At 55.1% G+C, this 66,603-nt stretch overlaps 2 protein-coding genes across 2 annotated transcripts; both read left to right on the forward strand.

Moving 5' to 3' along the window:
- Positions 1-14,242: 14,242 nt before the first annotated feature.
- Positions 14,243-39,363, forward strand: THOP1 (thimet oligopeptidase 1). Its single transcript, XM_025368341.1, has 13 exons — positions 14,243-14,449; positions 19,294-19,506; positions 23,668-23,816; positions 25,339-25,446; positions 25,947-26,049; positions 30,773-30,933; positions 32,535-32,670; positions 33,051-33,417; positions 33,849-34,050; positions 35,882-36,068; positions 36,219-36,347; positions 37,173-37,309; positions 38,886-39,363. Exons 1-13 carry the CDS (start codon positions 14,434-14,436, stop codon positions 39,039-39,041), a joined length of 2,064 nt encoding a protein of 687 aa, XP_025224126.1. The 5' UTR covers positions 14,243-14,433; the 3' UTR covers positions 39,042-39,363.
- A 4,946-nt stretch (positions 39,364-44,309) lies between these two features.
- On the forward strand, positions 44,310-60,704 carry ZNF554 (zinc finger protein 554). The gene is made up of 5 exons (XM_025367987.1): positions 44,310-44,560; positions 48,840-48,912; positions 53,382-53,508; positions 58,088-58,279; positions 59,470-60,704. The coding sequence occupies exons 1-5, from the start codon at positions 44,508-44,510 to the stop codon at positions 60,639-60,641; spliced, it is 1,617 nt and encodes a 538-aa protein (XP_025223772.1). The 5' UTR covers positions 44,310-44,507; the 3' UTR covers positions 60,642-60,704.
- The last annotated feature ends 5,899 nt before the right edge of the window (positions 60,705-66,603 follow it).

The following is a 66,603-nucleotide window of genomic DNA, read 5'->3' on the forward strand; positions in this document are numbered from 1 at the left end:
GTGCCCAGGACGGGCCCATCCCAGAGAATGATCTGGCCCCAAGGTCCACAGTGACAGAGAGTGATAACCGCTGCCATTAGCTATAGGGCTGACTGTAGCTACATGCATATCATCCCACAAACATGGTGTGACTGTTCCTCTGACTCGAAGGACAAAGCCAGTCTCCCAAGCTTTCTAACCCTGCCACCTGTGCTGACCACCAGTGGCCTCTGTGTGGATGTTAGTTAGGGGTCAGCAGTCTTAGGAAAACAGCACACCAGGCATCCAGACCTTCCACTGTGGCCCTGAGTGGAAGAGGAGGCGGCGGTGGCCAACACCAACACTGTCACAGCAAGGAACACAGGAGTGGATGTGACAGTGGCCACTTTCATCTCAGGGCACATGGTACATTGAGGAAGTAAAACCTGGGGGAGCAAGATACGTAAGAAGTGAAAGGTGACTTGTAGAATGTTCTGGAATCTTCCAGAAGCTTCTGGAAACTTCCAGAATTTTCTGAAATATAGTAAGTATTGTGGCATAGCAAGGCTTTGGATTTGGAAGCTGCTGGGCTTGGGCACGGAGTAAAAAGAGTAACAGAGGAACAGCCACGGAATGCAAACTTCCAGGGATGACATGGCTGCCACACGGTGGGCAGGTGGGTCGCAGCCACTGTACACAGGTCACACTTGGCTCTTTGAACTCAGTCACCTATTATGGGTGGAGGAACCAAATCCTGGGAAGGGGTAATAGATGCATACGGGTTCAGTTTCCCCATCCACAACACAGGGAGAAGAATCAGATGAGGTGTCCAGTCTCGGGGGGTCCCGGGCAGCAGGCAGTGCCCCCAAGACCATCATCTCCAACCCTGATCCTGCCAAGCCCGAGCCTGGTAACTGCTTCTCTCAAAGGTCCCAGCTCTCAGAGCTAGGAGTGGCCTTCAAAGCCAGGTCTACACCCCATGGCAACAGAATCCCTTCCCTGACCCATGCCCCAGCCCACCCATCCTCTGTCACACAGTCTTCAACAATCAGAAACCAACAGCTTCCCATGACGATCCCTCCTATTTCCAGACAAGCCTGATTCCAGAGCCAGCCCGGCCAAGCTACGGCTCCTATCCCATCTCCCCAAGAACAGACTTCATCATTTCCTCAATCTGGTCCATGCCCATGGCGTCCATGAGGAAAAATAACAACATAAATAACATATAGTATAGTGCTAATTTTCTGGAGACAGGATCTTGCTCTGTTGCCCAGGCTGGAATGCAATGGTGCAATCGTCGCTCACTGCAGCCTCAGCTACCTAGGCTTCAAAGCAATCCTCCTGCCTCAGCCTCCCAAGCAGCTGGGACCACAGCCATGCACCACCACATCTGGCTAGTTTTGAATAATTTTTTGTAGAGATAGAGTCTCACTATGTTGCCCAGGCTGGTCTCAAACTCCAGGGCTCAAGCAATCCTCCCACCTCAGCCTCCCAAAGTGCTGGAATTACAGGCATGAGCCACCACACCCAGCCAATACTAATATTAATACATAATATATTGAATAATATTAGCAGTGATTCCAGCAATAACAGTGATAACCAGGACCACCACCCATCCAGGTCACAGCCTCGTCCATCTCAATCTTTTCAACGACCCTAGGGAGTGATTCCTATCCTGTCTGACACACAAGGAAACAGAAAGGTTCCATGTTTTGTTCAAAGTTCACACAGAAAGAAAGTCACATGGTGGCTAAGTAGGCATTCTAAATCCAACGCCTCACCATGCCTACATTCCAGAAAACTCTAGAAGGTTCTTGGAGTTTCTAGAAGGTTGCAGAAGATTCCAGAAGCCTCCATGATTCGCCGCCTTTCACTTCCTACATATCCTATTCCCTCAGGTCCCACTTCCTCAAAGCAGGACAGAATTTTCAACCCATTGCACTCCCATCTGCATCTTTACCTTACTCATTGTATTAACTCCAGGCACCAGGTAGCAACTTCCTAAATTACCTGGGGTTGGCAAGAACTAAATCAAAGACGTGCTCTGCTCAGCAGTCCCAGATGTGAAGGAACTCAAACCCCAGTGCCAGAGTCCCTTAAAACAGAACCAGTCAGTGTCCACAGCTCTACTAGGCTTGACCCACTGGAGAAAGATGAGAAACTCACAGGGAGAAAAACAGTCTAAGACTGTCAGCCAGGCATGGAGGCTAACACCTGTAATCCCAGCCCAGCACCTTAGGAGGCCGAGGAGGGAGGATCGCTTAAGCCCAGGACTTTGAGCAGCCTGGGAATCATAGTAAGACCCTGTCTCTATTTTTTTTTTTTTTTTTTTTTTTGAGACAGAGTCTCGCTCTGTCGCCCAGGCTGGAGTGCAGTTGTGCAATCTCGGCTCACTGCAACCTCCACCTCCCGAGTTCAAGCGATTCTCCTGCCTCGGCCTCCCAAGGTGCTGGGATTACAGGCACCTGTCACCATGCCCAGCTAATTTTTGTATTTTTAGCAGAAATGTGGTTTCACCAGCTTGGCCAGGCTGGTCTCAAACTCCTGACCTCAGGTGATCCACCTGCCTCGGTCTCCCAAAGTGCTGGGATTATAGGCATGAGCCACCGTGCCCAGCCACCTGTCTCTATTTTTAAAAAATTTTTAAAATTTAAAAACTAAAAATTAAAAGCTCTGAAAATAGACCACATAGACCAACACTGGGTTTTTTGGTAAAATACACTTAACACAAAATTTACTCTATATATATATATTTTTTTTTTGAGACAGAGTTTCCTTCTTGTTGCCCAGGCTAGAATGCAATGGTGAGATCTCAGCCCACCACAACCTCTGCCTCCCTGGTTCAAGTGATTCTCCTGCCTCTGACTCCTGAGTAGCTAGGATTATAGGCATGTGTCACCACACCTGGCTAATTTTGTATTTTGGTAGAGACAGGGTTTCTCCATGTTGGTCAGGCTGGTCTTGAACTCTGGACCTCATTCGTTTCTTTTTTGAGACAAGGTCTTGCTCTGTTGCCCAGGCTGGAGTGCAGTGGTGGATCACAGCTCACTGCAACCTCCATCTCCCGAGCTCAGGTGATCCTCCCGTCTAACCCTCCTGAGTAGCTGGGATTACAGGTGTGCCCCAGCAGGCCTGGCTAATTTTTATTTTTTGTAGCAACGGGGTCTCACTATGTGGCCCAGGCTGGTCTCCAACTTTTTAAATTTTATTAATTTATTTATATTTTTGAGACAGAGTCTTGCTCTGTCACCCAGGCTGGAGTGCAGTGGCGTGATCTCGGCTCACTGCAAGCTCCACCTCTGGGTTCACGCCATTCTCCTGCCTCCGCCTCCCAAGTAAGCTGGGACTACAGGTGCCCACCACCATGCCCAGCTAATTTTTTTGTATTTTTAGTAGAGACGAGGTTTCACCATGTTAGCCAGGATGGTCTCGATCTCCTGACCTCGTGATCCGCCTGCCTCGGCCTCCCAAAGTATTTTATTTTTTTGAAACGGAGTCTTGCTCTGTTGCCCAGGCTGGAGTGCAGTGGTGCAATCTCAGCTCACTGCAAGCTCCACCTCCCAGGTTCAAGTGATTCTCCTGCCTCAGCGTCCCGAGTACCTGGGACTACAGGCGCCGGCCACCACGCCCGGCTAACTTTTTGTACTTTTAGTAGAGACGGGGTTTCATCATATTAGCCAGGATGGTCTCGATCTCCTGACCTTGTGATCCACCCGCCTCTGCCTCCCAAAGTGCTGGGAACACTAGCGTGAGCCACCTCACCGGGCCAGATCTTTCTTGTGCCGTGTTTGTGTGGACGTAGGCTTTCCTTTCCCTCAGGTGTACACCTAGGAGTGGACTCACAGGGCCGAGTGGAAACACTGTATGTAACCACTTCAGGAACTGCCAGGCTGTTTGCAGAGCAGCCGTACCACGTTACATTCCCAGCAGCGACACATGGGGATCCCGACGTTTCTACGTCGCCATGAGCCCTTGTGATTTATTTATTTATTTATTTATTTATTTATTTATTTATTTATTTATTTTTAATTCTAGCCATCCTACTGGGCATGAAGTGGTATCTCATCATGGCTTCGATTTGCATTTCCCTGATGGCTGACATGGAGCATGTTTTCAAGTGAAACTCATAGTTTTTGTTTGTTTGTTTTTGTTTGAGATGGAGTCTTGCTCTGTCTCTCAGGCTGGAGTGCAGTGGCGCCATCTTGGCTCACTACAACCTCTGCCTCCCAGGTTCAAGGGATTCTCCTGCCTCAGCCTCCCGGGTAGCTGGGGTTACAGGCGCGCATCACCATGCCTGGCTAACTTTGTATTTTTAGCAGGGACTGGGCTTCACTATGTTGGTCAGGCTGGTCTCGAACTCCTCACCTCAGGTGATCCACCCACCTCAGCCTCCCAAAGTGCTGGGATGACAGGCATGAGCCACCGCACCTGGCCTGAAGCTGGCAATTTTTAACATGAGGAGGCCTGGCATAATCGACTCCACAGTCAGAAGGAAGCTAGAGTTTCACCTGGAAAAATGTGCAAGGAAACGTGGCTGGTTCTACCATGGAGGCAAAAGAGTTTGTGCAAAACGTAGACAGAGCTGTCTCATAAAAGAGCTACAGAGTGAGCTGGGCGCAGTGGCTCACGTCTGTCATCTCAGCACTTTGGGAGGCCGAGGTGGGTAGATCGCGAGGTCAGGAGTTCGAGACCAGCCTGGCCAACATAGTGAAACCCCGTCTCTACTAGAAATACAAAAATTGGTCAGGCATGGCGGCGCTCACCTGTTGTCCCAGCTACTCAGGAGGCTGAGGCAGGAGAATCACTTGAACCTGGGAGGCGGAGGTTGCAGTGAGCCGGGATCACACCACTGCACTCCAGCCTGGGCGACAGAGGGAGACTCAGTTTCAAAAAAAAAAAAAAAAAAGAAGCCAGGCACGGTGGCTGAGGCATGTAATCCTAGAACTTTGGGAGGCCGAGGCTGGCGGATCACAAGGTCAGGAGATCAAGACCATCCCGGCTAACACGGTGAAACCCCATCTCTACTAAAAACACACACACACAAAAATTAGCCTGGCGTGGTGGTGGACACCTGTAGTCCCAGCTGCTCGGGAGGCTGAGGCAGGAGAATGGCGTGAACCCGGGAGGCAGAGCTTGCAGTGAGCCGAGATCGTGCCCCTGCACGCCAGCCTGGGTGACAGAGCAAGACTCCATCTCAAAAATAAATAAATAAATAAAGAGTTACAGGGAGGCAGGGGTCGTCCCTGCCCCGACTCCCACTCCATCTGGTGAAGTCTCCCACTCCGTGCCATCTGAAGACAGATTTCCTCATCTGAAGACAGAGCCTCAGGGGCACTGCCAGGGGTTGCTCTGGGGGTAATTGTGGCCCTGGGGTGGGGGCGATGGAATATCTCCAGCTGCAACTGTGGGAATGAGGGAGGCATTCAAATGACAGTCCACTGCATTCTAGAAGATTCCATCCTGGGCTCAGTGAATAAGGACTCCTGACCAGGTGCGGTGGCACATGCCTGTAATCCCAGCATTTGGGGAGGCCTAGGTGGGTGGATCACCTGAGGTGAGGAGTTCAAGACCAGCCTGGCCAACATGGTGAAACCCCGTCTCTACTAAAAATACAAAAATTAGCTGGCCATGGTGGTGCGCACCTGTAGTCCCAGTTACTTGGGAGACTGAGGCGGGAGAATTGCTTGAACGTGGGAGGCGGAGGTTGCAGTGAGTGGAGATCATGCCCCTGCACTCTAGCCTGGGTGACAGAGCAAGACTCCGCCTCAAAATAAATAAATAAATAAATAAATAAATAAATAAATAAATAAATAGAGATGNAAAAAAAAAAAAAAAAAAAGGCCGGGCACAGCAGCTCACACCTGAGATCCCAGCAGCACTTTGGGAGGCCAAAGTGGGAGGATCACTTGAGCACAGGAATTCAAGAGCAGCCTGGGCAACACAGGGAGACCCCAGCTCTGCAAAACATTAAAAAACTAGCTGGGTGTGGTAGTGCACATCTGTAGCCCTAGCTGCTTGAGGGGCTGAGGCAGGAGGATCGCTGGAGCCCAGGAGGTCCGTGCCGCAGTGAGCGCCCCTGCACTCCAGCCTGGGAAAGACAGCAAGACCCTGCCTGAAAAAAAATAACAGTTTCTTTTCAAAGTCTGGGGTCTTTGAGACGAGGGTCCCACCCAGCCAGTTGTCTTTAGCTGAGAATGGTGCCGACACCTTTCCAGAGGTTTCATCGGAAAGGATTCTGTAACAGGCGGCCTCAGGTCAGGATCCCCACGCAAACACACCTCACTTGGTGACTTCAGGTTCAGCAAGCAGGAGAAACAAGACGTGAGGCGGGCGCGGTGGCTCAGGCCTATAATCCCAGCACTTTGGGAGGCTGAGACGGTCAGGAGTTCGTGACCAGACTGGCTTCTACTAAAAATACAAAAATTAGCCGGGCGTGGGGCGTGGTGGCGGGCGCCTGTAATCCCAGCTACTCGGGAGGCTGAGGCAGGAGAGTCATTTGAACCTGGGGGGTGGAGATTGTAGTGAGCTGAGATCGCACTACTGCACTCCAGCCTGGGAGACAGAGCGAGACGTGGTCTCAAAAAAAAAAAAAAGAAACCACACCTGGCTGAGCCCCCGCTTAAACCTAGAAGGTGGGGGTCACAGCCCCCTCTTATAGAGGGGTGACAGGCCCAGACAGGTGGCACACGTAAGTTCATACCAGTGACAGCTGGAACGCGGCTTAGCATTCCAGGCACGCAGGGCCTAGCATGATCCACGCTGGGGGCGGGTGTGTGGAGGGGGATGTGCGCTCCTTCTAAACCAAGAAATCTCATCTTTGGTGTACCGGTTTCCTTCTCTCTTAGACTGAGGTGTGAGGGCTGGACAGGGTGGCGGGTGGCTAGGGATCCACTGAGGGTTCAGCGAGTGGAAGAGTGATCCTCACTGAGTCACACTCCTCCCTCCCGGTCCCGCCAGCGCCTCTGTACCCCAGGGCCTTTGCACGTGCTGTTTTCCCTCCTGGAACACCCTCCACGGCCCAGAGAACCTCTTGGCCTCATGGTCTCCACCCTGCCCCCTCCCCGTTAGCCTGGGGCACAGCTGAGCAGAAGTGCCCCAGCTTAGACTCCCTGGGCTAGGGGATGCCACTGATCCCCAGGAGACTCTGTGTCCCGTGATTGTTTGCTCTACCAAGGTCCCAGGAGGCTGCACCCATTGAAATTCACAAACTGTGGAGGGTTGCTTGAGCCCAGGAGTTCGAGAGCAACTTGGGCAACAAAGTGAGACCCTGTCTCTAACAAAACAAAACACAACAAAAGATAAATCTACACGCTACACGGAGAGGGAGTGAGGCGGCGAACCCGAGGACCTGGGGACCCCGATTCCCACCCTCTGCCCCGCTGGAAGTTTATTCTGGTGTCTGTGTGAACAGGGAGCAGGCTCAATTTTTTCCCAAATAATTAACGCAGGCGTCTCCCCCGTGGCACCGTGGGCATCTTGGGTGGATGATTCTGCCCTGCACACGGCAGGCGGCTGAGCGGCACCCCTGGCTCCCCCCCATGCACGCCTGAAACACTCTCCGGCTGAGACGACCACACACGTCCCCAGACGCTGCCAAACCGCCCCCAGCTGTAAATCATGGCGGCCACTAAGTGGGAAGAAGAAAGGCTGGAAGTCAGCATGGGTCAGCTTTTTCTGGCCAGAGGACTTTGCTGTGAACTTTCTGAAAACCTTCTGTTTGCAGGGTATTCTGGGTTTCAGAACTCCGGTCCGTAGTGGAGGACAGCTCACCTAAGGTAAGCACGGCCCCGCCCTGCACGTGACACAGGCCGGGGCTGCTAGGACCTGTGGCTTCTCTGCCATCCCCAAGGTGGGGGACATCATCAAACGGTTCTCAAATCTGCTTCAGCAGCCAGGCTTTCCCATCAGAAAGTTTTCTGCTCTTCGGAGGGAGGTCCAGCAGGCATGAGGACGCATTTTCCTCAACTGCCATTTGGCACTCGCTGTCTCTGGGACAACCACAACTTGGAGGGTTTGGCTGCGGGACAGCATTCCCAGGGAAGGCCTGCTGTGTCTCCCAACAGCGACGGCTTTATGGGTGCACAGGAGCCACGGCCGAGGCCTGGTCTCAAGGCAGAGGCCGCACAAGTGAGGGTGGGAGGAGTGCTGGCCCGTGGGGGTGGCGCCAGCTCCCGTGTAGGGGGCTTCAGTGTCCCTTTCGGCTCTGAGCCGAGGACTCCACATCCCACCTTTTCATTTTATCATTAAAATGAAAACAAGCCGGGCGCGGTGGCTCACGCCTGTAATCCCAGCACTTTGGGAGGCCGAGGCGGGCGGATCACAAGGTCAGGAGTTCGAGACCACGGTGAAACCCCGTCTCTACTAAAAATACAAAAAAATTAGCCGGGCGCAGTGGCGGGCGCCTGTAGTCCCAGCTACTTGGGAGGCTGAGGCAGGAGAATGGCAGGAACCCGGGAGGCGGAGCTTGCAGTGAGCTGAGATCGCGCCACTGCACTCCAGCCAGGGGAACAGAGCGAGACTCCGTCTCAAAAAAAAAAAAAAAAAAAAAATGAAAACAAAATCAAACCACGGCCCCCTCGGTCAGGGGCAGGGGCTCACGCCTGTAATCCCAGCACTTTGGGAGGCCGAGGCGAGAGACTCGCTCGAGTCCAGGTGTTCGAGACCAGTTTGGGCTATTATACAGTGTATAGTGAGACCCTACAAAAGAGACTCCACCAAAAAAAAAAAAAAAAAATTAGCCTGACGTGGCGGCACACGTCAGTAGTCCCAGCTACTTCAGAGGCTGAGGCGAGAGGATCATTTTGAGCCCAGGAGTTGGAAGCTGCAGTGAGCTGTGACTGGGCTCTGTACTCCAGCCCGGGTGACAAAGTGAGACCCTGTCTCTAAAACCAGACAAAAAACTCACAACCACCTCTCTTCCTTATTTCCCTGCCCAGAATGGATCATTCAATGGAAAAAAACAGAACATCCTCGTAAACTGAGGCCATCTTACCTCCTTACACCCCAGTAGGAAGCGCCCGCTCTTGCCCACCGCCTTCTGTGAACACTCTGCCCGCCTCCATCCCAAATCCATGTTGCTTCTCACCAACGGCAGGGCAGGAAAGCCAGGTGCCCTGCTCCTCACTCCCTCTCAGGACACCCGAGTTCTAGCTCAGTCCCCTGCCCACTCCCCACATCGAAGTCCACTTTCTTCTAAAATGCCACCAGGAGGTCACTGTACACATAAAAGCCCTCAAGTGCTCCCTGGAACCCCAGGAGTGTGCATAGGAGGCCCCCCCACCAGCTGGGGGTCGTCTGTGGGGCCTACACCAAACCCTGTACGTGCCACTCAAACTCAAGTGCTCACCTCTCCTGCCCAACTCTAGGACAGAATCTAGTATTCCTGCAAACTCCATCTCTGGCCCAGCATCTCTTACAAGGCTTTCTACCTCTTGACAGACCCAGCTTCCCTTTGAACGCCAGCATCTGGCAGCGTCTAAACCCTACGGACTCAGGAAAGCCTTCGATGGTTGAAAAATTCACAGACACGTGGTCAAGTTCCTTGGGGAGGCCATTTCTCTCTGGGTCTCTGTTTCCACCTCAGTAAAACAGAAAACGGGCCAGGTGCAGTGAGGCACACCTGTAACCACAGAACTCTGGAGGCCAAGGTGGAGGATCGCTTGAACCCAGGAGTTTGAGACCAGCCTGGGCAACACGGTGAATCCCTATCTCTAAAACAACAAAATACTAAAATTAGCCGGGTGTGGTAGTGCACACCTGTAGTCCCAGCTACTCAGGAGGCTGAGGTGGGAGGGCCTGAGCCCGGGAGGTCAAGGCTGCAGTGAGCAGAGATTGCGCCACTACACTCCAGCCTGGGCGACAGAGCAAGACCCTATCTCAAACCACCCTTTTTATGCCTTCGGCCTGTACCGAGCACTTCCTACCAGGGCCACTGTTGGGTCTTGGCAAAAAAACAACCATAGAATTGAGTAAGACTGCCGCTCTCAAGGATCCGTCCAATCTGGGGCAGAGCTCACCCCCTTGTGGAATCATTCACCCTTCTAGGGAGATTTAATTATAAACCTCAGCTCAAATCCTTGGCGCGCTTACAGCTTTCCAGGCACCCGGCTAAGTGCTGTACATGCGATAGCTTATTTTAGGGGTCAGCAGAGGTTTTTCTGAAAAGGGCCAGACTGTCTTCAGCTTGGCAGGCGCTAAGGTCCCTACGGCAACTGTTCAACTGTGTCTTCTTAGCTCAAAACCAACCACAGGTAACATGCAAACCAAGGAGTGTGGCTGTGTTCCCACAAACCTTCATTCCCAAAAACAGGCCAGAGGTGGATTTGGCCTTCTGGTCAGTTAGCTGATACCTTGCCCGGTTGAATCCTCACACACCTGAGGTGGTTACTTTTATAATCCCCATTCCACAGAAGAAAAACTGAGGCTTGGAAAGATGGGGACCACCCAAGACCACCCAGCTAGGAGGATGCAAATGAGGCGTTCTGAACCCAGGCAGCCTCACTTGAGAAGCTAAACTCCAAAGTACCCACTTCTCGCCGCACAAAATTGGGTGCACACACAAAACTTTGTATACCATTTCCCGGGCCCACACACTCCCAGCTGCCCATGCTGGTGAAGAATCATTGATCTAGGGTAGGTTTTTTTTTGTTTTTTGGTTTTTTTTTGACAGGGTCTCGCTCTGTCACCCAGGCTGGAGTGCAGTGGCGTGATCTTGGGTCTCTGCAACCTCTGCCTCCTGGGTTCAAGGGATTCTTCTGCCTCAGCCTCCTGAGTAGCTGGGATTACAGGTGCACGCCACCATGCCCAGCTAAGTTTTGTATTTTCAAGAGAGACGGGGTTTCACCACATTGGTCAGGCTGGTCTCGAACTCCTGACCTCAGGTGATCCACCCGTATGGTAGGGTGTGGTTGTTAAAGCGTTATTGACATTCAAAGTTGGATTGTTTTCTGGGGTGGGGCCGTCCTGGGCACTGCAGGGTGTTGAGCAGCAACCCTGGCCTCCACCGACTCCAAACCAGGGGGTCCCCTGAATCGTGAAAAGCACAAATGTCACCAAGAATCTCTGGGGCACAGAATTGTTCCTGGTTGAGAACCACTGGTCAAGGGAGGGAAAAGGCAGAGAGAACGAATAATCAGAGACAGAAACAAAAGTAAATGGGACAATGATCCAACCTCTGAGAGGCACACTGCACTGCAATTTTCTGCCACCTAATAACAAAAACAGCTGTTCTCAAGCCAGCTCTCTCTTATCAAGTTCCAGGCACCTGATCAAATAATTGAATGTGGGCTTATCCTCATAATGACCCTCCGAGACATCTGCTTTTACAACTCGTTTACGAAAAAGAAGGTTTGCTCAGAGAGGGAAGGCGACTCATCCAGGTTTACACAGCGGGTGGGTGGTGGTGGGCTGGTTCTGAATCCCAGATTTCCCCCACCTCTAGCACGATATGCAGAAGAAGACTCTAAACATGAAACAAGACGAACGGCTGCCAATTCTTTGGAGTTCTCAGATTCCGCTGGACCCTGCGGCGGCTCTCATTCTCCCAGGCAGGGACTTCTGACAACGCCCGTTTTACAGAGGGGAAAACTGAGGCTCCGAGAAGCCAAGAGGCTGGGCAAGGTCACCCAGGTAGGAACTGGCGGCGCTGGGACCCAGAGCCCCGACTTGAGTCCCCACAAACGGGGGTCCCCGAGTCACAGGGACGACTTTTCCAGGCAGTTAGTAAGAGCGGAACGGCAGCGAACACCCAGCGAGCGCTCACTACATGCGGGGCGCCTTCCCCTCCAGCCGTCCTCGCCACCAGTCCGCGGACCAGGATTTCCAGGACCTGGGGCCCGGGGAAGGGAGATCAGGGCTCGAAGGGCCTGCCCGATGCCGCCCGCCCTCAGTTTCCCCTCCGCTCCGCCTACTCACAGGACCCCGCGGGTCGCGCTGACCCTGGCCTCACGATCCCCAACCTCTTACGGGCTCTGGGGCCCCGTGAGCCCCGAGTCGCAGACCCCACACCTGCCAGGCTCAGCACAGTGCCCCTCACTCACCTCTCAGGCGACCGATCCCCGACCCACCGACGGTTGCGCTTGCGCACCGCGGAGCCGCCCGGCCCCGGCCCCCGGGCGCGACGCCTGCGCAGAAGAAGGGCGCCCTGGGTTGCTTCCCTTCTGCACAGGCGCGTTAATGATCGAGGTGGGCGTGGAAGGAAGTGACGCAACGTAGAGGCGGGAACCAGCTGGTCGTTAGGGCAACTGACCTCTACGACCTAATGGAGGCCGGAAGTCGGGGCTGGTTTGCCCTCTAGGGCGGGAACGAAGCGGTGCACTGGGGAACAGTGGCTGACTCCAGCCGGTCGCCGAGCTGACCACGTGGTGCTGGGCCGGCCACGTGGTGCAGCCGCGTTTGGCCACCTGGACTCCAGAGCGTCATAGCCCCGCAATGAATGGGAGTCAGTGTTGTCCGCTCGCTATCTTTGTTCATTTATTCACCCACCCATCTACTCACCCACAAACGCATTCTTTCATGCAGTCAATTTATGAGACGCTTGTGAGAATAGAAACATTAGTAGGCAGCAGATGCCTAATATTCCATATTTATTGCAAACCAGTCATAAAAACCAGCAAAGTGTCTACTGTCATTATTTTGCATTGGGGTAGACGAACTATAAACTAATAAACTAGTACATAAATAGATAAACAAGAAATTTCACAGCTAACACTACAAAAAAAAATGAAGGTGGTGTGATTGCCACCGGGAGCTAAGTTGTATGGTATGGGTAGGAAAGATCATCCTTTAGATTTGGATTTCAAGGATAGGAAAAAGTCCAAACGGACCCCAGGCACAGGGAACAGCGAAAATGAAGGCCAATGTAAAAGCTTGGTGTGCTCAAGACATATGGAAAAAAAAAATAGAGATGAGAGATGAGAAATTTCCAAGGACGACAGAAAACTGATCACCATCTGAGTTATAGTTGCCAGAAATGTTCTCCCAATTCATTGCTGTCCTACTCGAAATACATGCACGATTAATGGCGTGGATTATTTTAATTTCTTTTGCAGAAATAAAGAAGGTGAGACCGGGCGTGGTGGCTGACACCTGTAATCCCAGCACTTTGGGAGGCCAAGGGGCAGATCACTTGAGGTCAGAAGTTCGAGACCAGCCTGGCCAACATGCTGAAAACCTGTCTCTACTAAAAATACAAAAACTAGCCGGGCGTGGTGCGGGCATCTGTAGTCCCAGCTACTCGGGAGGTTGAGGCAGGAGAATCGCTTGAACCCGAGAGGCAGAGGTTGCAGTGAGCCGAGATCGCGCCATGGTACTCCAGCCTGGGCGACAGAGTGAGACTCCGTCCAGTCCCTCCAAAACAAAACGAAACAAAAACAAAAAACAAAAAAGGAAAGAAAGGAGGTCGGTTGCTTAGTTTTTGCCAGTTTAATTGTAGTACATTGTTTTTTCTGGGTGCCATAACAGTTCAAGACAGACGGTTCCAGATGTTTTTTGTTTCAACCCACAACACTGGATGTAGGTCAGGTTACTGCACTGTTCCAAAACACCTGTTATTTGACATGAATCAGTTTACTTGCTTATGTTTCTGACTAAAAAAAAACCTTGGCCGGGCGCGGTGGCTCACACCTGTAATCCCAGCACTTTGGGCGGCCGAGGCGGGCGGATCACGAGGTCAAGAGATTAAGACCATCCTGGCCAACATGGTGAAACCCTGTCTCTACTAAAAATACGAAAATTAGCCGAGCGTGGCGGCTCGCGCCTGTAGTCCCAGCTACTCGAGAGGCTGAGGCAGGAGAATTGCCTGAACCCGGGAGGCGGAGGTTGCAGTGAGCCGAGATTGCTGCCACTGCACTCCAGTCTGGGCGACAGAGCGAGACTCCGTCTCAAAAAAACCAAACACCAAAACTTCTGGTTAATGTAATTGATTCGTCTGATTCAGATCCTGGAAAGTGGGCCTGGGATACAGTTAGCGATCGATAACAACACTGGCCCAACACACAGCTATAAGAAGGGAGGCAAGCACACAATAACACGGTAGCCTGAAGCCCAGGCGAAGTTTCCGCGGAAAGAAGCGCTCAGACAGAGGCTGAGAGGCGTCAGCGGCGTGCGGTTTCCAAGGAAACCGTCCTTCCTAGCCACCCCAGCCGCTCTGGAGAGGTACCGCAAGAGGCTCCGCCCACGCAACCCCGAGACCAATGACGGACTGGGAGGATTGCAGCGCATGCGCAGAGGGCTCCAGCGTCTCGGCCCGCCTCCTTTAGGTGTGGGCGGGGCTTGGGCACGCGTGCGTCCTGCCCTCTCTGTGCACGCGCCGCCCCAGCATGCCCCGGGTGCGCAGGCGGCGGGTCCCTTGGTCTTCAGGCGGCCGTGGCGGCGGTGGCGGCGGTTGGGCCGAGAGAGGCGGCCTCAGTGGCCGAGGTGGCTGGACGCGTAGCAGGTGGAAGGAGGGAGGGAGCCGCGGGCGCAGACCCACCCGCCATGAAGCCCCCCGCAGGTACCGACTACCCCGCTCGCCGGACCCGGGCTCCCCTGCACCCTCGCTCCTCCCGGGGTCGCGACTTGGGCCTAAGGCTGGAGCGGAGTGGTCCCCGAGCCACCCTCGGCCGGGCTGGAGGGGCAGCGGGGGAGGTGGGCGACCCCGCTCTCTCGTTTGCAGAATGAAGGAACCAGCTTTTCCAGCGCTTCATTCATTCTGCAAAGTTGATGGCGCTTCCCTTCCGGATGGGTCGGGCCCCGTGGCGAACCCTCGGGAGACCGTGATTTGAGGACTCCGGTCCCCGTTTTCCCGGAATTCTAGAGCCAGAGACAGACATTCAACAAGTAAATAAGCAAGAGAGGATCGAAGATAGGGAGGGATCGGTGCTCTGGAGTAAATAAACACGAACAGGGCAGTCCCAGGGAGCAAATAAACACGAACGGGGCATTCCCAGGGAGAGGGTGGTCCTGGGGGGCTTTTCCGAAGAGGTGAGCCTTGACTTGCTTGATTGGGAGAAGCAGGTGTCCTGCCAGGACCGGGGAAGGAGGCGTCCCGGGAGGAGGGAACGTGTTTGGAGAGCAGAAAGTCAGTTTGGCTGGAACGTAAAGAGGGGACCTGTTTATTGTGTTATTTATTTACTTTGGGGCCCAGGCTGGAGTGCAGTGGTGCGATCACGACTCCCTGCAGCCTGAAACTCCTGGGCTCAAGCAATCCTCCCGCCTCAGCCTCCTGAGTGGCTGGGACTACAGACCTGCACCACCACGCTTGGCTAATTTTTGTAGAGACGAGGTTTCGCTGTGTTGCCCAGGCTGGTCTTGAAGTCCTGGGTTCAAGCAATCTACCTGCCTCGGCCTCCCAGAGTACTGGGATTGCAGACATGAGCCACTGTAGCCAGCCAAGACCCTTTTAATTTAAAGGCAAAGGGGTGATGTTAAGTGTTTTTTCTTTATTTGTTTATTTATTTTTTGAGACAGTCTCTCTCTGTCTCCCAGGCCGGGGTGTAGTGGTGCGATCTCTGCCCACAGAGGCTCTCTGCAACCTCTGCCTCCCGGGTTCAAGCGATTCTCCTGCTTCAGCCTCCCAAGTAGTTGGGATTTCAGGCGCGCACCACCACACTCAGCTAATTTTTGTATTATTGGTAGAGATGGGGTTTCACCATCTTAACCAGGCTGGTCTTGAACTTCTGACCTCAAGTGATCCGTCTGCTTCGGCCTCCCAAAGTGCTGGGATTGCAGGTGTGAGCCACCGTACCCGATTTTAGAAAGTCACTCTGGTTGTTGTTGAGGCAAATCCTTGCCCGTATCCTTGGCTTTTCTCTTGCCCAGCCACATTCCCCCGGCTCTTTGTCCAGCCCATTGCAATGAGGGTGATAATTGTAATAATGATAATCGGGGATATTCAGGCCTTGGGAAGGAAGGAATGTCGTCTGCCTTGTTTGCTACTGGATCCTTGGCACAATCAGTAGATATTTACAGGATGAACTGACGTCCACAAGTTTTTCAAATCCTAACTCCTCCAGGAGAATTTTCTGACAATTCCAGTTCCCGTTGATCTCCGTCCTTTCAGAGCCCCTGAAGCTCTTCTTTACCCCACGGTTTAATGTAGATCCACGGTCCCTTTTTTGCAGTTCTAAAATCCTAAATACTCTGTAAACTGAAAGGTTTGCCCTAAGTTTACAGCAAAGTCATTTGGCCAGAAAGTGACCGCAACTGACCGACCGACTGAGAGCCTTTCTTTTTCCCACTTAGCGAATATCACTGATTCTCAGCTGGGGTGATTGTGCTTCCTCAGGGGACACTGGGCCATGTCTGGGGACATTTGTGGTTGTCACAGTTGGGGGGCGCTCCTGGTATGGAGTGGATGGAGGCCAGGGATGCTCAGCACCCTGCAGCGCCCAGGACAGCTCCACCCCAGAGAACGATCCGGCCCGGATGGCCACAGTGCAGACAGGGAGAGACCCTGGTGCGTATTCCTGCTTCTCGCTGCAGAAAGAGTAATTTGATTTTGGAGTGCTGCCCCAGCCTCCCTAGTGATTTGGAATACATGGTACTTGGACTCTTACTTTTCTACAGTGGGGGGAATTCTGAATGGTAAAACGTCCCTGGCCCCAAGAGTTTTTGGACAGCAGAACATGGTCTGTAATAACAGCTACCTCTTGAAAACTTTCTGGTGGTATTCAGGATACAAGATGTTTCGCCTTCATTCCTCACTGAATTCTTAGACGATTCTTGTTCTCTGCACCCTGAATTGTTCCCATTTTGCAGGTGGGAAGCCTGGGAGTTAACGTTTCTTGCCAGAATCCCAGAGTTAGCAAGTGGCAGAGGTGGGGTCCACACCCGGACCCTCTGACTTCAGCTCCTGCATTCTGAGCTCGCTTGCTGTACCTGCCCCAGCCTTTGTTAAAATGCACATCCGATTGTTAGTGCCACCGTCCCGTCCCCTTCCTGTCCCTTTCCAGGGCTCCACCTTGCACTCAGGATCGAAGTTCAAAGCCTTCATTGTCATCTACACCAGGAGTTGGCAAACTCTGGCCTGCCTATTTTTTCGAGACGGAGTTTCACTCTTGTTGCCCAGGCTGGGGTGCAGTGGCACGATCTCAGCTCACTGCAGCCTCCGCCTCCCAGGTTCGAATGGTTCTCCTGCCTCAGTCTCCCGAGCAGCTGGGATTACAGGTGCCGCCACCACGCCCGGCTAATTTTTATGTTTTTAGTAGAGACGGGGTTTCTCCATGCTGGTCACACTGGTCTTGAACGCCTAACCTCAGGTGATCCACCCACCTTGGCCTCCCAAAGTGTTGGGATTACAGACACGACCCACCGTGACTGGCCAAGATGGACTCTTGCTCTGTCACCTGGACTAGAGTGCAGTGGTGCAATCTCAGTTCACTGCAACCTCTGGCTCCTGGGTTCAAGCGATTCTCCTGTCTCAGCCTCCAGAGTAGCTGGGATTACAGGCCTGCACCACCACACCCAGCTAATTTTTGTGTTTTTAGTAGAGACGGGTTTTTGCCATGTTGTCCAGGCTGGTCTCGAACTCCTAACCTCAAGTGATCTGCCTGCCTCAGCCTCCCAAAGTGCTGGGATTACAAGCGTGAGCCACCACACCTGGCCAGGCCTGCCTATTTTTGTACACCCCTGGAACTGAAGATGGTTTTTGGATGAGACAGAAAACATACGTGGGCCACAAAGCTGAAAATCCCTGGTCCTCTGCAGAACTGTTCAATGGCCGCCGGGTCCTCTGCAGGACTGTTTGCTGGCCCCCTGGGTCCTCTGCAGAACTGTTCGCTGGCCCCCGGGTCCTCTGCAGGACTGTTCGCTGGCCCCCGGGTCCTCTGCAGGACTGTTTGCTGGTCCCCGGGTCCTCTGCAGGACTGTTTGCTGGCCCCCCGGGTCCTCTGCAGGACTGCTGGTCCCCGGGTTCTGCACCGTTAGGGGTTTCCAGGTGGTTTTGCTGCCTTCTCTGTGCCGAGCCGCACTGACTTTCTTCACGTAGTCGCCCTTCCCGCAGCTGCCCTGGCTGCCCGGAGCCCCCGCCTGCCATTCTTGTTATCGGGCTCCGTTTGCCCGTTTCTCAGAGAGGCCCTGGAGTGAGTGGCCAGGCCACATATGACTCGCCCATAGCACCTGTGGGTCTGGCGCGGCCACACGTCAGCCTTTCTTGATGAGTCCATGGATGGGGGCCTGCGTGTTCCCCTCACTGGGTGTGGGGTGTGGAAGAAGCAGGTGGAGGAAGGGACTCTTCCCGTAACCCCCCATACCTCACCTTTCCCCTCTGGCATGGCAGGGATTGAGCAGTGTGTGGGTGGTCCTGGACCTCGCGTTTTGTGAACACCCAGGGGTTTGTACAGGCTGATCTGTGCATGGTGTCTCTACTCTAGGACGGGGGTTTTGTGGTTTTTTTTTTTTTGAGATGAGAGTCTCGCTCTGTCACCCAGGCTGCAGTGCAATGGTAGTATCTAGGCTCACTGCAACCTCTGCCTCCCGGGTTCAAGCAATTCTGCCTCAGCCTCCTGAGTAGCTGGAATTGCAGGCGCGCGCCACCACGCCCAGCTAATTTTTGTATTTTTGGTAGAGATGAGGTTTCACCATACTGGTCAGGCTGGTCTCAACCTCCTGACCTTGTGATCTGCCCGTCTTGGCCTCCCAAAGTGCTGGGATTACAGGCGTGAGCCACCACGCCCAGTTGGGCAGGGGGATTTTTTTTTTTTTTTTTTTTTTTTTGAGATGGAGTCTCTCTCTGTCACCCAGGCTGGAGTGCAGTGGCACCATCTCGGCTCACTGCACACTCTGCCTCCCAGGTGCAGGCCATTCTCCTGCCTCAGCCTCCTGAGTAGCTGGGACTACAGGCTCCCGCCACCACACCCAGCTAATTTTTTGTGTTTTTAGTAGAGACAGGGTTTCACCGTGTTAGCCAGTATGATCTCGATCTCCTGACCTCATGATCCACCCGCCTCGGCCTCCCGAAGTGCTGGGATTACATGCACAAGCCACCGCGCCCAGCCGGGGATTTTTAACAGCAGCATTATCTCTATTCCGGGCTGGATTGTTCTGTGCTGGGGCCGTCCTGGTCACTGCGGGGTACTAAGCAGGATCCCTGGCCTCCAGCCACTCCACACCAGGAGCATCTGCAGCCGTGACAGCCACAGGTGTCCTAGATGTCACCCAGGGTCCCCTGGAGGGGATTGATGGCAGAATTGCCTCCTGCTCTAGAGACTGATCAATCTGTTCTTCCCTACTAGAGCCCTGGACCTCACTCTTCTGGATGAGAAGCGGGTGATCCCTCCTTTCCCTCTACCCTCCTCACTTTGACCCTAACTGAACCAAAAGCAGACCTGCCTGGCACTGGGTTTTGTTTCTGCGCAGCCTGTGCAGGAGACGTGGTGGACGCGGCGTCTCCGTGCTCTGTGGCAAACGACCTGCGATGGGACCTGAGCGCACAGCAGATAGAGGAGCGCACCAGGGAGCTCATTGAGCAGACCAAGCGCGTGTACGACCAGGTGGGCGCCCAGGAGTTTGAGGACGTGTCCTATGAGAGCACGCTCAAGGCGCTGGCCGACGTGGAGGTCACCTACACGGGTAAGTCCCAGGCAGGGTCTGGGCGTGGGCCACAGGTGCCGAGGGAGGTGGCACCGCAGGCAGGAGCAGCCCAGTCCGTGGAGCAGGTTCAGAACCTGGCGTGAAGTGTCACCAGCATCCTGAGCACAGGGCAGCGCCACCTACTGCCAGGCTGTTGTGGTGGCTAAACCGGACGGCTGGACGGAGGCATCCGGCAGGTGCTGGTCACTGGAGGTGTCGGGGAGAGGCGGTTCCGCCCGTGCTCTGCTCCGTTTCACAGCCTCGTCCGTTCAAAGGACCCCTTGGTTGTGTGATCTGAGAGCCAGAGATGTCTAAACAGCACACCTCTCCAGCCTCTCCCAGAGCCAGCAGCCTTGAAACCTGACCCTGTCTGACCTCTTTCCCTGGCCCGGGAAGGCGGGTATTTGTTTTCTCTCTGAATGACTGAACTTGGCCCCTTTGGCTTCTGCCTCCTTGCCCTGCGGCGGGGGTGACCTCATGACCTTGGGCATCCTCCTCGCCCTCAGCCCGATCCTCCTCTCCTTGGGGTCCCTGTGCTCATGGAGAGGAGTGAGGTACCTGGTGACATGGGTTAGGGACACTGCTTCCCGAGCTCTGCCTAAGGCTGACAGTGTACCTGCCTGACCAAGAGACCCAGAGAGTCTCCGCAGGGAGCTCTGAGTGAGGCAACTCCCCGCCCTTCCATCTAGCAGAAGGCCTTTTTGCTGGGACCCATCGAGAATCCTTGAGTTCAGCCCAGGACTTCCCTTGTGTTCCCAAGGCATCCCCTGAAAGGGTTGGCCTCCGTGGCCCGTGCCGTGCGGCCTCCAGAGGGTTTGCTGTCTGAGCTGGGGGCTGGAGAGAGGGCTGAAGCTCCACAAGCACCCCGAGCCTGCAGAGCCTGCAGCCCCTGCTTGGAATCCTGACCCTCTTCCCACTCCCTCTGGCTTCCGACAAGTGGCTTAGAGCCCAGCGGGACCTTGGTTTCCCCTCCTCAGCCACATGGTGGCCCCTGGTCTCTCGCGCAGGAGTCTCCTGAGGCTCAGGTGATACCAGTTCCCTCTTAGGGCGCCCAGCGGTGCCGGGCATCATTTCCCCCGCCCGTGCCCCACTTTCCCCTTCTGCAGCCTTTCTTCTCCTTCACATGGTGGCAAGAAGCAGCATTAAAGGAAACTGAAATCGGCCCTGCTGCTCCCCTCGGAGCCTTTCCACTGTCCTCAGGGTGACGCCCAGCATCCTCGGTGTGGTCTTCAGCGCCCTGCACTGTCTGTGCCTGGACACGCAGTCTCCTCGTGCCTGGCACCCTCCCCCAGCCAGGGCCTCCCCAGCCAGCCCCTCCTGCCCCTCGCGCCCCTCGCCCTGTGCTCTGCTGAAAGCCCGGCTTCTCTCTGATGGCAGATTAAGTCCACTTAGCCCGGGAGCCCTTCCTGCTCCTCCTGTCCCCGTGCCAGCCGCCTGGATTAGTCCCTGCACGGCACTGACACTCGTCCCGGCAGTTGCTTGTCTAATCGGTCGCCCATAAATCCCGAGGGGACAGAGCCTATTTTTTTCTCTCTTCAGCCCCAGCATCAGGCCTGGCCGAGAGCCCCCACTACGAGCTTTTGTGTTGATTTTTTGAGACGGGGTCTTGCTCTGTCACCCGGGCTGCTATAGTGCAGTGGTGTGATCATGGCTCACTGCAGCACCCATCTCCCAGGCTCAAGCCATCTTCCCACTTCAGCCTCCCAAGTAGCTTGGATGATAGGTGAGCTCCACCATGCCTGGCTGATTATTTTTTTAAAATTTTTAGTAGAGATGAGGTCTTGCTATGTTGCCCAGGCTGGTCTAGAACTCCTGAGCTCAAGCTTCCTGCCTGCCTCAGCCTCCAAAAGTGTGGGGATTACAGGCATGAGCCACTGTGCCAGCCCATCCCCCCTCCAAACGCACGGAGCCTCCTCCAAACATACTGAGGCCTGGGGACATTTCTGTTGGCCCAGAATCGAGGTAGTGACCGGACTGCAATTTGAATTTAGGTCTTTCTTCTGCAAAGTATATGCTTTTTAAAAAGATTTTATTATTATTAGTTTTGTTTTATTGTTTTAGAATGAGTCTCGCTCTATCACCCAGGTTGGAGTGCATGGCGCTGTCATGGCTCACTGCAGCCTTAACCTCCCAGGCTCAAGTGGTCCTCCTGCCTCAGCCTTCTGAGTAGCTGGGAGCACAGGTGTGTGCCACCGTGCCTGGCTGATTTGTTTTTTTAAACTGCTCCATTGAGATATGGTTTGCATCACATACAGTTCACCCATTTAAACCACAAACTTCAGGCCGGCAGCGGCTCACGTCTGTCATCCCAACACTTTGGGAGGCCGAGGTGGGTGGATCACTTGAGGTCAGGAGTTTGAGACCAACCTGACCAACATGGAGAAACCCCGTCTCTACTAAAAATACAAAATTAGCCAGGCGTGGTGGCTCATGCCTATAATTTCAACTACTTGGGAGGCTGAGGCAGGAGAATCACTTGAACCCGGGAGGTGGAGGTTGCGGTGAGTCGGGATCATGCCATTGCATTGCAGCCTGGGCAACAGCTGTGCAACTCTGTCTCAGAAAAACAAACAAAACAAAACCACACCCTTCAATGGTTTTTAATAAATTTGCAGTGTTGCCCAGCTGTCACCATTCTTTCATTTTAGAGCATTTTCATAACCCCAGAGAGAAACTTTATACCCTTCAGTGGTCACACTCCATCTCCTCTGCCCCCAGCCCCAGCACCCATGCGTCCCCTCCTGTCTCTGTGGACGGGCCTGTGGGTAGCCATCCTCTGTGGATGGATATTTCATAGAACTGGCATCACACAGCCGGGCGCGGTGGCTCACGCCTGTAATCTCCTCACTTTGGGAGGCAGAGGTGGGTGCATCGTGAGGTCAGTAGTTCAAGACCAGCCTGGCCAACATAGTGAAACCCCGTCTCTATTAAAAATAAAAAAATTAGCTGGGCATGTGCCTGTAATCCCAGGTGCTCGGGAGACTGAGGCAGGAGAATCACTTGAACCCAGGAGCTGAAGGTTGCCGTGAGCCGAGATCATGCCACTGCACTCCAGCTTGGGCAACAAGAGTGATACTTCGTCTCAAAAAAAAAAAAAAAAATGGCATCACACACCGTGTGGCCTTTTGTGTCTGGCTTTTTTCTCTGCACGTGACGTCCTTGGGTTGCATCCACACCGCAGCCTGTTCCAGAGCCTCGTTCCTTTTCATGGCTGAGTCATGTTCCATTTGGCAGAGGCCACATCTTGTCAGTCCGTTCACTCGTGGATGGGCCTTTTGGCAATTGCGAATCGCGCTGCTGTGAGTGCACGCGTGCAGATTCCGGTGTGGATGTGTGTTCGTGTCTCCCGGCTGGATGACTGCAGTGGAGTCTTGGGGGTTGTGAGATGACTCCATTTTAAAGCTTTTTTTTTTCTTTTTTGAGATGGAGCCTCACTCTGTCACCCAGGCTGGAGTGCAGTGGTACCATTTCAACTCCCTGCAACCTCTGCCTCCCAGGTTCAAGCGATTCTTCCGCCTCAGCCTCCCAAGTAGCTGAAATTACAGGTGCGCGCCACCACGCCCGGCTAATTTTTGTATTTTTAGTAGAGATGGCGTTTCACCTTGTTGGCCAGGCTGGTCTCGAACTCCTGACCTCAAGTGATCTGCCTGCCTCGGCCTCCCAAAGGGTGGGATTACAGGCTTGGCCACTGCACCCGGCCTAAAGCCTATGCTTTTCTAGCCACTGGCATTTCCTCTGCTCAACCTAAAGTGCAGATGTGCTCAGGAAAGTGTGAGTCGTTCATGCATTTAAATGTGCCCATCGCCAGCTGCAGCTCTCTCTGGAAGGGAACTCCGCCAGCCTCTCTGTTTCCTCACACCCAGCTCTGTCTGTTGGGGTCCTTCTTGCCTTGGAGGGCTTTGAGTTGAATCCATGTTTTTCTTTGGTCTGTAAGATCAGGCCAAAGAAAGGACACAGGCGACAGCACCTCCTTTCTCCATTCCAGGGCCCAGCCTGGAGGGGCGGTTGCATGTGCCTGTAGTCCTAGCTACTTGGGAGGCTGAGGCAGGAGAGAGCTCATGGGGGGATCCAGCAGACGGGCCTGGGAGAGGGGTCCGGCAGCACCTGCCAGTTGCACCAGGGCCCATTCTCACAGCTGTCTCCCTGGTCTCACTGTTTTAGTTCAGAGGAATATCCTTGACTTCCCCCAGCATGTTTCTCCCTCCAAGGACATCCGAACGGCCAGCACGGAGGCCGACAAGAAGCTCTCTGAGTTCGACGTGGAGATGAGCATGAGGGAGGACGTGTACCAGAGGATTGTGTGGCTCCAGGTGAGGGGGAGTGCTCCCCGCAGGGAGTGTGAACAGCTTCCCGAGTAGCTGGGATTACAGGCACGCGCCACCATGCCCGGCTAATTTTTGTATTTTTAGTAGAGACGGGGTTTCACCATGTTGGTCAGGCTGGTCTCGAACTCCTGACCTCAAGTGATCCACCCACCTTGGCCTCCCACAGTGCTGGGAAGACAGGTGTGAGCCACTGTGCCCGGCCCATTTTTTTTATTTTTAGTAGAGACAGGGTTTCATCATGTTGGTCAGGCTGGTCTCCAACTCCTGACCTCAGGTGACCCACCCACCTCAGCCTCCCACAGTGCTGGGATCACAGCATGTGCACTTGCTTTTCCTTTCCTGGCCATCCTAGGTGTGACCCAGACACCCCATCCCCACGTGGCGTGAGCTGACAGGGCCTGGCGGTGTGGCTGCGTGGGCTTCTGCTCCCCCGATGCTCCTCCCAGCATGCAGTGGGGCTTTGCTGTTGGTGTCACATGATCAGGAGAGACCCAGAGACCCTCCTGCTGCTGCTCATCCTCTTAGGCGAGGACCCCCGGTCCTGCTGCTGCTCATCCTCTTAGGCGAGGACCCCCAGGAAGGTGCTGATGTGTCCCCCAGTGTCAGGAACGTGCAGCCCTGGTGCTTTGGTAAATACAGATCAGGGTGGCCCGTGATAGCAGTGGATTATTATTATTTTTATTTATTTATTTTTTTTTTTTTTTGAGAAGAGTCTCCCTCTGTCGCCCAGGCTGGAGTGCGGTGGCGCGATCTCGGCTCACTGCAAGCTTCGCCTCCCGGGTTCCCGCCATTCTCCTGCCTCAACCTCCCTAGTAGCTGGGACTACAGGCGCCGCCACCACGCCCGGCTAATTTTTTTTTTTTTTTTGTATTCTTAGTAGAGATGGGGTTTCACCATGTTAGCCAGGATGGTCTCAATCTCCTGACCTTGTGATCTGCCCGCCTTGGCCACCCACAGTGCTGGGATTACAGGCGTGAGCCACCGCGCCCAGCCTTTTTTTTTTTTTTTTTTTTTTTTTTTTAATACAGACAGGGTCTCACAATGTTGCCTACACGTGTCTCAAACTCCTGGGCCCAAGCAATCCTCCCACCTCCACCTCCCAGAGTTTCTGTTGAAACAACGAGAGGTTCCCATGCAGGTGCAGGAAATAATCGAGTGCCCTTGTCAACTTTGCCCATGTCCCCCAGTGGTGACGTTTTGCAAAACTATGGTGTCATCTACTCCCTGATACGGACCTGGGGACAATCGGCAATCTTGTTCCCATTCGGCCACCGCCCTGGTGAAGGAGCTCTGGGCTGATGTTAGTGCAGGGCTCGTCCAAACAAAGCAAATGTTCGCTTGGGTTTTGTGTAGTCGCAGGTCGTCATTTCTCTGAGATAAATGCCCAGCAGTGCAGTTGCCAAGTCACATGGGGGCCAGATGATCAGATTTTTAAGGAACTGCCAAACTGTTCTTTGGAGCAGCTGCACTGGCCCACATCCTACGTGCTTTGACGTTTTTATTCCAGGAGAAAGTTCAGAAGGACTCACTGAGGCCCGAGGCTGCACGGTACCTGGAGCGGCTAATCAAGCTGGGCCGGAGAAATGGGCTTCACCTCCCCAGAGAAACTCAGGACGTGAGTGCTGGGTGTAGGGAGTGCTGGGTGTGGGCAATGTTCGATCCCAGGGAGGGCTGGGCACAGGGAGTACTCAGTCCCAGGGAGTGCTGGGTGCAGGAAGTACATGGCAGGGGGAGTGCTGGGTTCAGGGAGTGCTGGGTCCCAGGGCATGCTGGGTCCTGGGGAGTGCTGGGTTCAGGGAGTGCTTGGGCACAGGGAATGCTAGGTGCTGGGAGTGCTGAGTGTGAGGAGTGCTCAGTCCCGGGGAGTACTGAGCTCAGGGAGTGCTCAGGCAGGGGGAGTGCTGGGTCCCGGGGAGTACTGGGTGTAGGGAGTGCTGGGTATAGGGAGTGCTCCATCCTGGGGAGTACTGGGCATGGGGAGTGCCGCGTCCCAGGGAGTGCTGGGTGTGGGGAGTGCTCCCTCAGCCCTTGGTGGGAGTGTTCCCAGGACCTTGCATCTTCCTGCAGCGCCCGCCCCGGTCTCTCCTTCCTCTCACGTCTTGCCTTTGTCTCCAGAAAATCAAAAGCATCAAGAAGAAACTGAGCCTCCTGTGCATCGACTTCAACAAGAACCTGAACGAGGACACGACCTTCCTGCCCTTCACGCTCGAGGAGCTAGGTAGGGGCTGGGCAGTGGGGAATGGGTTGCCATCGGTCCTGGGACTCACTGCAGGCCTGCCAGGCCCTCGGGGGCCACCGCTTCCTCCTGTGGGCTTCTGTGCTGAAGGGCGGCGGGAGGCCGAGGTACATGGACCTGACCGCCCTGGGCCGAGGGCTTTCCTCACTGGGAGCACTCCAGGGCCGTTTACAGCCAAAAGCTCTGACCCCTCCTTGGGGAGGGCCGTGGTCTGTCCCACCAAGATGCCGCCCTGATAGAAAATGTCCCTGGCAGTGGCGGGAGCCCAGGCCGGACTGGGCGGCCAAGGGTGCCAGTCTCAGCTGTGGCCCTGAGGTAACCACAGTTTTCCCTTGAGACCCCACTTCCTGCCTGCCTTTATTTTTATTTTATTTTATTGATTGATTTATTTATTTATTTTGAGATGGAGTCTTGCTCTACTGTCCAGGCTAGAGTGCAGTGGTGCGATCTCCACTCACTGCAACCTCCACCCCCTGGGTTCAAGTGAGTCTCCTGTCTCAGCCCCCTGAGTAGCTGGGACTGCAGACTTATGCTATGACACCTGGCCAATTTTTTTATTTTTAGTAGAGATGGTTTTGCTGTGTTGGTCAGGCTGGTCTCAAACTCCTGGGCTCAGGCTATCTGCCTGCCTCAGCCTCCCAAAGTTTTGGGATTACAGGCATGAGCCATCGCACCTAGCCGGGCCGGAACATTCTGATGGGTGCTACAGAATATAACCTCCACTTCTAGATTTTGAATGTGGTTGCCACTGAGGTGACAGGTGGGGACAAGGCCCTCATGGCCCAAGGCCTCCACGGGTGGCTTGATGTGCGGTCAGCTGGGCGCATGTTTCCTGAGGGAGCACTCGCACGTCAGGCATCGCCAAGCTTGGCTGCCAGCCCCTCACTTGGCCCTTCTGTGTCTCGGGCAGCACATCCTACCCCCTCAGCTCCGGGCACTCAGGAGCGACAGCGGGCTACGATCTGCCGTAAAGCACGTTCCCAGCCCCGGGAGCCCAGCCTACCACTCAGTGGTGCACTGATGACCCACATCATTCCCGTGGCCACCCACACCGTCCCTGCAGCCACCCGCGCCGTCCCCGTGGCCACCCACACTGTTCCCGCCACCTGCGCCGTCCCTGTAGGGCTGCCCCTCCCACCTGCCCATGTTAGCAAGCAGAAGGGCTCGGTGCCCGATGTGCTGGAAGCCAGTGCCATGGCACCAAGGTTTTGAGGAAACAAAAGCTTTTCAGTTGCAAGTGACTCCCAAGGAGACCGGGCGTCAAGCTCAAATCTGCCTCCTGCGCCGGCTTTCAGGCGTACTTTCATTCAAGAAGGTGTAGAGGTGGGTTCTGGGATGAGCAGGTGATTGGTGGAAGGAAAAGGGAAGGTCTGGAAGGTCCTCGGGCACGCACAGTTATCTGTCCATGCCAGCTCAGGGTCCCGGTGCGAATCCTGGGGACGTCGGTGTGAAGCGCGGTGGAAGTTCAGTTGGCGTCCACGAGCTGGTTCTACACAGACTCTGCTGGCTCATGTGGGTTCCAGCCAGTTTCAGCCAGTTTTGTTCTTGTCAGCGTTTTCTCTGCCTGTTTGTTTTCATGTTTGCCATCCTGCAAACTCAAGAGTGTTTGTCGATTTTGGTGTCTAACTCTTGGGAGCGCTGTTTCATTTGTCCGGCCTGCAGGGCCTCCTGTGCAGGTGGCTTGAGTCCCATGTGGCCGGGTGACACCATCACGCGGGCGGCTAGCACATTGGGTGACGGTCCTCCAGGGCTCTCCGCTGCCCCGGGACCTGTTTCCCGGGGTGTCGTGGTCAGTCACTTGTCAGGAGACACTCTGCCTTAGTCCTTTTTCTTCTGCTTACAACAGAAGATCTGAAGCCGTGTAGTTTATAAGAAAAGGAATTAACTTGTCACGGCTCTGGAGACTGAGAAGTCCCAGGTCGAGGGGCTGTATCTGACGAGGGCCTTCTTCCTGGTGGGGACTCTGGAGCCCTGAGGCAGCCAGGGTGTCACCTGGCAAGGGGAGGGGGCTGAGCGAGCCGACTCCACCCAGGTCCCTCCTCCTCACAAAGCCCCAGTCCCACTGCCACATTAACCCGTCCATACCTTCATCCATTCCTGAAGGTGGAGCCCACATGACCTGGCTGCCTGTTGAAGGCCCCAGTACCCAATCCTGCCATCTCCAACACCACCGTCTCCAACACCACCATCTCCCGATAGCCACATCTCCAACACCCCCATCTCCAACACCCCCATCTCCAACACCGCCATCTCCAACACCACCATCTCCCGATAGCCACATCTCCAACACCCCCATCTCCAACACCGCCATCTCCAACACCGCCATCTCCAACACCGCCATCTCCCGATAGCCACATCTCCAACACCGCCATCTCCAACACCGCCATCTCCAACACCCCCATCTCCAACGCCGCCATCTCCAACACCGCCATCTCCCGATAGCCACATCTCCCGACACCCCCATCTCCCGACACCCCACCTCTAGACACCCCATCTGCCGACACCCCACCTCCTGACACCCTACCTCTAGACACCCCATCTCCCGACACCCCCACCTCTAGACACCCCATCTCCCGACACCCCCACCTCCCAACACCCCCATCTCCCGACACCCCCACCTCCCGATACTCCCATCTCCTGTTACCACCATCTCTGGCATTAAGTTCCTCGTGCATTTTGGAGCGGTCACACCCAACCAGAGCAGAGACCTGTGAGTGTCCGTCACTCACACGTTGTCATGCACTAGTTGCCATGTCCACGGATGACTTCTGCCGCCCTCACTCTCTGGGAATCAGTCGTCCTGCCGTGACTCCGAACCTTCCTCCTTGCCTGTCTTCTTACTGATTTGTTTCTGTCCATGTGCATGAGGCTTCTGTCTTTTTCCCGGGTTATCATTCATTATCATTTATCCCAGTGCTCAAATCGTCCCACATGGACCCTCGGGAGCCCCTTTGGACAGTCCCCATGTCCCTGTAACGCACCTACTGGCCTCTGAGCCCACTCTCACTGTGGGGCGCACAGGCTCGGCCTCTGAGCCCGCTCTCACTGGTGGACATTTGGTGTTGCAGGCTCGTCCCGTGCTCTCCCTGCCCAGCCCTCAGATGCGCCATTTCTTGGAGGAGTCCTGGTGCCTTTGAGTGGATGGTGATTTAGGCACCAGGTCTGTTCACCGCTGCCAGGGAACGGCGTGCCTGGACACGCACACTCTTCTCTTCTGTGTCTGTGTATCAAATCCACAAGTGCAGTGGGGCATGCCGGTGCACACCTGAGGTCCCAGCCGCTCGGGAGGCTGAGGCGGGATGATTGCTTGAGTCTGGGAGTTCAGAGCCACAGTGAACGTGAACTGTGCATTCGTGAGCTGTCCATTGCGGCCTGGGCAACAGAGCAAGACCCTGTTTCTAAAAAAATAAACTTTCATGAGTCCACTTTCCAGCTTCTTTTCCAGTCCAGCGCTGCTGGGCCCCCCGGCTGTCTCCCTTGCTGTCCTTTACCTCCCGTCTCCGACCGCCAGTGTTGGGTGACTACACTGTCGAGATGGGGAGCTGCTGTTTGAAGGCCCATGATCCTTGGAAAGGACGTCGTGAGGTCCTGGGAGGCCTCCCCCTCATGCTGCAGTCACTCGGCAAACAATCGCCAGACCCGCGCTAGTGCTGGGGCACAAACGGGAAGGAGGGGGCTCTGCAGACCACGGGACTCTCAGCTCCCTCGTCACCACCCACACCCACGGGCTGGCCTCCCAAAACGTCCCCCATCTGCCTCTGGCCCCCCATCCCGATCATTCTTTCCACCCTGACCACCCTGGGGTTGGGGTGAGCCAGGCTTTGCATTGAAGCTGCGAGCCTGAGGCACGGTGGCCTGGTGGCCCTGGCATCTCCCGAGCCGTGAGGTGGGAACCCCGGAGCGTTTCAGTCTGGGATGCCACCGGCCCCGCCTCTCTTGGGGCTGTGGGGCAGGGGGCCAGGTGGGAGGGTGCGGCTGCCGAGCAGCGGGGTGAGCTGTGTCCTGCCAGGGGTTTTGTGGGTGGAGAAAGGAAAGCAGGGCTCCAGTGAGAAGATCTGAGAGCGGGAAGTGGGTCTCTCTGGAGGGGCACACTTGAAAGTGGCCGAGCCGTGGGGCTGCGTGCTGCGATCTCAGCTCTGAGCGGGAGGCTCTGCCTGGGGGTCGTCCTTCAGGAAAAGCAAAGCAGGACCCCCCCTTCCACCCGGGGCTTCCCTCTCCGCCCAGGGCCCGGCGTGCTTGGCGCTCCTGCTGTTTTCGTTTTTGATGGGAGGCACTGCCTCTAACGCTGGTTTCCTTGTGCAGTGGCCGGGCCACCCTTCCCGCCGCCCTCCTCCCTTCACACATGGGGTTGGTGGCGGCGCCCTGGAAGCCCACGCTATCCGGGGGTTGAGCTGGATTTAGCTTTACCTTCTCTGGGGCAGGGGATACTGCTGTGAGGGTGCTGGGGGGTTTCCTGGTGGGGTTAGAGGGAGGAAGTGAGAATCGTGACGGGTGGTGGCCGAGCTGTGGGGGAGCCAGGGGGTTTTCTTGATGGGGTTAGATGGGGGACGTGAGAATTGCAGCAGATGGTGGCCAGGCTGTGGCTGCTTGCTGAGGGCCCCCTTGTAGCTTTCCAGGCAGAGGGGAAGCCCACTCTTCCCGCACACACACTGCGGGCTGTGGGCGCTTCAGCTCTGTCAAAGCCACCCTGGTTCTGTCCCCATAGGAGGACTCCCCGAGGACTTTCTGAACTCCCTGGAGAAGACGGAGGACGGCAAATTGAAGGTCACCCTCAAGTACCCCCATTACTTCCCCCTCCTGAAGAAATGCCACGTGCCCGAGACCAGGAGGAAAGTGGAGGAGGCCTTCAACTGCCGCTGCAAGGAGGTGAGAAGCCGCAGCCGGGGGCCCCAGGACAGCGGGTCTGGAGCTTGTGGGGCGCATCTGCCGCACGCCTGTGAGGTGCCTCCAGGCTTCGCACTTGGATGGCCTCCGGACCTCCCCGGCCAGGCCCAGTGGCGAGCAGAGGCCTCCCTGTGGGGCTCCGCCACCCCCTGGAGGTGTCTGTGCTGGGCTCCGCCCAGACCCTGGGGCCACAGCTCAGGGCCCAGTTCATCCTTCCCAAGCTGAGCCTCCTGCTGCTGCTCTGAGCATCTGGCCACGGCACGTCTCGTCCTTCCCTTATCTGGAGCCGCCCCTCAGGTGTGTCAGCCCAGATCATTCCTTTTGTCTTAAATGATGGTGCCCGGACCTGAACCTGGGTCCACAGGTGGGTTGTGACCAGGTCTTCTCGCTGTGACCGGTGTCAGACGGCCATTCCCACAGGGATGTGTGTAACTGTCCCTGACGCCATGGTGTGGTCAGTCAGGTGGCCTCTGCACATCTCCCGTTCGCTGTCTGGAACAGGCAGGAGCTCTAGTGGGCCTCCGTGGTCCCCTGACGACACCGTGTTGGTGCCCGTGTGGCTGGCGAAAGGGGGATACGCACCGATCTCTGCAAAGGGATGGGCAGGCACCGATCACTGCAGGGGGGTGGGGGACGGGCGGGCGCCCATCACTGCGGGGGATGGGCAGGCACCAATGGGGGGATGGGTGGGCACCGATCACTGCAGAGGGGGGCTCTTCGCTGTTCGGGGACCGGGAGCTCGGCGGGCTCAGATGGGATGTGGCTGCCCTCTACAGGCTTGCTGTGAATTCACGTTGCTGTAAGCCTGAGTAGGCAGACCTGTGGGCTGGGCACACCTCGACTTTCCCAGTACACCTTGGAAGGTCAGCTGGGCAATCCCATCCTGGTCCCCAGGCTTGGGTCCTAGTGGCAGAGTGAGGGCCAGGCCAAGAGGGAGCACACGGGCGGGCTGCGTTCCAAGTCCCAGGGGATGTGCCGCCTCAGAGAGCTTGCTGCTGGTGGTTGGCCTGGCCCCCATTTGACTGGCTGCTCTGCACGCACCTGCCTGGTTACAGGTGGGTTTTCTGTGGACCCAGCACATGTGCTGGTGGGCCCATCTGTCCTGAACAGGCCTCTGTTTGTCCTTGCAAACACGTCACATGGGTTTTATGCGTCGTCCCCCTGCCCCCACTGGCTTGGTTGGCAGTGCCAGTCCTCAGAAGTGAGGCCGTGTGCATGTCGTGTGCTGGTGGTGATGGGCAGAGCCCCTGAGACTGGGAACCAGGGCCTGGACATGGGGGGGGGTCCCCACATGCAGCAGTGATGCCCTGGAGGCTCCTCAGACAGCCCTTCGTCCCCACACCACGTTCCGTGTGAGGCCTTAGAGTCATTTGCACCCCTTCTGGTTCCAAAAAGGACTCGAGGGATTATAATGACACTTGTGGCGTGACCAGAAGAGTTGTGTAGTAACACAGGCAGAGGGGGCAGGGGCTAGAGATCAGGGGGAGCTGGATATGAGCCCCTGGCCCCCGGACAGGGCGTGCTGGCCCTGGAGGTGGAGGGAGTGGCGCCCCTGGGCGACAGTGTGGTGGTGTCGGTTGCAGGAGAACTGCGCCATCCTCAAGGAGCTGGTGACGCTGCGGGCCCAGAAGTCCCGCCTGCTGGGGTTCTGCACGCACGCCGACTATGTCCTGGAGATGAACATGGCCAAGACCAGCCAGACCGTGGCCACCTTCCTAGGTAGCCCTTCCTTCCTCCTCCACCGGGCTCCCTTGGGGGAAGGTTCTCAGGGTCACCCCAGGAGACAGTCGGGGCTACCCGTAGGTCCCTGTCCTTTCCCTCCATGAAGAGGGACTTCTGACGCCTGCCCTGGCTCCCTCACTCCCCTGGAGGGACCCTCACAGAACAGGGAAGCGCCCAGGCCCTGGAGTCAGTTCCATGCCTGCACGCGGCTCCGCCGCCCCTCACCCTGAGTGCGAGGATGTTGGGCTCCTTGCTAGGAGCTGCGGGCCCTCCCTTCTGAACGGGGAGGCTGACGAAGTCACGGCCACGGGCGGGCAAGCCCAGGGCCATGAAGGAGCCCGCAGGGTGAGAGGCCCACCTTTCTGCCCTCCCCACAGATGAGCTGGCGCAGAAGCTGAAGCCCCTGGGGGAGCAGGAGCGGGCGGTGATTCTGGAGCTGAAGCATGCGGAGTGTGAGCGCCGGGGCCTGACCTTCGACGGCCGCATCCATGCCTGGGACATGCGCTACTACATGAACCAGGTGGAGGAGACGCGCTACCGCGTGGACCAGAACCTGCTCAAGGAGTACTTCCCCGTGCAGGTGGTCACGCAGGGGCTGCTGGGCATCTACCAGGAGCTCCTGGGGCTGGCCTTCCACCACGAGGAGGGCGCCAGCGCCTGGCACGAGGACGTGCGGCTCTACACCGCCAGGGACGCGGCCTCGGGGGAGGTGGTCGGCAAGTTCTACCTGGACCTGTACCCGCGGTGGGTGAGGGCAGTGGGGGCGGGGGGTGCACCCAGGCCCTGGGTCTCCTCAGAGCCCGGCGTTCCTGTCTGAGACGGGAAGGAAGTCGTTGCCTGCTCCACGGGGCCTCGGGGATGAACCCTGAGACATAGCAGCCGTGGGCACACCACAGGGGCCAAAACTGCGGCTGTCCCTGTTTCCACTCACTCGGCCACCCAGACAGGGCGCAGCTCTGCCCAGGCCGGAGTCTTTTAGGGGAGGAATGGCAGCCGGGGCCTGGCCGTGGTGTTCGTGCTGCCCTGTGCCAAGTCGCCTCTGCTGAGAGGGAGGTTCAGAACCTCAGAGGTGCCCGGCGTTCTCAGTTATCAGTCAGGCGGGCTGAGGGATACGGAGTCAGGGACCTTGTGGTGTCTCTAGTCCCCATGGGACCTGACACCGCCTCCCTCCCCAGGGAAGGAAAGTACGGGCACGCGGCCTGCTTCGGCCTGCAGCCCGGCTGCCTGCGGCAGGACGGGAGCCGCCAGATCGCCATCGCGGCCATGGTGGCCAACTTCACCAAGCCCACAGCCGACACGCCCTCGCTGCTGCAGCACGACGAGGTGGAGACCTACTTCCATGAGTTTGGCCACGTGATGCACCAGCTCTGCTCCCAGGTGGGTGCGGGGCCTGGGCAGGGGCAGGGGCAGGGGCTGCCTGTGGTCAGCAGGGTCCAAGCCCGAGGCTTCGGCTTCCGGCTCTCTCTGCGCCCGCCCGGTGGCTCCTTCATCCAGTGCCACCCAAAGATGGTGACTCCTTCTCATGCCCATGTCCTGGGGCTGCCCCAGCAAAACACCACAGACCAGGGCTTACACAAAGGGCGTGTATTTCTTCGTGGTCCTGGAGACTGGAGTCGGAGGTGACGGTGTCAGCAGGGTTGGCTTCCTCCAGGTCCCTCCCTGGCCTGCAGACGCCACCGCCTCCCTGCATCCTCATGCGGGCGTCCTGTGTGGGTCCTCATCTCCTTACAGGGACCCCAGTCACGCTGGATCGGGGCCCGCCCAGCAACCTCACTTGACGTTAGACATCCTGTCTCTAAGTCGTCACATTCTGGCAGGGCATGGTGGCCCACGCCTGTAATCCCGGCACTTAGGGAGGCCGAGGCGGGCAGATCACCTGAGGTCAGGAGCTCACGACCAGCCTGGCCAACATGGTGCCAACTTGTTGCAAGCATCTTTCCTGGCACACAGCTGTTGCTCCTCAGAAAGGCTCTGTCCTGTGAAGTCGCTGAGAACCCTGAGAAGTGCATGCAGAGCCGTCCCTCCGACCAGGGCTGGGTTCCCGGGAGCCTCTGGTCACGTGTTCGCCAACTGATCGTTCCAGAACCTTACCGTGTGTGTTTTGGGTTCAGGACGCCTAACTGCTGTGCAGCGCTGACGGGTTCACGTTGAACACATGGCCGGCAGCTCTGTCCCCCACACCTGGGCGCAGCTTGCACACACAGGGTGTCCCCAGGAGGCGCATCATGGCCTCCTGGTGTTGAGGGACACGAGACAGTGCTCTGCACGACGCTTGGGACCTTTTAAACCCAAAATGCAAACACTGTGCCCCCACTAGACTGAGAAAAGGATGCTTGCTCACAAAATAAGCTGAAGCGAGAAGACAGAGCGCGGCCCTGTCTGAGGACCGTCTGAGGGGCTTCTGAGGAATGCCACAGTGCTGGCCTCTGGCGTTTCCGTGGGTCTTGGTAGGCGAGTTTGAAAACACGGAGTCCAGGAATGAGGATCAACCTTGTGTCCGCCTTTCCTGGCTTCCCCGCCACAGTGTTTGCACAGCACTCGTAGCCAGCACACGCGTGTGCATATCCACACAGGTGCCTGCACAGGTGCCCACGCACGTGCCTGCAAGCCCGCTTTGCGTGCTGCTTTCTGCGTGTGCCTGGCGCCTGGCACGGCGAGTTCCTCGGTGCAGTCCGTCGGGACGAGGAGCATGGCTGTGTGGTCCTTGGAACAGAAAAGCCTCGGTGTTGCAGAGAGGACCTTGAGGATCACCCAGGGGTTCCCTGGCCCTCGGCTGCCAGCCACGCTTCCAGCAGGACTTGGTCAAGGGCTGTGCCTTTAGGGAAGGTTCCACACACTCACAAGCAGGGAGATGCAGCACGTCTCACAGCGTCCTGACCTGGACCTGGCCAAACCCAAGTCCCAACCCCTCTGGGGTGGAGAGCTTTCAGGGAGCAGCGGCTCTGTGGATGGGGGGACGTGTGGGTGGCCTCCAGGAACGGGGCGTGTGGCCGGCATCTTCAGGTGTATCCTGCTGGCACAGGCAGCCAGCAGCAGCCCAGGGGCCTCGGGGTCCCGGTCGTTTTCCAGGTTCAGGGTGGGAGGGCCGGGCCCAGTACGTCACCTGCGCACCTTCCCCGTTTGCACTGTGGCAGCTGACACAGGCCAGGCTGGCAGGAAGGGGCTGGGCAGGGCCTGGGTATTCTGAGGCTCTGCCCCACCCCCGCAGGCGGAGTTCGCCATGTTCAGCGGGACCCACGTGGAACGGGACTTCGTGGAGGCGCCGTCGCAGATGCTGGAGAACTGGGTGTGGGAGAAGGAGCCGCTGCTGCGGATGTCTCGGCACTACCGCACGGGCAGCGCGGTGCCCCAGGAGCTCCTGGAGAAGCTCATTGAGTCCCGGCAGGCCAACACAGGTGCACCCGCCCGTCTGGGGAAGGGCGCTAACCTCGGTGGTGGCGGCACACAGCTGGGGCCTGGCATGTGCCCGGGGAGGCGGTCAGAGCTCTGGGCAGAGTGGGCTGCGGCAGGTGCAGAGGCCAGCTCCTTCCTCCCCCTCCACCCAGGCCTCTTCAACCTGCGTCAGATCGTCCTCGCCAAGGTGGACCAGGCCCTGCACACGCAGACGGACGCAGACCCCGCCGAGGAGTACGCGCGACTCTGCCAGGAGATCCTCGGGGTCCCGGCCACGCCAGGTAGCCACCTTGAGCCGGGCACACCCTGGAATTTGGGGCCTCGGCTGCTTCCCTGGGAAGGTGAAGGGAGTTGGTCCCCATGCTGCACTTAAGTGCAGGAGTCCCTGCTGGGGAGCCGCGGAGCACGTCCCAGGCTCCTCGGGGGACAGACCCAGCCGAGAGGCAGCTGCAGGCCCAGGGGTGGAGGGCGGTGTGTGGCCCCAGCCCCCAGGAGGGGTGTGTTCCCTGGAGCCTTTGCTTCGAATGAAGCTGGCGTTTTCTTGATGCAAATGTGTGACACATGCTTTGTAAAAAGCCCGGAAAAGTACAGGAAGGCCTAGGAGTGTCCGATCCTGATGATGATAAGTGGGCCCTGTTTCCATCACACCTGTTGTCCTGTGTGCATGTGTGTTCATACACGCTTGCAAGGATCCAGAACTTGGAAATACAGCATGATTTTAACATAGGTGGTATTTTGCTGGCTTAATGCTCCAAAGACTTTAAAACATCTTTCCACAAACGTTTTCGGCAGCGTTGCCTGTGCTGTTGCATGGGCGTGCCTTGCTTTATTGACGCAATCTCATAATGGGGACGTTTGCTTTGTGGCAGCTGACAGCCCCATTAAATGAGCTCCTGTCCTTCCAGGAGAGGGGCAGAGACCTGTGGCCCTCGCTTTGTGGCTGGCTCTGGTTCTAGAAGTATCCGGCGGGTTCCAGCCCTCGCTGTGATCCTCCAGCTTCTCCCCATTCCGGGCGGGGGTCTCAGGAGTCTGGCTGGACGTCTTCTCCTGGGGGAGGAGCACGGGGTGGGGGCTACAGCGTGAACCCCGCCATGTGTCTGTCCCAGGAACCAACATGCCTGCAACCTTCGGCCACTTGGCGGGTGGCTACGATGCCCAGTACTACGGGTACCTGTGGAGCGAGGTGTATTCCATGGACATGTTCCACACGCGCTTCAAGCAGGAAGGCGTCCTCAACAGCAAGGTACGTGGGGACTAGGGACAGGGAGGGCGTCCTGAACAGCAAAGTACGTGGGAACCGGGGAGCGGGAAGGGCGCCCTGAACGGCAGAGTGGGGGGAGGCGGGGACAGGGAGGGTGTCCTGGACGGCGGGGTGGGGGGAGGCGGGGACGCAGAGGGCGTCCTGGACAGTGGGGTGAGGGGGAGGCTGGGATGGGGAGGGCGTCCTGAGCGGCGGGGTGAGGGGGAGGCTGGGACGGGGAGGGCGTCCTGAGCGGCGGAGTGAGGGGGAGGCTGGGATGGGGAGGGCGTCCTGGACGGCGGGGTGAGGGGGAGGCGGGGACGGGGAGGGCGTCCTGAACAGTGGGGTGAGGGGGAGGCTGGGATGGGGAGGGTGTCCTGAACGGTGGGGTGAGGAGGACCGGGAAGCGGGGAGGGCGTCCTGAGTGGCAGGGTGGGCCTGGGCCCGGGGTGCCGGATGAGCCATCCCAGCCGAGGCACCCTCTGGTCTTGGTGCGGTGCTGCCCACAGCTCCCCACTGGGCCCTGCAGGAAGCTCCACATTGTCCCCTCAGGCCTGGGGCTGTGAGTGCTGGGAGCTCCGTGTCTTCCCACACAAGTCCTTCCGGGATCTGCGTGATCGGCCTCAGAGCCATGGACTGAGACAGACCCTTCTCTGGGGAAGGCTGGCTTGGCGTTTGCCATTTATTTGCTTCTCCAACCTCCAGTGTCCTCACTATGAAGTGAGGCCTTTACACCGTGTGAGCCTGTGCCTCCCGCTGACTTGGTGCGACCCAGGCTCAGGGCAGCCGCCGGAGTCCCTCACAAGGAACAGGTGGCTACCAGCTTTGAGGGCCGGCCCTGCCCAGTCTAGGTGCAACATTGCACTGGGCAGCCTGTAGGTACCTCGGGGCCACCAAACCCAGGCGCTCAGCTGCTCCCTTTACAGAGGTGCAGAGGCCAGGACCTGGGGGAGCAATGGTCCGACAAGCCCCCTGTCTTCATAGACCAGCAGGGACCTACCCCCCTCATGAGGCAGCCTCCAGCAGCTCCCCCTGCTGCTGAGGTGGGGGGTCCCGCCTCTGAGGACTGGCCAGGGGCTGGGAGCTGGGACCGTGGCTGCCTGGCTCTGCAGCCTGCCGTCCACGCAGGCACCTGCGGGGCTCTGGGGCGTTGGGGTCTCTTTGGTGGCCGTCTCCGGCCGCCTTGCGGTCTCCTCCTTGCCTCACCTGCCCGTAGTCCCACCGTCACAGGGATAGGCTCGAACCCAGGCCTTTAGGGTGGCCCAGAGCGCAAGCAGCTCCCACCTTGTCTAGCCAGAGGCTCAGCCACTTCTGTTCATGGGCTCAGCCTGGGATTTCAGTGGGGGCTGATAGGGGGAGCCACCTCTGGAGTTTAGGGAGTACGCACGCCTGCTCTGAGATTCTGATGAAAGGCACCTGCGCTCCCCCACCTGTGCTGATGCAGGCGGCCTGCAGGCCTCCCTGGGAGCCTGGAAGGGGTTGCTCCGAGGCCCCCTGGGCGAGGGTGTGCAGACTCCCGGGGTCCTTTGCCTTCCTCCCTGGGTTTCCACTTGGCCACAGTACCCTGTCTCCTTGGCAGGTCGGCATGGATTACAGAAGCTGCATTCTGAGACCCGGCGGCTCCGAGGATGCCAGCGCCATGCTGAAGCGCTTCCTGGGCCGTGACCCCAAGCAGGACGCCTTCCTCCTGAGCAAGGGGCTGCAGGTCGGGGACTGCGAGCCGCAGGTCTGCTGAGGCCCGGCACTGCGACTGCCCAGACTGGCCCGCACTCCCGCCGCCCTGGTGCCTTAGCCCCTGGCCCAGGATGGGGCAGGCTCTGGCATAGCGCCCGGGACTGGCAGGGTGGCTGAGCGGCTGTCTCTTGTCTCTTGTCATTGTCTGTCCCCACCCGGTGGCCCACCCGGCTAGAGACGGCGTCCTCAAGACATCTGGAGGGCTCTCGTGGCTGCCAGGGCCTCGTCTTTGTTGCACTAACACGCCCCCTCCCTGGGAAACGTGCCTGGTCAGGAGATGGCTCTTCTTTGAAATGAAGTCATTAAAAGGAAACAGAAAAGGAGAGAGGCTGCCTGGCCTGGTCGCTGGCTCCTGTGCTTTTTTGTCCAAGGACGGCTGGATGCCGGGTCAGGGTCCAGCCCTCGGGCTGTTGCCACACCAGGCCCTGGAGTGGGGCTCAGGTCCTTGTTGGGGGCGGGGGAATGAAGGCCCGGTGACTGGGAGCCAGTTCCCAGCCAGGCCAGCCTGGGGGCTCTGAGACACTTCTGCTTTGTCATTCTGGAACTTTCCCTCCCCTCCCTGCTCAGCTCTGGCCATCAGGGACCAGGCTCCACTGGTCAGACAGTCTGGAAAGCCAGGGCAGCCGCTGTATGCACAGGCAGCCGGGGCGGGGCTGGGGTCAGCAGCTGCCCACCCTCTCACCCACAGGGGAAGGCTGGGCTCACTCCGGCTTCATAGGCAGAGTCTCTGGGGGTTCCTGTTGGACACGAGCAAACCGGGTGCACCAGGGCAGCTGCTGGAAGCTCAGCCACGGCCCTCGTCTCTCATGCCCCTGGGGACTGCCCGTGCCTGCCCTCCCTGGCAGCCCCACTCCCCTGCTGTGGGCAAAGTCTTGATCGGGGGTGCAGGGTCGAGGGGTCGCTTCCTGGACCCTCCCACGGTGCTCAGAGATGCCTCAGGGATAGCTGTCGGCTGTGTCCCCACCTCCCGAGCAGGACAGGCGGATGCTCCCCACCTCGTCAATCCCAGCGCTCTGATGTTTTCTCCCGTGACTGCGTTTCTCGGGAGCTCCCCTCGTGCCCTGGGAGCATTCCTCCCCAGTCTTAGTCCTCCACAAAGGCGGCTGGTCAGCAGAACCTGTGAGCCTGTTTCCCAAGGCCTACGGGTGGCCAGACATCTGTCTCGTCCTCACCTCCATTTGGACGGGACTCCGAGGGCTGTGCCATCTGCTCCAGCCCCTCCTGTCCCATTCCCACCCAACCCCGGACCCATGTGGCTGTGGCTGCTGCCGTGGGGCCTGCTTTGCACCTTACACACACCTGGCTCTAGTCCGTGCACCTGCTTCTGTGTCTTTCCAACTCCGGGGGCTAAGGGCTGAATCTTGTCTTCGCAGAGCTGGATGGCACAGCCTGTGGCCAGCAGGTTATGCCAGCGAGGCGGGAATTGGTAAGTGGGAACACCACAATGGTCGCGTTTCAGATACAGCTCAGAACGGGTCCTGTAGCTTGCATCTGAAGCCCCAACTACTCAGGAGGCTAAGGCGGAAGGATTGCTTGAGCCCGGGAGGTCGAGGCCGGCCTGGGCAATGTAGCAAGACCCCATCTCTACAAAAAATAAGTTCGTTGGGTGTGGGACCAGTGCCTGTGGTCTCAGTTTTTTGGGAGGCTGAGGCAGGAAGATTGCTGGAGCCTAGGAGGTCGAGGCTGCAGTGAGCCATGATCCCACCACTGCACTGCAGCCTGGGCCTCAAAGCAAGACCGTCTCTAAAAGTAACAGTAGTAATAAAATACCTGGGGTTCAGAAAAGAGAAGCTGGAAGGCAAAGCCGACCACACCGGGCAGAGGTGGAGACGGCGAGTTTGGGGGCTCCCTAATCTTCCCCTGCACCGAGCCCTCAGGTGGCCTCCACCTGGTCCCCAGCCAAGACCCAGTTGTGCAGGAGCACCCCAGCTGGGCCCTGGGCCGTCACAGCCTTGCCACACACAGCCTGGCCTGTCACAGCAGAGCCTTGGGCTGCTGGGCCGTGGGCAAATGGCCCGGACCGTCCACACCCCGCTCCCCTGGAAGTCACCGACCGACCATGCTTAGACGTCAGTTGCGGGATGCCCCAAGCAGCCGCCCGCAGTGCTTCGCAAGCTGGGCCGCCTCCCCTAGCGTGTCCCCTGCTCTGTGGACACCCAGGGACGTGGAGGCGGCAGCCAGAGTCTCAGTCCGGGCCCCACTGCCCAGGGAGATGGCTGTCCTCAGAGCCTTCCCAAAATGCCCACACCGGGGGCACCCGATTTCCCCAAACAGTCCAGGACAGAGCAGGGGCTTTGATCACAGGGGTCCAGCCCCACACCAGGAGCAGGGAGGGGCCGCAGAGTTGCTGTGTCTCCCAGCTCCTCTGCCCCATGCTCCCCACTCGGGGCTCCAGCAGTGGGCTCAGAGGACAGTGTGGCATTAGCATCTCCTGCCTGTCCGGGTTGTCACTGTCCTTGGCCCCTCGCGGCTCCCCAATGGATAAAAAAGGGGAAAATAAAGAATTGTTGAAAAAAATATATATATATATAGAAACCTGTGTGTTTTGGGATCTTTGCAACATTTCTCTGTAAACTCATTCTTTGGGTTTTTGACAACACCTGAACGCAAAAGGGGTCTCCTCCCCGGTCACCCATCCAGCCCCCGTGGGCCGTCCCCAGGTGTCCCTGGCTCCTCATCCCCACAGTCCTGTCCCTGCCTGTGCTGCCTCCAACACACACGCCCCAGGCTTTGTGCCCATGGCTCCCTTTTGGTCCTTCACGAAGTATTTCTCCAACCAAGAAGCTGCTGGGATCCCTGTGGTTGGTGGCCCCGAGCAGCCCCACTCCTCTCAAGGAAGATACCAGTGCAGCCGCTGTAAGCAGGCTCCGTGCTGCGGGGTAGGCAGGCGCTGTCGTCCCCATCCTCCTCCCCACGGGACTTGTGTTACTGTCCCCATGTCCCAAATGGGGTGTCTCAGGAGCAGAGCCAGCATCCTCCCTCCTCTCCCCAATCAGCAACACTGGCTGAAGGCCACAGCCTCGAAAGGGACAGCCCACGTGGGGCCTCACTCTCCAGGGCTGTCCCTACTTCAAGGGACAAAATGGTTTGTGAAACTCAGTTCGATTCTCAGATTGATGGCCAGCTTGCGGAGGGCAGGAGGTCTGGGTTCAAGGCTCAAGGTAGACGGAGCCCAGGGGTGAGTTCCAGCGTGGGCTGGGGGCCAGGGAGCTGCCCGCGTGGCTCCCTGGGGAGCTGAGCTCCCCATGGCCATGCACTGAGCTTTTGGGCTTTTCCAGGCTGCACCAGGCCAGTGTGATGCTCTCCTCTTCAGACCCCAGACTACCCTTGGGTATTCTCTCTTGTCCCATCCTCAGCCCAGGAGGTCAGGGAGACGGAGCTCTGTCCCGGAGGCCATCCTGTGCTCCTGGCCACCTCTCATCGATGGTTTATGGATGGGCTAGTGACCTATTTTGGAGCAGCTACACCAGTGCAGCCCTCCAGTCTCACTTGGTTTGAACTATTAGAGAATTTTATTTTTCCCTGAAATTGGGAGGAGGGAATGCTGTCGGCACATGGAGGTGCTTCGAGTGGGGCCTGCCAACCCGAGGGCGCTAGGGCTGTGACGAAGGCTACCCCACTACGTCGTCCAAGCACCTCCATCCCAGTTTACGTTGGGGTCCGGTCTTGCCCCTGAACTTGGCAGTTATGTGAGCCAATAAATTCCTAGTTAGTCTTTATTTTTTTATTGGCTGGGCACAGTGGCTCACATCTGTAGTCCCAGCACTTTGGGAGGCCGAGGCAGGCAGATCACTTGAGGCCAGGAGTTCAAGACCAGCCTGGCCAACATGATGAAACCCCCTCTCTACTAAAAGTGCAAAAATATAGTCAGACGTGGTGGCCCATGCCTTAGTCGGTGTGAGAACTGACTAACGCAATTACTGAGACTATATTATGAACCTTCATAGTGTTAGAAATAAATTTTCGGTGCCACAAAAGAAACAGCCCTCGAACATTAATTTTCTCAGCACGGCAATTTTACTTCTATAGAAGCGTGCTTCTTGCAGATGGAGCAATGGTGAGAGCACATCTGAACAAGGGAGGGGAAGGGGTTCTTATCCCTGACACAGGTACCCCTACTGCTGTGTCATTCTCCTATTGGCTAGGGTTGGACCACACAGTCTAAGCTAATTCCGACTGGCTGTTTTAAAGAGAGCAGGGGTATGAGCCGGAGTGGAGGGGGGAGTAGTGTGGTGGGAAGGACGGCTAGAGAACAGGTGATTCAGGATGACTAAGAACAGCGCAGGTGACCAAGGATAACTAAGGTCAGAGCAGGTGACAAGGGTGACTAAGGTCAGAGCGGGTGATACAGGCTAGGAGGGAGTTGTTTACTGAAACTAGGGGCAAGGAGACGAAAAGAACAAGGAAATTAAAGTTTAAAATGCAGAACAAAGAACAGGGGAGCTGAACATACGGAAACATTGGTTCTTTGGAGAGGAGCTCAGAACTGATTGTACTTAACAATTTACGGGCTAAAACCTTTGAAGAGGAATTTATTATACCCTACAACAGTATATTAATTATAGTAGTTTTACTATTTTAATTTGTGATAACAATTAGTAGAATATTAAATAAATATTTAAACAATAATTTAATTTGGCTGGGCGCGGTGGCTCACACCTGTAATCCCAGAACTTTGGGAGGCCGAGGCGGGCAGATCACTGGAAGTCAGGAGTTCGAGACCAGCCTGGCCAACATGGTGAAACCGCGTCGCTACCAAAAATATAAAAAATCAGCCGGGTGTGGTTGCGCACGCCTGCAATCCTAGCTACTTGGGAGGCTGAGGCAGGAGAATCGATTGAACCCGGGAGGCAGAGGTTGCAGTGACCTGAGATCACTCCATTGCACTCCAGCCTGGACGACAAGAGCGAAATTCAGTCTCAAAAACAAACAACAATTACTTAAGCAATCATTTTAATATGTAATGCATTATACGTTTATATAACTTGCTTAATAAATAATAATAGTTATTAATATCCAATGGCAAGCCGCCGGGAAACGACGGAGCTGGGATTTGAGGATTGGGTCCGCGAACCCCAGAACGCCCGGGGACTCCAGCCAGCCACACAGGGTGGATCCGACAGCAGCGGGGGCATCGCGGTCCTGCGGAGGCGCCGCCCGCCCGGAGGCGGCGCTGTGACCCAGATTGGAGCGCCGAGATCCCAGCGCCGCGCTGCGGAGCTTGCTGGGACTTGTAGTTCGCAGGCTCGGGGTGCGCAGTCGCAGTGCCGAGTTTGCCTCTGCGCTCGTCGGGGTTGGCGGCGGCGGCTGCGGCGAGTTCCAGAGGGGTGCCTGTTGGGGGCGTCCGCTCCGAGCGCCGAGGTGCCCAGCGGAGGAGGAGTCCCCGGGACGCGCAGGGAAGGCCGTCCAGCCTGCACGGGGCGCTCCCGCCTCGGGGGCTCTGCGTGGCGCCTGAGCGCGCGCCCCAATGGTCACCTGCGCCCACCTGGGCCGGCGCGCGCGGCTCCCGGCAGCTCAGCTGTAAGTGCCGCCGCCTCCCGCGCCGCGACCTCCGTGCCGGGCCTGCCGGGGCTCTGGTGGGGCTGGGTCTGGCGGGGCCGGGTGTCCGGGGCATGACCCTGTCGCGTTAGGGTCCCCACGGGAGGGTCGGGGGCCGGCAGCTCGCCCAGGGCCCCAGCGCCCAGGATGGCACGGTCTGTCCTTGCCCTGTGAAGACACCCCTGGATGAGAGACGCATAAGCTCCTGGGGCCCAGCCTGCAAGGAGAGGGAGAAAACGCATTGACTCTACGCTAAAGGCAGAGAGCGGCTGCCACGCTCGCACTTCAGTAAGGCTACGTCTGAGGGTCTGAGCGAGGGGCGGTCCTGCCCTCCAGGTGACACCGGGCGATGTCTGGGGACGTCTGTGGTCGTCACAACTGGGGGGAGTTCCAGGCATGGAGTAGGTGGAGGCCAGGGATGCAGCTCAGCACCCTGCCCCAGCCCAGAGAATGACCCAGGCCCCAGTGTCCACAGTGCCCTGCGGGAGAGACTTCAATTATGTGTTAGCATCGCGGTCGTGGTGATAAGATAGCAAGGGTCCTTTTTTTTTTTTTTTTTTTTTTGAGACGGAAGCTGGAGTGCAATGGCACGATCTCGGTCCACTGCAACCTCCGCCTCCCGGTTCAAGCGATTCTCCTGCCTCAACCACCCGAGTAGCTGGGATTACAGGCATGCGCCACCATGCCCAGCTCATTTTTTCATTTTTAGTAGAGACGGGGTTTCACCATGTTGGCCAGGCTGGTCTCGAACTCCCAACGTCAGGTGATCCCGCCTCTGCCTCCCAAAGTTCTGGGATTACAGGCGTGAGCCACAGTGCCTGGCTTCAAGGGTCCATTCTGTGTATACCCACCACCCCTGTTGAGGAATGAGGAGACAGCTGACCTTTCTGCTGGTCTGGCAAGCCCAACCTCCCTGAACTCTCCCTTACCCAAACACGTTGGTTTCTTTTTCTTCTTTATCTTTTTCTTGAGACGGAGTCTCACCCTATTGCCCAGGCTGGAGTACAGTTGCATGATCTCGGCTCACTGCACCCTCTGCCTCCCAGTTCAAGTGATTCTCCTGCCTCAGCCTCCCAAGTAGCTGGAATTACAGGCACCCTCCACCACGCCCGGCTAATTTTTATATTTTTAGTAGAGACAGAGTTTCTCCATGTTGACCAGGCTGGTGTCGAACTCCTGACCTCAGGTGATCCACCCACCTCAGCCTCCCAAAAGTGCTGGGATTACAGGCGTGAGCCACCGTGCCGGGCTGCGTGGATTTCATTTTTGTCTGCAAGGCAGCCTCAAGAGGCCTTTCTTTTGGAGCAAGGATGAGTTTTGGGAGTTGGACATTGGAAGGGATGTTCCTGACCCAGGTGCATAGGTGTGGGTCAATGAGGGCGTTGACAGGGTCATTAACATCAACCATGAGAGAGGAGGGTCCTGTGAGCCACTTGAGGGTGGAAGAGGGAAGACACAGGAGCTGAGGCGTGGGAGGTCCTGTCCCCATTGCCATGAGCTGTAATGTAAAGTTCCAAGAGTGGGCTGGGTGCGGCGGCTCACACCTGTAATCCCAACAATTTGGAGGTCAAGGCGGGCAGATTACAACCCAGGAGTTAAGAGACCAACCTGGCCAACATGGTGAAACCCCGTCTCTACTAAAAATACAAAAATTAGCCAGGCGTGGTGGCGGGTGCCTGTAATCCCAGCTACTCGGGAGGCTGAGGCATGAGAATTGTTGGCACCCGGGAGGCGAAAGTTGCAGTGAGCCAATATCGCGCCATTGCACTCCAGCCTGGGTGACGAGCGAAATTCTGTCTCAAAAAAATAAAAATAAAGTCCCAAGAGCCAAGGGAGCCTTGCGCCATGTTGGGGGCAGAGGGAAGCCTGGCAGGTTGTAAATTCCTGACGGCACCTGCAAAGAATCCCCCATGTGAAGCCCCTCAAAGCAAGGAGACTGTGTCTGTGTTTGCCTTTGGTTTTTTTGTTTGTTTGTTTTTTGAGATGGAGTCTCGCTCTGTCGCCCAGGCTGGAGTGCAGTGGCGTGATCTCGGCTCACTGCAAGCTCTGCCTCCCGGGTTCACGCCATTCTCCTGCCTCAGCCTCCCGAGTAGCTGGGACTGCAGGCACCCGCCACTGCGCCCGGCTAATTTTTTGTATTTTTAGTAGAGACAGGGTTTCACCCTGTTAGCCAGGATGGTCTCGATCTCCTGACCTCGTGATCCGCCCGTCTCCGCCTCCCAAAGTGCTGGGATTACAGGCTTGAGCCACCACACCCCGTGCCTTTGGTTCTTATATGAGCCTCCTGGAGCTGCTGTGACAATGCACCACAAACCGGGGGGCACGGGGAGGCTTGAAATTTATTCTCTCACAAGTCTGGAGGCCAGAAGCCCGACATGAAGATGCGGAGGGGCCGTGGTGCTTCTGAAGGCTCTGGTGGGAGGATCATCTCTGTCTCTTCCAGCTTCTGGGGATGCCCTGCCATAAATGGTGTCCGTTGGCTTGGGACCACATCACTCCTGGTTCTAACTGCATCATCACGTGGCCTTCTTCCCTGTGTCTCTTTCTCTCTTTTTTTTTTTTTTTTTTTTTGAGACAGAGTCTCGGTCTGTCACCAGGCTGGAGTGCAGTGGTGTGATCTCAGCTCACCGCAACCTCCACCGCACCAGGTTCAAGCAATTCTGCCTAAGCCTCCCAAGTAGCTGGGATTACAGACGCCCGCCACCACACTCAGCAATTTTTTGTATTTTTATTAGAGATGGGGTTTCACCATGTTGGCCAGGCTGGTCTCGAACTCCTGACCTCGTGATCTGCCTGCCTTGGCCTTTCAAAATGCTAGGATTACAGGCGTGAGCCATCACGTCCAGGCATCTTTTTCTCTTATAAGGACCCCAGTCATGCCCCCAGTAGCTGGAAGAGGCAGGAAAAATTTTTCTTGAGAGCTTTTATTTTTTTCCTTATCTTTTCTTTTTGAGACAGAGTCTTGCTCTGTTGCCCAGGCTGGAGTACAGTGGCACAGTCTTGGCTCACTGAACCTCTGTCTCCCAGGTTCAAATAATTCTCATGCCTCAGCCTCCTGAGTAGCTGGGATTACAGGGATGCACCACCACACCTGGCTTTTTTTTTTTTTTTTTTTTTTGTATTTTTAGTAGATGAGGTTTCACCATGTTGGCCAGGCTGGTCTTGAACTCCTGGGCTCAAGTGATCCTCCTGCCTCAGCCTCCCAAAGTGCTGGGATTACAGGTATGAGCCACCACAACTGAGCTTTTCCCTAGCGCCTTCAGAGGGAGTGCAGCCCTGCCCGCCCACACCTTGATCTCAGACTTCCCGCTTCCAGAACTGGTAAAGGATATATTCCTGTGATTCCAAGCCCCCCGGGTTACTGGCACCTTGTGAAAACAGCCTCAGGAAACACATACGGAGTGGGTGCTTCACTTCCTAATGGAGACTGAGTGTTTTGTAAACTCGTTTGCTTCTAAGGGCCTCAAGACCTTCATCCATAAAATGGGGCCTTTAAGAGTCCTGGCCATGGATGGGTGTGGCGTCTCACACCTATAATCCCAGAACTTAGGGAGGCTGAGGAAGGTGGATCCCTTGAGCCCAGGAGCTGTAGACCTGGGACAACATAGCAAGGCCCCCGTCTCTACAGAAAATACAAAAAAGTAGCGGGGCATGGTGGTGCCTGTAGTTCCAGCCACAGGCTGAGGTAGCAGGATCGCTTGAGCCCAGGAGGTTGAGGCTGCCCTGAGATGAGCTACGATCACACCACTGCACTCCAGCCTGGGCAACGGAAGGAGACTCTATCTCTTTTTTTTTTTTTTTTTGAGATGGAGTCTCGCTCTGTCGCCCAGGCTGGAGTGCAGTGGCCGGATCTCAGCTCACTGCAAGCTCCGCCTCCCGGGTTCACGCCATTCTCAGGCCTCAGCCTCCCGAGTAGCTGGGACTACAGGCGCCCGCCACCTCGCCCGGCTAGTTTTTTGTATTTCTTAATAGAGACGGGGTTTCACCGTGTTAGCCAGGATGGTCTCGATCTCCTGACCTCGTGATCCGCCCGTCTCGGCCTCCCAAAGTGCTGGAATTACAGGCTTGAGCCACCGCGCCCGGCCAACTCTATCTCTTAAAAAACAAAAACCCTGGCCTCCGTCCTGGATCCTGGCCTCAGTTTACCTCCCTCTGTGTATGGAGGCCCCTTCAAGCAAATGGAGGTTGTCCAGGCCAAGGGCTCTGGGATCTGGGGACTGGCCTGGGTCTGGTATTCACAGCACCTTTCTCCTCCCCACAGCTCTGACTGCCCAGGAACCCGCTTTTCCCAAGAGGAGAGAATGGCTGCCGGGTACCTGCCCCGCTGGTCCCAGGTGAGATGTCCTCATTCTCCCAGAAGGCGCCCAGTGTATCCGGAGGGAACAATCCCACCAGAAAGCCAGTCCTCGATAGAGAAGGAGACCCCTTGCGATGTGAAAGTTCAGGAGAATTCCCCAGGAGCGGTGTGTGGGATGAGGTACTCATGCCGCTCCCAAGTGTGAAGAATGACCCTCAGTGTTGGGACTGAGCACAGCCCCTCCCTAGGAGACAGTCTTACAGGATCTCTGGGGTGTCAGTTTTTCTGGCTAGAAACCTCTGTGCCCTTGGTGCCTTTGCTCAAGTTCTTGTCCTGCATCCGGGAAGAATGAGGCACGCAGACAAGTAAAGGGTGAAGAAGGGTTGTCTTTACGGTGAGAGCAGCTCAGAGGAGTGGGCAGCTGCTCCCTGTAGGCAGGTCGTCTGGCCGAGTGTTCAGCTCTCAGCCGAGAGGAGGCCCTGGAGAGGATGGTTCCTCTCTGCTGGCAGATCATCTGCCGCTTTCAGTGGAGAGGGTACTTCTCTCTGCAGCTGGTCGTCCCGTCCCATCCTCTCATCTCTCTGCCTTCTTTGTCCTCTGGCCGTCCTCTGCCCTGCTGAGGCTGAGCCCAGGGCTTTTCTGGACCTCAGAGGGGAGGAAGTGTGTGCTGACTGGTCCATGGGCGGCCATGGGTGGGTCGAAAGAGGCACCATAGGCCAGGCGCGGTGGCTCAAGCCTGTAATCCCAGCACTTTGGGAGGCCGAGACGGGCGGATCACGAGGTCAGGAGATCGAGACCATCCTGGCTAACACGGTGAAACTCCGTCTCTACTAAAAAAAATACAAAAAACTAGCCGGGCGAGGTGGCGGGCGCCTGTAGTCCCAGCTACTCGGGAGGCTGAGGCAGGAGAATGGCGTGAACCCGGGAGGCGGAGCTTGCAGTGAGCCGAGATCGCGCCACCGCACTCCAGCCTGGGCGACAGAGCGAGACTCCGTCTCAAAAAAAAAAAAAAGAAAGAAAGGAAGAGGCACCATAACTCCCAAATCTTGTCCGTAGGACTGGCATCCTGGCCCGGAGTCTTCAGGCCCTCCCTGGCCTGAAGGCGGGGCCCTACTGGGAACCCGCCCCCTTCCGCCCAGGAATTAATCTGCCTCCTGCTGCCATTCATGGCCCCGGGCTTGGCCCCAACCCCCCCGCCCGCCCAGGGAGGCCAGGCAGTGGGATCAGATACCCCCGGAACCTGCAGGGACTGGGAGGTCCTTCCTGAGACACCTGAGGGTGCAGGCTGCAGAGATGCCTGGGTCCAGCGCCTGGGAGGGCAGCCACGGCTGCACCCGGGAGCTCCTGCCTCACCAACGTGGAAGAGGCAGGGGTCTTACTTGTCTCCAGCTCCTGTCTGCTTCCTGGAGCGGGAGGCCCAGCTCTGCAGCTACGGGTCTGGCAGCTGCAGCTGCACCCAGGTGGGCAGATCCCGCCTCTTCTCAGGTCCCCCAAGAGCACAGGAAGGCGCAGGAGGGCGGGGCTCCTACCAGCTCCATGGGGTGTGCAGCTCCAGTGGCACCTCCCTGCCGCTGCTAACAAGATGGCATCAGCCACTGCCATGAACAGGTGGGATCCAGCACCTTCCCCTGGAGACCAGACAGTGCTGCCCAGCAACGCATCCTCCTCTTTACTTGAAAGAATATTTTTGTAATTGCGATAAAACACATGAAATATATGTGAACTTCACCATCTTAACCATTTTGAAGTGCACAGCTCAGTAGCATTAAACACATTCATGAGGTTTTACAACCATCACCGCCGTCCTCTCTAGAACTTTCTCCTCTTCCCAAACTAAAACTCTGTCCCCAATGAGACACTCACTCCCCGTCCCCCTTCCCAGCCTCTGGCACCTGCCATCCTACTTTCTGTCTCTCTGAATCTCATGACTCTAGGGACCTCCTAGGAGTGGAACCACACAGGCTTTGTCCTTCTGTGTCTGGCTTCTCTCACTGAGCGTAACGTGATTGCCGTTTTGTTTTGTTTTACTTTATTTTATTTATTTATTTTTTGAGACGCAGTCTCACTCTGTCGCCCAGGCTGGAGTGCACTGGTGCCATCTCTGCTCACTGCAAGCTCCGCCTCCTGGGTTCACGCCATTCTCCAGCCTCAGCCTCCCGAGTAGCTGGGACTACAGGCGCCCGCCACCACGCCCGGCTAGTTTTTTGTATTTTTAGTAGAGACAGGGTTTCACCATGTTAGCAAGGATGGTCTCGATCTCCTGAACTCGTGATCTGCCCGCCTCGGTCTCCCAAAGTGCTGGGACTACAGATGTGAGCCACCATGCCCAGCCTGCGGTTTTATTTTTTTGAAACAAGGTGTTGCTCTGTTGCCCAGGTTAGAGTGCAGTGGTGCGATCTTGGGTCACTGCAACCTCCACCTCCCAAGCTCAAGCTGTTCTTGTGCCTCAGCCTCCCAAGTAGCTGGGATTACAGGTATGTGCCACCATACCCAGCCAATTTTTGTATTATTAGTAGAGACGGAGTTTCACCATGTTGGCCCAGGCTGGCCGTGAACTCCTGGGTTCAGGTGATCTACCCACCTTGGCCTCTCAAAGTGCTGGGATTACAGATGTGAGCCACCACTCCCGCCCTCTGCAGTTTTATTTATTTATTCATTTTTGAGATGGAGTTTCGGTCTGTTGCCCAAGCTGAAGTGAGATCCTGCCTCCTGGGTTCAAGTGATTCTCCTGCCTCAGCCTCCCAAGTAGCTGAGATTACGGTACTCGCCACCATGCCCGGCTAATTTTTGTATTTTTAGTAGAGACAGGGTTTCACCATGTTGGCCAGGCTGGTCTTTTTTTTTTTTTTTTTTTTGAGACGAAGTCTCGCTCTGTTGCCCAGGCTGGAGTGCAGTGGCGCAATCTCGGCTCACTGCAAGCTCCACCTCCCGGGTTCATGCCATTCTCCTGCCTCAGCCTACCGAGTAGCTGGGACTACAGGCGCCCGCCACCGCGCCTGGCTAGTTTTTTCTATTTGTTTTTTTTAGTAGAGACGGGGTTTCACTGTGTTAGCCAGGATGGTCTCGATCTCCTGACCTCGTGATCCGCCCGCCTCGGCCTCCCAAAGTGCTGGGATTACAGGCATGCACCACCACGCCTGGCTAATTTTTTATATTTTTAGTAGAGACGGGGTTTCACCATGTTAGCCAGGATGGTTTCGATCTCCTGACCTCGTGATCCGCCCGCCTTGGCCTCCCAAAATGCTGGGATTACAGGCGTGAGCCACCACGCCCGGCCTGATTTTGTATTTTTAGTAGAGATGGAGTTTCTCCGTATTGGTCAGGCTGGTCTCGAACTCACGACCTCAGGTGATCCACCCGCCTCAACCTCCCAAAGTGCTGGGATTACAGGTGTGAGCCACCGTGCCCAACCGGTAACTGTTTTTCTTTTCTTTTGAGATGGAGTCTTGCTTTGTTACCCAGGCTGGAGTGCAGTGGTGTGATCTCGGCTCACTGCAACCTCTGCCTCCCAGTTCAAGTGATTTTCCTGCCTCAGCCTCCTGAGTACCTGGGATTACAGGTGTCCGCCACCATGCCCAGCTAATTTTTGTATTTTTAGTAGAGACAGGGCTTCACCATGTTGATCAGGCTAGTCTCGAACTCCTGACCTCATGATCCGCCCGCCTCAGCCTCCCAAAGTGCTGGGATTACAGGCGTGAGTCACGGTGCCTGGCCAACTCTTTACATCTTACAGCAGATACCAGCTGAGGTGCCGTTTTATACCATGGATTACCTGGATAGCCATTCAGACCCTAAACACTCAGCCCCTTCATATGCTGAAACAACAAAGCTTTCGCCATATTTCAGTGGGTCAGGATTGTAGCAGATTCTTCTTCTTACATTGTCCGTGCCTTGTAACGTGTAACTGTGAGTCATGGAAGCAAAGAAAACTAACCTCTAATAATTGTGAGTTTTGAGTAAGGTCCTGTTCCATCCTGCGTATTGTTGGGTATTGCTTCTAGGTCTTCTGACTATAGCAATAGCAAATGCTGTGACTGATATTAACTAGTTAGTCCTCACGACAACATGCTTTGGATAAAATGCTTCTTTCCATTGAACAGATGAGGAGGCTGTGTCCCGGATAGGTCAGATATATACCTGCAGTCCCGTAACCCGCGAGTGGCATGCCCCTGACATCCATGCATTTTCAGAATCAGCAGGGGGAGAGTCTCACGTGGGAATGTCAGACTCAGAGATCCAGAAGTTAGAATCACCAGTTCAATAAGAAATGGGCAAAGTTGTGTCCTGGTCATCATTGCTGTGTTGATGGTGGGCCTAGGGTCTATATATCCGTCTGATTTGAAGGCAAGGACAAGCACCCACAAGGCAGCTAGCTAGTAGACACTGACTTCTGGACTTTGCACCTTGACCTTTCTCAACTTCCCTGGTGCCACCAACCTCACCCCTCCTCCCATGAACGTGGGTGGCGATGGACCCATCTTGAGCAGAACCGCTGTGATATTCCAGGAATTAGTAACCTTTGAGGACGTGTCCGTGGACTTCTCCCAGGAGGAATGGGAATTGCTGGAGCCTGCTCAGAAGAACCTGTACAGAGAGGTGATGCTGGAGAACTATAGGAACGTGGTCTCCTTGGGTAAGGCAAGCATCATTAATTCCTGTGTTCATTGATTCACATTTATGTTTGTTTGTTTGTTTTGAGATGGAGTCTCGCTCTGTCGCCCAGGCTGGAGTGCAGTGACCGGATCTCAGCTCACTGCACGCTCCGCCTCCCAGGTTTACGCCATTCTCCTGCCTCAGCCTCCCGAGTAGCTGGGACTACAGGCGCCCACCACCACGTCTGGCTAGTTTTTTGTATTTTTTTAGTAGAGACGGGGTTTCACCGTGTTAGCCAGGATGGTCTCGATCTCCTGACCTCATGATCCGCCCGTCTCGGCCTCCCAAAGTGCTGAGATTACAGGCTTGAGCCACCGCGCTCAGCCCACATTCATCTGGTGTATTAGTCTGTTCTCACACTGCTAATAAAGACATACCCAAGACTGGGTAATTTGTAAAGGAAAGGGGGTTTAATGGACTCAGTTCCACATGGCCGGGGAGGGCTCACAATCATGGTGGAAGGCGAATGAGGAGCAAAGTCACGTCTGACATGGCGGTAGGCAAGAGAGCTTGTGCAGGGAAACCCCTGTTTGTAAAACCGTCAGGTCTTGTGAGACGTATTCATTACCACGAGAAGAGTATGGGGAAAACCACCCCTGCCATGATTCAGTTATCTCCCCCTGGCTCCGCCCCTGACGTGGGGATTCTTACAATTCAAGGTAAGATTTGGATGGCGACGCAGCCAAACCATCTCATCTAGTGTCTATTGTGTGTCAGGCACCATGCTGGGAATGGGGAATTCATCGGTAAATAAGACAAACATGGGTCCTGGTTTTGTGGCTTTCGTGGTCTGGTTTCTCTGAGAACAGATGACCTTCCTTGTTCAGTACGTGATAGCTGGAGCTGCAGTGGAATTGCATGTCTCAGCTCAGGCCTAGATAACTTCTCTGATTCCCCCTGGGAACAAAGTCAGAGTGTCTTAGTCGGTTTCACGCTGCTATAAAGAATACCACGCCCTCGGCTGGGCGTGGTGGCTCACGCCTGTAATCCCAGCACTTAGAGATCACAAGGGTGGATCACTTGAGGTCAGGAGTTCAAGACCAGCCTGGCCAACGTGGTGAAACCCTGTCTCTATTAAAAATAGAAAAAGAATCAGCTGGGCGTGGTGTTGGGCACCAGTAACCCCGGCGACTCAGGAAGCTGAGGCAGGAGACTTGCTTGAACATGGGAGGCAGAGGTTGCCGTGAGCCAAGATCACACCACCGTACTCCAGCCTGGGCGACAGAGCGAGACTCCGTCTCAAAAAGAAAAAGAAAAAAAAGAAAAGGAAAAGAGGTTTAATGGAGTCACAGTTCCCCATGGCTTGGGAGGCCTCAGGAAACTTACAGTCATGGCAGAAGGGGAAGCAGGCACCTTCTTCAAAAGGCAGCAAGAGAGAGAAGAGAGCAGGGGAAACCTTAAAAACCATCAGATCTCATGAGAACGAACTCTCACGAGAACAGCATGGCGGAACCGACCCCATGATCTCATCACCTCCCATCAGGTACCTCCCTTGACACGTGGAGATTACAATTTGAGATGAGATTTGGGTCGGGAGACAGCCCAGCCATATCACAGAGCATTTGTACTCTTAATTTAAAAGAAAATATTTTTACTGTGATAAAAAATACAGACTGGGCGTAGTGGTTCACATCTGTAATCCCAGCACTTTGGGAGGCTGAGGTGGTTGGATCACTTGAGGCCAGGAGTTCGAGACCAGCCTGACCAACATGGCAAAACCCCATCTCTACTAAAAACACAAAAATTAACTGGGCATGGTGGTAGGCGCCTGTAATCCCAGCTACTTGGGAGGCCAAGGCATGAGAATCACTTGAACCCGAGAGGCAGAGGTTGCAGTGAGCCAAGATTGTACCACTGGACTCTAGCCTGGGCAACAGAGCGAGACTCTGTCTCAAAAAATATATATACAGCGGTGGCTCACACCTGGAATCTCAGCACTCTGGGAGGCCGAGGCAGGTGGATCACCTGAGAGACCAGCTTGACCAACATGGAGAAACCCTGTCTCTATTAAAAATACAAAAGTAGCCGGGCGTGATGGCGCATGCCTGTAATCCCAGCTACTCAGGAGGCTGAGGCAAGAGAATCGCTTGAACCCAGGAGGTGGAGGTTGCAGTGAGCTGAGATCGTGCCATTGCACTCCAGCCTGGTAAACAAGAGCAAAACTCCCTGTAAAAAAAAAAAAAAAAAAAAAAGAAGTATCTATACATATATATATATATATGCACAGATATATCTATATAGCTCTATATAAACATAAAGTGTGCCTTTTTCACCCTTTTTAAGTATGCAGTTCAGTGGCATTAAATGCATTCAGCATGTACCACAGCCAACACAACTGTCCACTTCCAGAACTTTTTTATCCTCAACCAAAACTCTATAACCATAAAATTCTCCCTCCCCAGCCCCTCCTTCAGCCCCTGGTAACCATGAGTCACTCTCCATCTCTGTGGATTTGCCTACCCCGGACATTTCCTATAAACGGAATCAGATAATATGTGGCCTTTTGGCCGGGCGCGGTGGCTCAAGCCTGTAATCCCAGCACTTTGGGAGGCCCGAGACGGGCGGATCACGAGGTCAGGAGATCGAGACCATCCTGGCTAACACGGTGAAACCCCGTCTCTACTAAAAAATACAAAAAACTAGTCAGGCGAGGTGGCGGGCGCCTGTAGTCCCAGCTACTCGGGAGGCTGAGGCAGGAGAATGGCATGAACCCGAGAGGCGGAGCTTGCAGTGAGCTGAGATCCGGCCACTGCACTCCAGCCTGGGCGACAGAGCAAGACTCCGTCTCAAAAAAAAAAAAAAAAAAAATGTGGCCTTTTGTGTCTGGCTGAATTCACTGGGTGTGATGTTTTCAGGGTTCATTTACGTTGTAGCCCGTGTCAGTGCTTTATTCATAGATGAAAAAGATGATTCCATTGTGTGTATTCAACATGCTTTGTCCATCCATTCACCAGTTGATGGACCTTGGGTTTCCACCTTTCCACTGTTGTGAATCCTGTTGCTGTGAGCATTGGCAAACAAGTATCTGTGTCAGTCACTGTTTTCAGTGCTTTGGGTCGATGCTCGGAGTAGAATTGCCGGATCATGCAGTAATTCTATGTTTAGAATTTAACTTTTTGAGGAACTGCCATACTGGCTTTTGTTTTGTTTTGTTTTGAGATAGAATCTCGCTTTGTCACCCAGGCTGGAGTGCAGTGGCACAATCTCCACTCACTGCAACCTCTGCCTCTGCAGTTCAAGTGATTCTTATGCCTCAGCCTCCCAAGTGTAGCTGGAATTACAGGTGTGCACCATCACACTTGTTTTTGTATTTTTTTTTTTTTTTTTTATGAGACAGAGTTTCGCTCTTGTTGCCCAGGCTGGAGTGCAGTGGGTGCAATCTTGGCTCACCACAACCTCTGCCTCCCAGGTTCAGGCAATTCTCCTGCCTCAGCTTCCCCAGTAGCTGGGATTACAGGCATGCACCACCACACCCAGCTACTGTTTTTGTATTTTTAATAGAGATGAATTTTTGCCATATTGGCCAGGCTGGTGTTGAACTCATGACCTCAAGTGATCCGCCTGCCTCTGCTTCCCAAAGTGCTGGGATTACAGACGTGAGCCACTGTGCCCAGCCCCATACTGGTTTTTGTATCAGCATGTACATTTTCCATTCCTACCAGCAGTGTAAACTGTTCTCATTTCTCCACATCCTTGGCCTTCCTAGTATGTGTGAGGTGGTATCTCATTGCGGTTTTGGTATGCATTTCCCTAATGACTAGTGACATTGAGCATCCATTCATGTGTTTATTGACCATTTGTATATCGATTTTGGGGGGAAATGTAAGATCTTTTTTTTTTTTTTTTTTTTTTGAGACAGGGTCTCACTCTTGTTGCCCAGCCTGGGGTGCAGTGGTATAATCACAGCTCACTACAGCCTTGACCTCCCCAGGCTCAAGTGATCCTCCCACCTCAGCCTCCCAGGTAGCTGGTACTATAGACTCAGACCACCACACTTGGCTAGTTTTTTGGGTATTTTTTCTTTCTTTCTTTTTGGTAGGTACAGGGTCTCACCATGTTGCCCAGGCTGGTCTCAAACTCCTGAGCTCAAGTGATCCACCTGCCTCTGGGCCTCCCAGAGTGTTGGGATTACAGATGTGAGCTACCACGCCCAACCAGATCTGTAATATTTATTATTTATTTATTTATTTTAATTTTATTTTTTTGAGACTGAGTCTTGTTGCCCAGGCTGGAGTGCAATGCCACGATCTCAGCTTACTGCAACCTCTGCCTCCCAGGTTCAAGCAGCTGTCCCACCTCAGCCTCCTGAGTAACTGGGGTTACAGTCATGCACCTCCACGCCCGGCTAATTTTTATATTTTTAGTAGAGACGGGGTTTTGCCATGTCGGCCAGGCTGGTCTCAAACTCCTGACCTTGGGTGATCCACCTGCCTTGGCCTCCCAAAGTGCTGGGATGACAGGAGTGAGCCACCGTGCCCGGCCCAGATCTGTAATTTTTTAATTAGAAAATAAAATCTTTACCTTGTGCTACCTCTCAAGTATACTCTTGTCTCTTTCAGAGGCCTTGAAGAACCAATGTACTGATGCGGGGATTAAGAAGGGTTCACTTCCCCCAGCCCAAACCCCACAAGTCACTAGTCTTTCCTCATGGACGGGGTATTTACTTCTTCAACCAGCGGCTTCTTCCCACTTGGAGCAAAGAGAGGCCCTGTGGATGGAGGAGAAAGGGACTCCTCGAGCCTCCTGTGCAGGTGAGAATCAGGCAGATGGAAACCACTGGGATGGCAGCGGCATCATGGGAAATATTGGTCGGAAGTATCTTCACAAGGCCCTGATTCTGTAAGGAGAATGCCGAGATCCCGTTCTCAGACACCTTGAGGTCACTTTCTGGCAGCTTTCTCCTTCTCTTTACTGCTTTGTATGACCTCTCTCTGGGTACAGAGAAAAGAATATCCCATTTTCTTGTTTTATTCATTTATCTTAAGACAGGGTCTCACTCTGTGGCCCAGGTTGGAGTGCAGTGGCATGATCATCTCTCACTGCATCCTCGCCTTCCTGGGCTCAAGTGATTCTCCTGCCTCAGCCTCCTGAGCAGCTGGGACTATAGGCACATGCCATCGCTCCCAGCTATTTTGTTTTTCTCAGAGATGGAATCTCACTGTGTTTCCCAAGCTGCTCTTGAATTCTTGGCCTCAAGCGATCCTGCTTTCTCAGCCTCCCAAAGTGTTGGGAGTACAGGCATCAGGCACAACTCCTGGCCCCATTTTCTTCTATTCCCCCCCCCGTTTTTTCTTGAAGCCATCCTGCCTATGTTTCTAGTTGTCTCTTCCCTCTTTGCTTTCTTGATAATTCTTTCTGTCTGCTGGATATATTCTCCCAGCTTTACAGAGTAATTTTTTTTTTTTTTTGGACACAGAGTCTCGCTCTTTCACTCTGTTGCCCAGGCTGGAGTGCAGTAGCGCGATCTCGGCTCACCGCAACCTCTGCCTCCCGGGTTCAAGCTATTCTTCCACCTCAGCCTCCTGAGTACAGGCAAGCGCCACCACGCCTGGCTAATTTTTGTATTTTTAGTAGAGACAGGGTTTCACCGTGTTGGTCAGGCTCGTCTCAAACTCCTGAGCTCAGGTGATCCACCCGCTTTGGCCTCCCAAAGTGCTGGGATTACAGGCATGAGCCACCGCACCTCCAGAGTAATTTCTCTCTGCATTGATATTTCTCTGCCTTTTCCCGTCACTGTCAATCTGCTGCTGCTGCTGCATCTCATTCTTAGGGGCCTTCCTTGCCACCCATCTCTCTTTTTCCCATCCTTCCCCCATGTTCAAAGCCGATATTTGAACATCAGTCCACACAGGCCTTGTAGATGTTGGAAGGACTTTTGTCCCACTCGTTTTCAAGCTGTTTCTTCTTCTAAAAAAATTGTTTCCACCTCAATTTATTCCAGATTGCATGACTGTACTAAGAAACCAAGACTCAACTTACAAGAAGGTGGCTTTGCAGGAGGAACCAGCCAGTGGTTTAAAGATGATAAAGCTTATCAGAGAAGACAGGGGATGGAAGCAATTAGAGGAGAGCCATGAAGACCCCCGGGGACTTTTGAGCCAAAAGCCATCCCTCCACGTAGTGGCCATGCCTCAGGAGAAGGCTACTGCATGGCATGGATTTGGGGAAAATGGTAATCTGAGCCCAGCCCTTGTTTCATCACAGGGAAGCTCTAGAGGGAATCACTTGTGTGGTAGTGAGCTAGATACTACAAGCTTGGCATCCGATTCCATCTTAAACCGCCATCAGGTGGGATATGCCGATCGGAGACCCTGTGAAAGTAATGAATGCAGAAATGCCATCAGCCAGAACAGTCACTTTATTCCACACGGGGGGAAAATGTTTGTGTATTTGGAAAACGGGCAGTCATTGAACCACGGTATGGCCCTGACCGTCCACAACAAAATCAACACGGCAGAGAAACCCTTTGAGTGCCAGCAGTGCGGGAAGGTGTTCAACCGGAGGCATTCTTTGAGCGAACATCAAAGAATTCACACGGGAGAGAAACCCTACGAGTGTCAGGAGTGTGGGCGAGCCTTTACGCACAGCTCCACCCTCACGCGCCATCTGAGGACTCATACTGGAGAGAAGCCCTACGCGTGCGGCGCGTGCGGGAAAGCCTTCAACAGGATCTCATCTCTGACTCAGCATCAGAGGATTCACACGGGGGAAAAGCCCTATAAATGTGAAGACTGTGGGAAATCCTTCTGCCAGAGTTCCTACCTGATCTTGCACAGGAGGACGCACACCGGAGAGAAGCCCTACGAATGCAGCGAATGTGGAAAGGCCTTTAGCGACCGCTCCTCTCTCAACCAGCACGAGCGGACTCACACGGGCGAGAACCCCTATGAATGTAAGCAGTGTGGGAGAGCCTTCAGCCAGAGGTCTTCCCTGGTGAGGCACGAGAGAACTCACACTGGAGAGAAACCCTACAGGTGTCAGGAATGTGGAAAAGCCTTCAGCCAGAGCTCGTCCCTTGTCACACATCAGAAAACTCACAGCAACCAGAAAACCTACAAAATCATTGACTGTGGGAAAGCGTTCTACCAGAACAGACATCTTATTGGATGTTAGCGATTGCATGCTGCTTTGTGAACCCCTTTTTAGTACTCTGACACATACCTGTGGTTATACTTTGCCGTGGTGGGATGGATAATTTGAAAAGCAGTGGGTTTATGTCACCTTCTCACCTTCTTGGAAGAAAGCTCTGAGAATGGGCCTTTTTGTGTTTTGTTGTTGCGTTTTTGAGATGGGGTCTGCCACCCAGGCTGGAGTGCAGTGGCGTGGTCATACCTCACCGTAGCTTCAACTTCCTAGGCTCAAGTAATCCTCCCACCCCAGCCTTCCAGGTAGCTGGGACTACAGGCGTGCAACACCATGCCCAGCAAATTTTTAAATTTATTATGGAGTTGGGGTCTTGCTACATTGCCAAGACTGGTCTTTAATTCCCGGGGTCAAGCACTTCTCCTGTCTTGGCCTCCCAAAGTGCTGGGATTAGAAGCATGAGCCACTGTACCCAGCCTGACCGGGCCTTTTAATAGGAGGAGTTGCCATTGCAATATGCCAGTGAGCTCCAGACTTTCGGAAAAGATTGGTGGATGGGAGTGCTATCGTGGATGGGATCTTGCCAAGACCCATCACATGTTTAGTTGCTTAAACAAAAGGTATTCTGTTTCTTTCTTTTCTTTTTTTTTTTTTTTGACACGGAGTTTCGCTCTTGTTGCCCAGGCTGGGGTGCAATGGCGCAATCTTGGCACACCCCCACCTCTGCCTCCCGGGTTGAAGCAATTCTCCTGCCTCAGCCTCCCAAGTAGCTGTGATTACAGGCATATGCCACCACGCCCAGCTAATTTTGTACTTTTAGTAGTGATGGGGTTTCTCCACGTTCACCAGGCTGGTCTGGAACTCCCGACCTCAGGTGATCTGCTCAGCTCGGCCTCCCAAAGTGCTGGGATTACAGGCGTGAGCCACCGCGTCCGGCCCCGATAGTCTGTTTCTTAAGTACTTCTGTGTCTTTCTTTTTTATTTCATTGTCCTTTGATTCTATTTCAATATTCTTTTCTCGGTTTATTTGAGACGGGTTTTCACTCTGTTGCTGAGGCTCAAGTGCTGTGGTGTGATCATAGCTCCCTGCAGCCAGCCTTCATCTCCTGGACTCTAGCAATCCTCCCACTTCAGCCTCTCAAGTAGCTGGAACTACAGATGCGCACCACGACCACACCCAGCTAAATTTTTTTTTGTATTTTGTGTAGCAGTGGGCTTTCACCAGGTGGCCCAGGCTGATCTCGAACTCCTAAGCTCAAGAAGTGCGCCCACCTTGGCCTCCCAAAGTGCTGGGATTGCAGGTGTGAGCCACCACGCTGGGATTACGGGTGTGAGCCACAGTGCTTGTGTTTATTTCAGCATTCTGTTTCAGTGTTTACATTGGTCACTTAGCTAGATCCGTCTGTCTTGTGCACTACTGTGCCGATGCAGAGTATACGCTGACAGAAAGTGCTTTGGATGTGAAGTTTAAAAGATATAAGGGGTTCAAAATAGTACTAATCATTTGATCCGTACACAAAAGGACAAAGGCTGGACAGAGATGTGAAGAATCATTTACGTGATTATTGGGGTGTTCTGATTATGTGTGATTTTGCATCTTTTTTTTTTTTTTTTTGAGACAGTTTCACTGTTGTTGCCCAGGCTGGAGTACAATGGCGTGATCTCAGCTCACCGCAACCTCTGTCTCCTGGGTTCAAGCAATTCTTCTACCTCAGCCTCCCAAATAGCTGGGATTACAGGCACGCACCACCACGTCCGGCTAAATTTTTGTATTTTAGTAGAGACAGGGTTTCTCCTGTTGGTCAGGCTGGTCTGGAACTCCCGACCTCAGGTGATCTGCCTGCCTCGGCCTCCCAAAGTGCTGGGATTACAGGCGTGAGCCACCACTCCCTTCTAGTGATTTTATCTTTTGCCATTTCATTTTGTATTGCTATAATCATTTTGATAATGAATAAAAACCAAATAGCACCCAAAATTGTTAAGGATACAGAACCTCACTGATGAGTCAGGGTAGACTGTGGATACCTACGTAGTAGGGACACAGTATAGTAGACTTTGGGACATAGAGGGCAGAATGACCTTTGGTGGCCTGGGAAAAGTCCCACTTGTGACTTATCCCTAGCAAAATCAAGACCAAGAGTGCTGATGTGCATTATGCTCATGAACATGTATTGGATGCTTACTGTATACCAAGCACCAGCCAAGTACTTCCATGTGGTTTTCATTTAGCCCTCATGACCCAGTGAGATAATCACTATTCACATTCCATTTTACAGAAGACAAAATTTGCTCAAGGTCACACAATTAGAAAGTAGTGGAATTGAGGCCGGGCGCGGTGGCTCAAGCCTGTAATCCCAGCACTTTGGGAGGCCGAGACGGGCGGATCACGAGGTCAGGAGATCGAGACCACCCTGGCTAACACGGTGAAACCCCGTCTCTACTAAAAAATACAAAAAACTAGCCGGACGAGGTGGCGGGCGCCTGTAGTCCCAGCTACTCGGGAGGCTGAGGCAGGAGAATGGTCTAAACCCGGGAGGCGGAGCTTGCAGTGAGCTGAGATCCCGCCACTGCACCCCAGCCTGGGCGACAGAGCAAGACTCTGTCTCAAAAAAAAAAAAAAAGTAGTGGAATTGGCTGGGCAGGATTGCTCAGGCCTGTAATCCCACCATTTTGGGAGGCTGAGTCGAGTGGATCACTTGAGGTCAAGAGTTGGAGACCAGCCTGGCCCACATGGTGAAACCCCATCTCTACCAAAAAAGTACAAAAATTAGGGAGGCAAAGATGGGTGGATCACCTGAGGTCGGGAGTTTGAGACCAGCCTGACCAACATGGAGAAACCCCGTCCCTACTAAAAATGCAAAGTTAGCTGGGCGTGGTGGCCCATGCCTGTAATCCCAGCTACTTGGGAGGCTGAGGCAGGAGAATCGCTTGAACCTGGGAGGCGGAGGTTGCTGTGAGCCGAGATACCACCATTGCACTGCAGGTCTGGGCAACAAGAGCAAAACTCTGTTTCAAAAAAAAAAAAAAAAAATTAGCTGGGCGTGGTGGTGCATGCCTCTAGGCCCAGCTATTCAGGAGGCTGTGGCATGAGAATAGCTTGAACCCAGGAGGTGGAGGTTGCCGTGAGCCGAGATGGCGCCATTGCGCTCCAGCTTGGGTGATGGTGAGACTTTATCGCAAAGAGAAAAAAAAAAAGTGGTGGCCTCTGGATTTGGCCTTGAGCACCCTGTACAAAGCCAGCTCCTCATTTGCCAGGCCACCAAGCAGGGGAACTGTTCTCCACATTTTCTCTTGGTAAGCTGGGTGTAGTGGCTCACAGCTGTAATCCCAGTATTTTGGGAGCCTGAGGTGGGAGGATCACTTGAGCCCAGGTGTTCAAAACCAGCCCGGGCAACATAGACCCTGTCTATGTATAAAATACAAACATTAGCCAGGCATGGTGGCTCACGCCTGTGATCCTAGCTACTCTGGGGGCTGAGGTGGGAGGACTGCTTGAGCCCAGGAGGCCAAGGCTGCAGTGAGCTGTGAGTGCACCACTGCACTGCAGCCTGACGGATAGAGCAAGACCCTGTCTCAAAACAAATGTACAGGCCGGGCGCGGTGGCTCAAGCCTGTAATCCCAGCACTTTGGGAGGCCGAGACGGGCGGATCACGAGGTCAGGAGATCGAGACCATCCTGGCTAACACGGTGAAACCCCGTCTCTACTAAAAATACAAGAAAATTAGCCGGGCGAGGTGGCGGGCGCCTGTAGTCCCAGCTACTCGGGAGGCTGAGGCAGGAGAATGGCGTGAACCCGGGGGGGCGGAGCTTGCAGTGAGCCCAGATCGGGCCACTGCACTCCAGCCTGGGCGACAGAGGGAGACTCCGTCTCAAAAAAAAAAAAAAAATGTACAAATTTCCTCTTTGGAGTCATCTAACTTTCCTGTGAATCTTCCCTTTTTCCTTGAGCTAATGAGGGAGGTTGCCCGTCAGATCTCCTTTCACCCAAATGGAACATGTTGCTTTTCCTTAGAGATCCTTGATCCACGGTTAGTCTACACCCTGTTGGGTTGATGAGTAAGTTTCTTTAGGGGCTCTAAACAACTGTGAACTGGATGCAAAGCGTGTGCTGGTGCATTGATGTGTATTTTGGGGAAAGCATCTGTAGCTTTCAGCATATTCTTTTTTTTTTTTTGAGACGGAATCTCGCTCTGTCGCCCAGGCTGGAGCGCAGTGGCGCAGTCTCGGCTCACTGCAAGCTCCGCCTCCCGGGTTCACGCCATTCTCCTGCCTCAGCCTCCCGAGTAGCTGGGACTACAGGCGCCCGCCACCACGCCTGGCTAATTTTTAAAATATTTTTAGTAGAGACGGGGTTTCACCCTGTTAGCCAGGATGGTCTCGCTCTCCTGACCTCGTGATCTGCCCGCCTCGGCCTCCCAAAGTGCTGGGATGACAGGCGTGAGCTGCCGCGCTTGACTCGGCATATTCTTTTTTTTTGAGACGGAGTCTCCCTTTGTCGCCCAAACTGGCGTGCAGTGGCCGGATCTCAGCTCACTGCAAGCTCCGCCTTTCAGGTTCACGCCATTCTCCTGCCTCAGCCTCCTCAGTAGCTGGGACTACAGGCGCCCGCCACCTCGCCCGGCTAGTTTTTTGTATTTTTTAGTAGAGACGGGGTTTCACCATGTTAGCCAGGATGGTCTCGATCTCCTGACCTTGTGATCCGCCCGTCTCAGCCTCCCAAAGTGCTGGGATTACAGGCTTGAGCCACCGCGCCCGGCCGGCATATTCTTGAGTTGACTTAGAGGTCTCCTGACTACACTGTTTTCAGTCTTGCTGTCTCCCTCCCACATGAGATGGAGTCTCACTACCTTGCCCAGGCTGGAGTGCAGCAGCGAGATTTCAGCTCACTGCAACCTCTGCCTCCAGGTTCAAGCAATTCTCCTGCCTCAGCCTCCCGAGTAGCTGGGATTACAGGCATGCGCCACCATGCCCAGCTAATTTTTTTTTGTATTTTTGTTAGAGACAGGGTTTCACCATGTTGGCCAGCATGGTCTCGAAGGGTCTGGAACTCTTGACCTCAGGTGATCCACCTGCTTCGGCCTCCCAAAGTGCTGGGATTAGAGCCACCGCGCTGGGGCACACTATTTTTAACTGGAAGCTGCTTTCCTGTGTCAATCCTCTAAACATTAACTTTTATAAAAGTGTGTAAAACCTTCCTAGGAAAGATAAAAATGAATTTTAAAAATTCTTTTTCTAAATGAAATGTCAGTATCAGAGTTTGAACAACCACTTAAGCTATGGAGTTTTCCGAAATGAGCAGCCATTAACTGTGTTTGATTTTCAGCCTCCATCTATTAAGTGTATTCAGTGTTTTCAGGTCTATCACAATTTTTTTTTTCCTTTTTTTTAAAAAACATTTGGCCGGGCGCGGTGGCTCAAGCCTGTAATCCCAGCACTTTGGGAGGCCGAGACGGGCGGATCACAAGGTCAGGAGATCAAGACCATCCTGGCTAACACGGTGGAACCCCGTCTCTACTAAAAATACAAGAAAATTAGCCGGGCGAGGTGGCGGGCGCCTGTAGTCCCAGCTACTCGGGAGGCTGAGGCAGGAGAATGGCGTGAACCCGGCGGGGCGGAGCTTGCAGTGAGCCGAGATCGCGCCACTGCACTCCAGCCTGGGCGACAGAGCAAGACTCCGTCTCAAAAAAAAAAAAAGGGCCGGGCGCAGTGGCTCAAGCCTGTAATCCCAGCACTTTGGGAGGCCGAGACGGGCGGATCACGAGGTCAGGAGATCGAGACCATCCTGGCTAACACGGTGAAACCCCGTCTCTATTAAGAAATACAAAAAACTAGCCGGGCGAGGTGGCGGGCGCCTGTAGTCCCAGCTACTCGGGAGGCTGAGGCCGGAGAATGGCGTGAACCCGGGAGGCGGAGCTTGCAGTGAGCTGAGATCCGGCCACTGCAGTCCAGCCTGGGTGACAGAGCGAGACTCCGTCTCAAAAAAAAAAAAAA

Source organism: Theropithecus gelada, chromosome 19 (assembly GCF_003255815.1).
Source record: "Theropithecus gelada isolate Dixy chromosome 19, Tgel_1.0, whole genome shotgun sequence".
Lineage (NCBI taxonomy): Eukaryota > Metazoa > Chordata > Mammalia > Primates > Cercopithecidae > Theropithecus > Theropithecus gelada.

What these genes read in the sequence shown, in the direction of transcription:
- THOP1 (XM_025368341.1), top strand. An exon ending in AGAGGATTGTGTGGCTCCAG is followed by an intron (nt 23,817 to 25,338) that starts GTGAGGGGGAGT and finishes TTTTTATTCCAG; the next exon opens with GAGAAAGTTCAGAAGGACTC. An exon ending in CTTCACGCTCGAGGAGCTAG is followed by an intron (nt 26,050 to 30,772) that starts GTAGGGGCTGGG and finishes CTGTCCCCATAG; the next exon opens with GAGGACTCCCCGAGGACTTT.
- ZNF554 (XM_025367987.1), top strand. Translation starts at nt 44,508, where the DNA reads ATGGTCACCTGCGCCCACCTGGGCCGGCGCGCGCGGCTCCCGGCAGCT. An exon ending in CGGCTCCCGGCAGCTCAGCT is followed by an intron (nt 44,561 to 48,839) that starts GTAAGTGCCGCC and finishes TCCTCCCCACAG; the next exon opens with CTCTGACTGCCCAGGAACCC. An exon ending in TAGGAACGTGGTCTCCTTGG is followed by an intron (nt 53,509 to 58,087) that starts GTAAGGCAAGCA and finishes TGTCTCTTTCAG; the next exon opens with AGGCCTTGAAGAACCAATGT.